This window comes from Euprymna scolopes, chromosome 8, assembly GCF_053919585.1.
Source record: "Euprymna scolopes isolate OS-2025 chromosome 8, ASM5391958v1, whole genome shotgun sequence".
Lineage (NCBI taxonomy): Eukaryota > Metazoa > Mollusca > Cephalopoda > Sepiida > Sepiolidae > Euprymna > Euprymna scolopes.
Genome location: NC_136489.1, coordinates 55,197,930 through 55,270,018, shown reverse-complemented (window position 1 = coordinate 55,270,018; position 72,089 = coordinate 55,197,930).

Below are 72,089 nucleotides of genomic sequence, written 5' to 3'. Positions count from 1 at the left end.
ATGGAGATTCGGTAAATTTGTTAATTTATATGGAATGGCTCATCAAAAACTAGTTTACGTTAGACTTGAAGACAACCATATTGTAGTAAGCGGGAAAGCAGGAAAATGGAAGACAATTCCATAGGTGTGCAGTTCTAAGAAAGAAGCGTTGCTCATGGAATCTACGTTTAGGTTTAGGCACAGATAAAGAGTAGGGGAAACTAGTGATAGTGTTTTCTGCTAAACGAGTGTTTCTTGTGAAAGTTTGGCGAAGGGGGCCCATAGAATGGAACTCAGCCGAGCACCTGCCATGAAAATAACGATAAAGCAGAGACAAACTCGCAACATCTCTTCTGTGAGAAACAGGTTGCAGGGAAGGGAAAAGGACATCCCCCACAAGGCTACGAAGTCTATTTTGAACTCTATCAAGGCAGGATGAGTCCTTTCTAGCAGCTTCTGCCCAGATGTTGCAACAGTACTCCATCCTTGGACGTACCTGGCTCATATAGATAGAGAATTGCATCAGCAGTGAGATATCTACTGGATCGATAGAAGAATCCCACCATTTTCCAACGGCCTTGGCAACGGATTTAATGTATGTGTTCCATTTATGATCAGGAGTAAAGGACAAGCCCAAAAGCTTGCCAAAACATGAGGCCTCCCCAAGACGAGAGCCATTCATTTCAATTGATGCCTGATGGGGATCATAGCGTTGATGATGTAAAGATAAAAGCTTGGTTTTAGATGCATTAAAAGTAACAAGCCACCTCTTTTCCCATTGTACCACTTGCTAAAGATCAGAGGAGAGAGAATCAGAGAGAACTTGGTCGTTTACGGTCTTAGATGTGCTACCATAAATAGGTGTGTAATCAGCATAGATGTCTACAAATTATGTAAGAATGTGATTTAGAAGATCATTAATATAAACCAGGAAGAAAGTTGGGCCCAAGATGGACCACTGAGGGACACCAGCATTAATACTAAAAGCTTCTGATTTCTGCCCATCAACCACTACTCTTATGAGCCTATCAGAGAGAAATGATTTAATATTTGAGAAGACATTTCCAGCTATACCGTAGCTGGAGATCTTGTGAAGTAAACCTTTATGCCATACTCTATCAAAAGCCTTTGATATGTCCTAGAAAGGTAGTCTCCGCCGAGAGATTCTCTAATCTTCTGAGATATAACTGTAAGCACATCTGCTGTAGATTTAGCAGAACGGAAACCATATTGCGTGTCACTAAGAAATTTATTTTGGCTAAGATGGTTGATTACTTCTCTATTCAACACAGATTCCAGCAACTTACTCATGACGCACAGAAGACTTATTGGCCTGTACTGTGAGGGAGAAGAGCGATCACCTGAATTCTTAAATACGGGGCATACTGATGAGATTTTCCAAGGTGACGGGAAGCAATTCTCCTTAAGACAATGTTTAAACAGTTTTGTAAGGATGGGCGCAAGTTCTGGTTGAAGTCTTTTGGGTACTATAATTGGAATACTGTCAGGGCCGGTTGCTTTACTGGAAACAAGGTTTTTGATTAACTTGGCAATATCACGTACATATATTTGTATATCACATAGCATGTTTTCTGATACAGGAGGAAATATTGGAGGTTGGCAGCCTTGATCGCAAAGGTTAGAATTAGCTGCAAAGTTCTAGCAAAGAATTTGCCTCTGTCTGATGCTGACGAGATTACCTCAGTACTATTTATGAGAGCTGGGATAGAGCACACGCTGTTTAAGAATCTGTTTGCTATTTGCCAAAACTGGTGGGAACCAAGCCGCTGCTCAGCTACTTTGAACTTGACGGACTGAGCATACAACTCTCTTGCTTTCTTTATTACTTTTTTTACAGTGGTTGCTGGTGGTTCTAAAAGCGGTTTTAGTCTAAGTACATCTATTACGTTGGAAGCAATGGAAAAAGTGATTTCTATGCGCAATAGTAAACAGTATATTCCGGAGAGAACTACGGGTTACTGTTAGGTTTTTGCTGGAATTTTTTCGAGGGTATGAAACGGTTTTTACCTACAATTAACCATTCTCTATGGTCTGATACTATAGAGGACACATCCTTTTTTAAACATGAAACGCAGAGGTAGATCTGATATAAATGTGCGGAAGCTATCCCAGTCAGCCATAGAGTATCGATATACTGTACGCTGGAGAGGTACGTCTGGGGAATTATTACATTTCATTTTTATCTTAACTGATACAACTGAGTAGTCGGAAGATCCAATTGGAGACAGAACAGAAGCTGAACACAGTTCAGGGCAAGTTGTGAGAAAGAGGTCTAGGAGACTTGCATACTTGCCGTCAGTATCGGGGACACGGGTGGGTTCGTAAACAATCTGAGTGCGGTCATAGGATATGGAGAAATCATGACAGAATCTCCTCTCATCATCGGTCTTGTTTGAGTGAGTTAACCATTCCACATTGTGAACATTGGAGTCTCAACAAACATGAATATTAGCTGAAGGATAAGGAGATAGGGCGTGGTCAATTTTCTCAGATATGCTTTTAAAGATAGTAACTCCGTAGTTTGAGCTAGTGCAACCCGGAAGCACATATAGGGTAAGTTAGGATCTTCTCTGGAGATGTTCCTACCACATGGAAAGCCTTTTATATAGGCACATATTCCATGCCCATGGCAATCTTGGGGGTCAGATTCGGAAGTTAAATCAGAGTATCCTTTAATTACGAGCTCATCTAGGGAAATGGTCTGTCCAATGCCAGTTTCACTTAGAGATAATCTGTCTGGTTTAGTCTCCTGTAATTGGGCTTCACCATCTGGATGTTAGAGAAGGAGACCTGGTAGGAGGGCTATGTTAGAAGTTGGAGATCCGGGTTTAATCGTGTGTTTTTTATTGAGACTTTTCATGATGGTGTTTTGTTATGCTATCAACTAGGAAAGTATACGCATTTTTAGACAATAAAAATCTATGATAAAAAAAATAAAATAAAATATATATTCCAAAGGAATAAATTCGGTACATCTTTCAACGAGAAAACCATTTACACAATTAATAAAACAATGAAGTAAAAATATTATTCATTTTTATAAATGAATAAACTAAATATATACAGAAACAGTTCATGAAAGTAATTTTATTATTAAAACTACTTAATTAACCATTAATAATTAAGTAAATAAATTAATACAACTAATTAATTAACCACTAATAATTAAGTAATTAAATTAATAAAACTTAAGCAAAATAGACAAAGCAGGAAAATAATCGTTTTATTACTTACTACCAGGCCCATCGGCCTTGCATGGTCGTAAAATACTCATGAATATCATATTTTAATAAATGCAGATTTCTTATTTATTATAAACAGAAATACCGTATGTGATGAACGTAACATGAAAAATAAAGAAAAATACAGAAAAAAGCTGGGACATGTGTATTAGGGGAAGTTGATATTTCCTTGTTTTTTTTAATCAACTTGGCTAGATCCAGTAAAGTTATGTATTAGTATAATACATACTTATACAAAAAATTAGATCTCTTACTTACACCGTTATTTGAGGGAATGACATTAAATACCATCTATATAAATGAATTGAAAAATAATGATCAGATTCTTAAATTTGTATTTCAAAAAAATATTTTATAGTATATTATTTGTTGTTAACTCAGTTTATTTTTATATATTTACTGAATTTATTGTCTAAATTTTAACGACTGATATCATTCGATAACCCCATTATCTTAGCAGATATCTCAATTAATCAACACTTTAAAATCATTTCCGCAAGCATCGACTAAATTTAATGAAAAGCTATGTTTGTGGTCGTTTTAATCTACTGATTTGCTACTTTCCGCAGGTCTGAAGACCTTATGTATGTTGATTAAACATACGTCGAGAAGTGTATTTACTCACACAAAATTTCTCACTTTTATATATATATAGATATATTTAACAATATGTAGATGAAACTGAAATGACGGAAAAATATCAACTTTCTTTATAGTCTCAAATCCGACAACTAATTTTTATTTATGAAGGAATATTGTGTCTAAAAGAAAATTATAAAGGTTGATGTGAATAGCCTCGAAGAACGTCGCCAGGATGCCCCTGCAATAATAATAATAATAATTATTATTATTATTATTATTATTATTATTATTATTGTTGTTGTTGTTGTTGTTGTTGTTGTTGTCGTCGTCGTCGTCGTCGTCGTCGTCGTTGTTGTTGTTGTTGTTGTTATTGTTGTTGTTGTTATGATGATGATGATGATGATGTACTTGGATGATCTGAAACTTTTTGCAAAGACCGAAAAGGAGCTATAGACACTAATTAACATTACCAGGATCTTCAGCCAAGATATCCAAATGGAATTTGGAATGGAAAAGTGCGCAAGGGAAAACTTGAAACGACAGAAGGCATGGAACTACCCAACCAAACAGAAACCAGGGCACTAGGGAAACAAAACGACTATAAAAATTGCGAATTCTGGAAGCGGGCACCATCAAAGCAACAGAGATGAGAGAGAAAATTGGAGAACAAGGAAACTCCTGGAAATGAAATTATATAGCAGAAACCTAATAAAAGGTATAAATACATGGGCAGTATCACTAGTAAGATACTCTGGACCGTTTATATGGTGGACAAAAGAAGAACTGAGACAACTCGATCAGAAAACAGGAAACTCATGACTATGCATAATGCACTATACCCAAAGGACGATATTGAAAGACCCTACGTGAAAAGGAAAGACGGCGGGTGAGGACTGATTTGTATAGAAGACTGTGTGAAGGACACAAAAAAGAACTAGAAAAATACATAATGCAAAACACTGAAAGGATAATTACACTGAAAAAAAAACAAAAAAAAAACAGAAAACAGAGAGACAAATGACAAAACGAGAAAAGAGAAATGGGAAGAGAAACAACTCCACGGAAGATTCATAAGAATAAAAAAGATGAGAATAACGAAAAAACCTGGACATGGATGCGAAAAGGACATATAAACCGAGAAACTGAATCTCTAATAACTGCAGCACAAAATAACTAGACCATATCAAAGCAAGGATCGATAAAACACAAGAAAACAGCAAATACAGACAGTGTGGACAAAGAGACGAAACGATAAACCATATAGTAAGTGAATGCAGCAAACTGGCCCAAATGGAATACAAAAACAGGCATGACCAAGTGGGAAGGGCGGTGTACTGGGAATTGTACAAACGACTTCATTTTTAGCGTATTAACAAATGGTACAAGCATGAACCCGCAACAGCAATCGAAAACGAGAACCACAAAATCCTATGGGACATGGACATACAGACGGACAAACCAATCCAAGCAAGAAGACCAGATGTCATTCTAATTAACAAGAAAGAAAAGCCTGTCAAATCGTAGACTGTGCTGCCTCAGCTGACCACAGGGTGAGTATGAAAGAAAAGGAGAAACGAAGCAAATACATAAGGCTAGCCAGAGAGTTAAAAGGGATTTGGATGATAATAAAAATCAAAATAGTACCGATAATAGTGGGATCACTAGGAACAATTCCGAAAAACTTCGAAAAAAGAATGTCAGAAATTGGAATCAGAGAATTAACTGCAAAAATACAACGACTAACGATAAGGAAAACGGCTGAAATATTAAGGAAAACCCTTGAATGCGGAGAATAATACAAGAAGACAATATAACGAATAAGCGTTACAGGGAATGAAGAACACCGAAGCTGCATATCTACAAGTGCTACACTCCCACCATGCACCACCCATTGTGTCATCACCGTTTCTCCCAATAGAAAATTGTTACCAAAGAGCCGATAAGGGTCAAGAAGGATTGAAAGACCGGAGAGAGCGCTGGCCAGACCCCGGCTGGACAAGCGCAAAGAGATCTGAGACCTTGGGGAGGCTTAGTGCCACTCAAATTCCAGTATAAATCAATGACACCTGTCAGCGAGAAATCAATGTTAAGCGGCTGTTGTGATGATGCAAATTACTTTGCAAATGCTATCGAATGAGGTGGAGAGAGCTGGACGTCTGGAAAGACTTGTTGTCACTCAGCTTCCAGAGAACACCACAGGTTTCCAATCATATCGTTCGTTGACTTGTGTGAAAGCTCCATGTGAGCCAATAATAATAATAATAATAATAATAATAATAATAATAATAATAATAATAATAAATATTTATTTACATATATATATTTATTTACATATATTATTTATTTACATATATATATATATACATATATATATATACATATATATATATATATATATATATATATATATATATATATATGATACAACATACATAATGTAAGGTAAAGGTAAAATAATTAATAACTAATCAAAAAATCATTTTTATTTTACGCATAAAATTATTTTGGCCTGCCAGCGATATAAATTTTTAACATATATTATAACTTGCTGGTAAGCAGAAACAACTATATGTTGCAAAATGTCTATGTATTTTTTGTAAAAGACTGTGATTTTTTAAAATTTTGATAATATTCCGTGGGATAGTGAATGCAGCCAACCTCCGAATTTGCTGATGTGGACAATTTTGGGTGCCACGCATCTGTGATTTCTTGCTTGGACTTTTATTCTGGGTGAGATGAGACTTTGTGGATGCTTATAAGGACTTCTTAATTTTTATTTGTATGTAATTGTTGTCTTCTCGAATCATTCTTGTGCAGTTTTTTTGTTTGAAGAATGGAAAGTTGAGTGATCTTTGCCTTGTGTGGTTTATTTAAATAATGAATAATTTAAAAGTATAAGCATGTTGTTAATTAAAAAAAGAAAAACACATGCAGACACAATTAAATGTCTTAAAAAAGAAGAAAAATAACTAAATACACACGTATACACGCACAATCATTTATGAAGAAAGAAAATACATACGCATACACACACATGCGTAAAACTTTATCTGTTGAAAATAGTTTAGAACATAGAACTTTTAAAAATATAAGAGAAAATCTCATATGAACAGAAGAAAAAATATGGGCGTAAGAATAGTATTAAAAATGAGATATGCCATGAGATCAGGGGAGATTGATGCTTGAATAAAATTAGGACAGTCAGTTAGTAAATGGCTGAAAAAAGGGGGAAATTTTATTTTTTCATGGATAGAGCTTGACTTTTTCATTAGAAATCTAGAGATTGCACCAATGGCAAAAAACAGAATAGGGCGTAAAAGAAAAATGTATGGCGCACATCTTTGAAAATAGAGTGAAAGGAGTGTAATGTTATGCCCCTTTCGGCTGAGTAGTATATGCGTTAACTGTGGCAAGCAGGGCCAAGGCTCAACACATTATTATTATTATTATTATTATTATTATTATTATTATTATTATTAATTGATTTGAGCGATGGCTGGTCGCTAGATCAATTATTATGATTACAAGAATAAACAATTAAATTGGGAAAAACATTATTGACATATAATATCGTAAAAGGAATGTGAAAATAGAAAATAGATGTAAACATTATTTTTGGGTTTGCAGAAACAAATAACTAGATTGGGGACATTAGGTTGGTCTGAGACACGTAATGTTGTGACGTAAAGAAATACGTGATGTATGTAGATTCGGAGAGATTCTAAGCAGATGTTAGCTGGACATCAGGAGGAACGAACGACTCAAGAGTTGGTCAAAATGACACGGGAATGCCTTCATTTCAGACAGCCAAGATGTAAAGAATGTGTAATCTCTGGAAATGCCGTCCATACTATGAGAATAAATGTTCATAAATAATTCAGGTATGTATTGTGTTATTTACATCTATTAAAAAAAGAACTGTCGTCTACAACTGTTTCTATACGTGTATGTCAATCGTTTCCTGTTAGAACTGTTGCATAAATATTAAAATATACACATTAGACGGATCAAATCTGGAATATATTCACACACAACATATGACACGTTTTATAATATATCTCTCTCACATCGTTCCTGTTACAGATTCTTTTGTTAAGGATGAGGAGGTTTTAAAAACATGTTAAACAACGTATCAAGCTAGGTAATGGTTACTGAATTTAACTCATTGTCGTCACGTTTTGGTTTCGATCTCAGCTCAAGTAATTAGTTTTTACTTACAAGAAATGAACCGTTAAAAAAACACAACGCTATCATGCACACCAAATGTCTAAAAAAAGAGACGGTATCTGTGTGAGGGCACTTCTAACCTTATATCCTCAATTAAATTTTTATCTATAAACTTAAAATTTTGTTGAAAACTTTTTATCTGTTTTCATCTAAGTGTTTGAAAACTGCGCCTGCGTGAACTTTTTTCATGACGGATTACTTATGTTCAGAATATGCACATTTTTAAAACCCTTTTAAAGATCGCCCCTAGCTTGACTAATGGTTATCGTACTTTATCACCGTCTTCAGATTTTGGTATCGATCTACATTCGAGTATTTTTAAAATTTTAAACGGTAACTGTTTCGAAAATCATAATACACGCATGCGCATGCCCACGTTACATTTTTTTTGCAAGGAAATTTTGATTTGAGTTTTGTGTGTGTTCTATTCCACTGACGAATGTTTCAGTAAAAGAAATGACAAAAGTTGTTAATTTTGGAATTAGATATACTTAAAAGAAATTGACGACTCGGCCGTCATCATCATCATCATCATCATCATCATCATCATCATCATCATCATCGTGAACTGTAAGAATTGCAGTGATCTTGTTTTCTCTCTCTTTCACTCTCTCTCTCTCTCTCTCTCTATATATATATATATATATATATATATATATATATATATAAATATATATATATATAGATGCTTTTAGTCTCTATTTGCTAGGAAGGTTTATAAATCCTGAAACATTTATTATTAGGAAATGTGTTAAAATTATTTTAATATAGTATAAATCGATGTTTAAATCACATACAATACTATATGCCTGTGTTACAAAGTTATGTAAGCAAAATAAAATACGACGCATACGTCCAAATAATAGTCTGGCTCAATCGTTCTGCTGTTTCACACAAAATATTTAAACCAACCTTAAACCTGAATAAAGCACATTTCACACAAATCTAATCATAACTCATTCTGAAAACGACATGATTCAAAGAAGGGAGGGGAAACTATCTTCAAGTGCTATCCTAAACTGGGAATGGAGCAAATGACTTTTACTAAGCAGATATTAATAAGTCCGTCTTACCCTTTTTTAACGGAGAGTGGATAATGCAGTGGACGTGTTATGCGCAGCTCCTGTAACTCTCGCTTCTTCTATTCTCTCCCTCAGTCCTCATTTCCAATGAGTGATGTTTCTGACAACAGGTGAAGATAAAGCTGCTTCCCAGGTCGGTAGTATCGTGAACAGTAGTCTGAGATGCCGGAAATTTTCTGTCTCTTTGTCTATCCTTGCGGCCATGTCACTAGGAAGGGTGCTGGAGGTAGACGTTTTCATCTGGGCTGACGTTGACCGCCTGATAGTCAGGGGCCCGAACCTTGGATTAGCCACTAAGGAGGCTGTCCTATCAGCAGGTGCAAAGTACTGGGGCTGCTGTATTGCCATTTGGTGAATGGATTCTGGACCATGCAGTAGCCTCTGGTGAGGCCTCTCGATGCCATACTAGTGAGTAATTGTTACGGCTTTACCTTATCATGTGCTACGAAAAAACCCCCAAAAAGAAAATTCCCGTCTTTTCTCTTTTACTTTCCCTCTCTGTAATGCTGTAACCAAGTATGCTGACCTATTCCAAAAAATCCCCAAATCCTCAACATGAAATATCTCCAAAAAAAAAGAAATACGAACAAACCTAGAACCCCATCCTCCAACGTAGACCCCTACTACAATGCCTCCTCCAACGTCAGGGATCTCTGTTCCAACCTTCCAGAGGTTGAAACGCAATTACAGGAGACGAAATCGGACATATTCTTTCTAAGCGAAACTGGAATAGGGCCGACCATCTCCCTAGATGAGTTCATAATTAAAGGATACGCTAACGTAACATCTCAATCTGACCCCCAAGATCGCCATAGGCATGGAATATGTGCCTATATTAAAGATGGCTTCCCGTGTGGCAGAAATATCTTCAGAGAAGACCCTAATTTACCTTATATGTGCTTTCGGGTTGCACTTGCTGACACCACTGCATTTATATTTGCCCTTTATCGCCCCAACAACAGTGGAGTTACTATCTTTAAGAATATATCTGAGGAAATAGACCACATTCTGTCTGCTTATCCCGCAGCTAACATTCACATTTGCGGTGACTTCAATGTCCATAATGTGAAATGGCGGACTCACTCAAATAAACAGTCGTGATTTTGCCCTTGCCTATGACCTCGCTCAGATTGTTCGCGAGCCCACCCGTGTGTCCGATACTACCGGTCAGTATACAAGCCTTCTAGACCTCTTTCCCTCAATTTTCCCTGAGCTATGCTCATGTGCCGCTCTATCTCCTCTGGGATCCTCCGACCACTCCGTTGTATCAGTTAAGATAAAAATAAAATATAATAAGTCTAAAGATATACCTCCCCACCGTACTGTATATCGATACTCTCTGGCTGACTGGGATAGCTTCTGTACATTCATATCTGATCTACCTCTGCATTCCATGTTTAAAAAGGAAGTGTCCTCTATATTACCAGACCTGACCGAATGGCTAATTGTAGGCATAGACCGATTCATACCATCAAAAAATTCCAACAAAAACTTAACAGACATCCATGGTTCTCCCCTGAATGTGCTGCTGCCATCGCGCACATAAATCACTTTTTCCATAACTACCAACGTAATAGATGTACTGAGACTAAAGTTGCTTTAAGGTCTGCCAGCAACCACTGTAAAAGAGTAATAAAAATGCAAGAGAGCTATATGCTCAATCCGTTAAATACAAAGTAGCTGAGCAACGGCTTGGTTCCCACTAGTTCTGGCAAATAACAAATAGGATCCTGAACAGAAGCATGCGTTCTATCCCAACCATTATCAATGGACCAGAGGTCATCTCGTCAGCATACGACAAGGCCAAACTATGTGCAGCAAATTCTACCCTATGCAAGAAAGGCCATCAACTCCCCGTATTTCCTTCTATAACACACAACACGCTAGGTAACATACAAATATCTGTGCATGAGGTTGCCAAGCTTATGAAGAACCTTGATTCCAGTAAAGCAACTGGCCCAATCATAGTGTTGAAAAAGCTTCGACCATAACTTGCCCCCATACTTACCAAACTGTTTAAGCGTTGCCTTAAGGAGAGGTGCTTTCCAACACCCTGGAAAACCTAATCAGTCTGCCCTGTGTTTAAGAATTCAGGTGAAAAGTCATTTCCCTCTCAATACAGACCAATAAGTTGCTTGTGTGTCATGAGTAAGTTGCTGGAATCCATATTAAATAGAGAAGTAGTCAACCACATCAGCAGAAACAACCTTTTTAGTGACACGCAATATGGTTTCCGTTCTGCTAGATTTACAACAGATGTGCTAATGGCTATATCTCATAGGATTAGTGAATCTCTTGACAAAGGCTTCCTTTCTAGGGCAATTGCTCTTGGCATATAAAAGGCCTTCGATAAGGTATGGCATAAAGGCCTACTTCACAAGATTTCAAGCTACGGTATCACTGAAAATATTTTCTCAATCATTAAATCATTTCTCTCTGATAGGCTCATAAAAGTAGTGGTTGATGGGCAGAAATCAGAGGCCCATTGTATTAATGCTGCAGTCCCTCAGGGGTCCATGCCGGGCTCAACTCTCTTCTTGATCTACATCAATGATCTCCCAAAACACATACTTAAATCATTCGTTGACATCTATGCTGATGACACGACTATCTATGGCAACACATCAAAGGCCGTAAATGACAATGTTCTCTCCGATTCTCTCTCCTCTTATCTTGAGCGCGTGGTCCAGTGGGGGAGAAGTGGCTGGTTACATTTAACGCATCTAAGACCAAGCGTCTATCATTATATCATAAACGCTCTGACATCTGGCATCGATTTAAATGAATGGTTCTCGTCTAGGGGAAGCCCCATGTTTTGATAAGCTTCCGGGTTTGACCTTTACTCCTAATCTGAAATGGAACACGTACATCAAGTCTGTGGCCAAGGTCGCTGAGAAAGTGGTGAGATCCTTCTACTGCTCACTACTGATGCAATTCTCTATTTATATGAAAGCCAAGTGCGTCCAAGGATGGAGTACTGCTGCCACATCTGGGCAGGAGTTGCTAAAAACAGCATATCCTGCCTTGACAGAGTTCAATATAGACTTCGTGGCTTGGTCGGGGCTGCCCTTTTCTCTTCCCTGTAACCTCTCTCCCACAGAAGAGACGTTGCGAGCTTGTCTCTGTTTTATCGTTATTTCCATGGCAAGTGCTCATCTGAGCTCCATTCCCTGCCCCCTCTCGCCAATCTTTCACGAAAAACACCTGACTAGCTGAAACCACTGTCAATAATTTCCCCAATTGTTTATCCGTGTCTAAATCAAAACGTAGATTCCATGAACAAAGCTTCTTTCTTTGAACTGCACGCCTGTGGAACACTCTGCGGCTTGCCTGTTTCCCTCTCGACTTCTACTTGGATGTGTTCAAGTCCAACACAAACAAATTCCTGATGAACCGCCCCCTTAAGTAATGATAGTTTATGAAATCTCCAATACTAACTATTACTACGATAATATCCAATTGATTATTGTACACACAATAACCCTTATCCCTGAGTGGCTTCTGGGCCTTGATAAGTGGTGACAATCCTGTAAAAAAAAACAGTAAAATTTTTAAAAGCAATTATAAGAAAATTGGTTAAGTTTGTTCAGAGAACACATCGGAGAAAAATATTTTACTGAAAGCCACCAATGGCGCAACTGGTGTTATTTACGCGGCTGGTGTTTATTTTATAGAAGTGGAATGTAATTACTGTAAATTGAGTTGTGAGGGAGAATGTCAATAAAATAAGCAGGCCATCAAGTAATGCTTTTAGCAATTTGGAAACAAATATTTTGAAATAAACTCCTGGGATATACCATACTTTGGGGGTAATTGCGTCAAATCCGGGGATAATTGCGCCTACTATAAAAGTGCTCTTTATATGCGTGGTTGCCAAAAGATCACTTTTATGGAGTTTGCACCATTACATCGGACTTGGCGCAATTACCCCAACGTACGGTATATATATATATATATATATATATATAGGGCTCCTTATAGTCTGTAATAGTGTGCCTTCGCGTGAAATTATTGTGGCAGGATGCGTGCAATCTCCAACAACATATCTCCTGAGTCGACATTGTTATATAACAGTGGCAAGTGAAGTGTATGTACAAGACGACTAGAAACAAATGCCGAACTAAGCGGAGAGCACATACAGTGCCTAGAATTCCCAAATAGTCACCATAGTATTAACCAGACTTAACGTTTCTTAACTTCGGTGATGTGATGAGAACCGGTGTGTCAATGCGATTATGCCGTATATATATATATATATATATATATATATATATATATATATATATATATATATATATATATATATATATATATATATTACCAATATATATATATATATATTACCAATATATATATATATATATTACCAATATATATATATATATATTACCAATATATATATATATATATTACCAATATATATATATATATATTACCAATATATATTACCAATATATATATATATATATATATATATATTACCAATATATATATATATATATATATATATATTACCAATATATATATATATATATATATTACCAATATATATATATATATTACCAATATATATTACCAATATATATATATATATATATATATATATATTACCAATATATATATATATATTACCAATATATATATATATATATATATATATTACCAATATATATATATATATATATATATATTACCAATATATATATATATATATATATATATATATATTACCAATATATATATATATATATATATATATATATTACCAATATATATATATATATATATATATATATTACCAATATATATATATATATATATATAACCAATATATATATATATATATATATATTACCAATATATATATATATATATATATATATTACCAATATATATATATATATATATATATATTACCAATATATATATATATATATATATATATATATTACCAATATATATATATATATATATATATATATTACCAATATATATATATATATATATATATATTACCAATATATATATATATATATATATATATATATTACCAATATATATATATATATATTACCAATATATATATATATATATTACCAATATATATATATATATATATATATTACCAATATATATATATATATATATATATTACCAATATATATATATATATATATATATATATATATATATATGTACAATACTGGTACATTACTCGTTCAAGCAGCCGCCAATAGCGTAATGGTTAGGAGCCTTGACTGCCGTACAAACGGTCGGGTTTCAATCCTGGCTTGAGGTAGTTGCCTGTCTAACCGCACTGATGAGTTGTGAAACAGCGAAACAGTGATGTATGTGGATGACTATAATTCTCCTCACCTTGAGTTGAGCATATTGAGAAGTGAAACACGAATTACCAATGACATTACAGTGAGGGGCATTATAAATATATATATATATATATATATATATATACACACACACACACACACATATATATATATATAATATTTTTTACACAGTGATCACCACTTATCAAGGCCCGGAAGCCACTTAGGGATAAGGGTTATTGCAAGTACATTACGTTAGTGAGGAGATTTGCTGATATGTTTACTTAAGGGGGCGGTTCATTAGGAATTTGTTTACATTGGACTTGAACACAACCAAGTTGTAGTCCGGAGGGAAGCAGGCAGACGGAACAGAGTTCCACAGGCGTGCAATTCTAAGAAAGAAGCTTTGTTCATGGAATCTGCGTTTTGATTTAGGCACAGATATAGAGTGGGGAAATTTTTCACAGTGGATTCAGCTAGACGGGTGTTTTTCGTGAAAGATTGGCGAGGGGGGACAAGAGATTGAAGTTCAGACGAGCATCTGCCATGGAAATAACGATAAAACAAGGACAGGCTCGCAACGTCTCTTCTGTGGGAGAGAGGTTGCAGGGTAGAGAAAAGGGCACCCCGACTAAGCCACGAAGTCTATTTTGTACTCTGTCAAGGCAGGATAAGCTGTTTTTAGCAGCTCCTGCCCAGATATGGCAACAGTATTCCATCCTTGGACGTACTTGGCTTTTATATAGATAGAGAATTGCATCCGTAGTGAGATATCTTCTGGAGCGGTAGAAGGATTCCACCATCTTTCCAGCGACCTTGGCAACAGACTTGATGTACGTGTTCCATTTCAGATCAGGAGTAAAGGTCAAACCCAGAAGCTTGTCAAAACACGGAGCCTCACTCAGACGAGAGCTATCCATCACAATTGATGCCAGATGGGGATCAGAGCGTTGATGATGTAAGGATAGGAGTTTGGTTTTGGATGCATTAAAGGTAACCAGCCACATCTTCCCCCACTGACCCACGCGCCCGAGATCAGAGGAGAGAGAATCAGAGAGAACTTTGTCATATACAGCCTTTGATGTGTTGCCGTAGATGGTCGTGTCATCAGCATAGATGTCAACGAATGATTTAAGTATGTGTTTAGGGAGGTCATTGATGTAGATCAGGAAGAGAGTTGGGCCCAGGATTGACCCCTTAGGGACTCCAGCATTTATATTGCAGGCCTCCGATTTTTGTCCATCTACCACTACTCTTATGAGCCTATCGGAGAGAAATGATTTAATGATTGAGAAAACATTTCCAGTTATACCGTTGCCTGAAATCTTGTGAAGTAGACCCTTATGCCATACCTTGTCAAAGGCCTTTGATATGTCGAGAGCAATTGCCCTAGAAAGGAAGCCTTTGTCAAGAGATTCACTAATCTTGCGGGATATAACCGTCAGCACATCTGCGGTAGATCTTGCAGAGCGGAAACCATATTGTGTGTCACGTAGAAGGTTATTCCTGCTGAGGTGGTTGATATATATATATATATATGTGTGTGTGTGTGTATATATATATATATATTTACACACACACATATATATATACATATATATATATGTATATATAATTATTTCCACAGACAAATAACGTCACAGATATTGTTTAGCTACGGACAGAATTATATAATCTCTCACATTCTGATTATATATATATATATATATATATATATATATATATATATATATATACAATGTTCTTGAGAGTTACCGTTGATCATGGCCCGTAGGCCAACCGAGGATAAAGGTTAATGGATATAAATTAGTAGTGTAGTAATCGTCACTAGTGTAAATTGGGTAAAGTTTGATTATTTATAAACACGACCAAACAAGAATTTCTTTACATTGGATTCGGAGGCTACCATGCTGTATTCAACCGGAAAGCAGGCCTCCGGAACAGGCGGGCAGTTCTAGGAAAGTAGATTTGTTCATATAATTGTCGTTTAGATTTAGGCACAGTAAATGAGTATGGGAAATTGTATATTGTTGTTATAGCTAATCGAGTGTTATTTGTGAAAGTTTCGCAAGGAGAAACGATATATTGGAGACACTTAATGAAAGCAGCAAATAACGATAGAGCAGAGACATACTCTCAATGTCTCCTCTGTGGGAAATAGGTTGCAAGGATGAGAAAAAGGCATCACATAGTAGGTTTCGAAGCTTGTTTTGAACTCTATCGATGCTGGATAGTGCGCGCCGCGCAGCCTCTGCCCAGATGTGACAACACTACAATATTTTAGGGCGTACCTGGCTTTTATATTCAATAGAAGAAAACAGATTGACATTTAAAAAAAACTCTTCTGGGAATGCACATTGTTAACTGAACTCTATTTCTAACAACGAATCTTCACAACTTATTTTTGATAAGCATACAAGGAAACATCAAGTAGAGACAGAATCGCGTTATGCATAAGACATTTAATCATAAAATGAGCTTTTCATTCGCTTTAAAAATATTTTATATCAGAAAGTAAAGTGCGATTTCTAATGAACAATTAAAATTGAAGACGTTTCGTTCTATATGTGTCGAGCAGTATACGAATCATATACATTTTCATGTATAAAGTCGGAGATTTATAAAATTGTGCAATTATAGATGAAACTGCATTTTTTAAAATTGACATTCATTTATTTTTTTTCACAATCTGATTACGTGTATGAAACAACTACAAACGTGAACAAACGTGAATCGTGCCAGATTGCTGCAACCTTTTTGTAGTTATCTTAATTGAAGACATTAAATGTTAACATCGATTATAACAATAACGGACCACCACTAAAGAAATGGTTCAAAATCGTAAATTGGTTTCTCATACGTCGAGCAGCTGGAACATATCAATCACTATTTTTTCTTGTCAGTTGGATAAAATTATTCACAAAAATATAAAATAAAAAGTTAAAATGATATCTCATGAAAGAGAAGATTTTATCAAAGATAAATAACCAAAAACGCAATATTTATAAACCTTATTGATATTTCTATTTAATTAAGTTATAAAAGGCATGTATTTATATGTTAGAGAGAGAGAGAGAGAGAGAGAGAGAGAGAGAAAGAGAAAGTTCCTTATGGGCTCTGTAACAGATTGAGCAATTAAAAAAAAATAACACAAATATGCTTGATGTTTCTGGAGGTGTCCTTAAATAGTTTTTTTGTATCGCAAAGTCTCAGATAACTATCGATAATCAATAATTGAAAAAATCGATAATTGAAAAAAAGGATTAAAGAAAGAACAGTCTTATTTTGATCAAAGTTAACATCCCAAGTGCATTTGAAAGGTTTTATCACCGCAGAAGTAGTTTATAAAATCAGCAGTAAGTTTTTAGACAAGACAGAGGTTCATTTGGAATGAATGTTTTTGCTTAGAGCACAATTGAACTATGATACTTGACTTTAAAATTTAAAAAATTAATTCAGGTCATTCTATGAAAATACCTTTAGAAAATCGGCAGTAGGTTCTGTACAGTTCAATGTAGACTATAAAGTATTGTGGAGCAAGTATTGTGGGAGGCATGCGAAGCCCCTCACTGTGCACCGCGCCGGGTTTTCATGTAGAATAGGCAATCAATCAATCTGATTTTAAAAAATTTCAGGTAGAATAGGCAATCAATCGATCTGATTTAAAAACTTTTCAGGTAGAATAGGCAATCAATCGATCTGATTAAAAAATTTTTCAGGTAGAATAGGCAATCAATCGATCTGATTTAAAAATTATCGATTACACTCATTTCGATGGCTATAAAGTATTAGAAATGTTGAACATTCGTTAATTCTAATTCAATCCCTAGCAACGTAAGGTGATTCTGCTCGTTAAAACTAAGGCACAAAGATTTGTCCATGAACCCATAAATGTTGCACGGTCAGAAGATTTGTTTTCTCATAAAATGTCTTAATATGAATAATATCACATATTTTCTGAGTCATCCTTATTTCTTGGAATTTTTTTCTTGTTTTGTGCGAATTTATTTTCTCATACAATATGTTGATAAAATTCAGAATATAATAATACTTAGATTATATTAGAAATCAAGTACTGTTTTACTTATTGTAGAAGTGTGTATAGTGTAACTACAAATTTCAGATGGCGATCAAGTAGCTCTATCTCTCTTTTGAAAACAATTAAAAAATATGTGAAAATAACAAATTGGTTGCTGTATATTCAACCGAGAAAACTTTCTTCTTTGACAAATGGCATCAAAATTATTTCTCAATAAGTCCGTCTCACTTCTCTACAAACGCATTGAGTAGAGTCAGAAACATGGAAGGTTATGTGTGCGAGTTTAACGGTGCAAATTTCTAACATTTTTGCTGATAAAATCTGATTCGTCTTATTTTGATACGTGCAAAAAATAATCCTTTTTGTTTAAAATTTGATTTGTGATTTAAATTTTAACCGTGAACGATTTACATTTATCTCTAGTTCGTTTAATACTTCAGTTTTTAATAATCCATTTTTGCGAGATAACGAATCAGTTGAGAAATTATTTTCTTAAATACGCGATAGCTATTCAAATGGACTTTCGGCATTCTTATTTTTAGCATTTTTTATTTCGTTCGAAATATTTTTAGAGATAAAATCATTTAGTTGTCATTATCATAGCATTTTTAAAAAAAAAAGACATTTTTAAATTTACGAGCAAGTCAGAAAGTTTTCAATAGGGGTTATACAAAATAATGAAAAAAAAACGTATATTTTTTGCACCACATAACCGATTGAATGTGAAGTTGAATAAATTCGTGCACCGTAGGAATGTTTTTTACAGGGATTTAGAACCATTCCCAAACAAAATGCATTTCTTTTTTATATAAATAGCAAGGCCTGAATCAATGATGGTAACTAAGAAGTATCACTCGCCAACTATTGCTACTAACACTAGTATTATTATAAAACATGCGTAAAACATTAGGTAGATGTTGGACCACAGTATTTCCAAGTTCGTTACTTTGTGTTACTTATTCAATCTGCCCCTTCAATTTCTATTTCTCATTCTCTCAAACTGGACTTATTCGAAAGTCGATTTTTGATATAAAATGTATTTTTATGCCCTTTAGTTTTATAGATGTATGATTGTCTTCTGCACTATAACTGATTAAATGTTTGGTCAAATAATCTTGGCTATTAAATATTTTATCCAGGGAAACTATAGAACTAGATGACTTATAAGATATAGCTGACAAATCATTACAGATCGACTTCTATATTTAAAAGTGGCCACATGCATTGAATGCTTCTTTCGGCTGTCTCTCAACATACACGTAATCAGAACTTAGAAATAGTGTAAAGGATAATTCATCAGGAAAATTACATTCTTCTACAGCTACAAGGACACATTTGTGCAGTTTCTACATCATCTAAACGTTTCTCAACATCTGTTCGAAAACTGTAGTTTTCTGTGGCAGCCCCCCTCCCTATGAAATCCAGTTTTGATAAGCTCGTAAAGTATAAGAGATATTATCCAGGAGCATAATCAGATCTATTACTTCGGCTTTTTTCCAGAATTTTGTTTAAAAGAGGATGTCGCTCTCGATTTCATGTGCCATTATTATCTTTAGGATGGTTACTGCACTGTCTCAGCCACTTTCGTAATCGTACCAACACCAAGAATTCCTTAGAATTTTGATAGATCTATTATTAAAATTTTACTTATAAACATGCACTACCTTAAAAAAATGTAACCAATTAATCAAAAACAACAATAACCGTGGATGAAATAAATGACGAAATTTAACAGGAACTGTAAAACATGAGAAGCAGGTAATCAGCGATTCCCAGCCGTAAAATACGCGTAAATATATGTTAATTTACGTTTTGTATTATTATTATTATTATTATTATTATTATTATTATTATCTATTAAAATTTTTCCTACAATATGCAGTTGTGATTGCCAAAGTAAATTAGAAATATAACTAAAATGCAATCGACTAAAATCGAAACCGAAACACTTAATGCCACAACCTTAGTCGTTATCGTCTGACCACAACTAATACGTACATAAAATATTTTACGCACACACACAGACACACAGACACACATATATATATATATATATATATATATATGTGTCTGTGTGTGTACATTTCCCTACCAAACTACTCTGTCAATTTTCCATCTACCAACTAAAGCTTTGGCATAAGGGGTGTTGAAATTTGGGAAAATGTTTTTAATCGGTTTGCGGCCAGAACTGTGCCTGTCAAATGGTCAAAGTTCAACGATTTTACCTTTGAAAACTCTACCAAACCCCTCCGCCAAGTTTTTGTCTAAACACTTGGAATTTTAGATGTAGGGACATGGATCAAACATTTTAATCTGATTTGCGCCCAAAACAATAAATGAATCAGTCAAAATTGTGGTCAAATTTAAAAAAAAAAATTCATCCCTGCGATCAATACCAAATTACTTAGCCAATTGTTTGTCTAAACATTTTATATTTACATAACATGTATTTAGACATAAGACAATCCTTTTAACCTGTGTTTGGCCTAAAATTTGGCTACCAAGCGGTCAAAGTTCAAAAGATTTGACCGTTGCGGTCTCTAGCAAACTGTTTAGCAAATTTTGGGTAAAACATTTGAAGTTTTAAATAAGGATATGCTGCAAGCCTTTTAATTAGTTTTTGGGCGAAAACCTTACGGCCAAATGACTTTTGCAGACTCTATCACCCCCCTAATACTGGATATATACATTTGAAATTTTATATGAAGGTTACCTGGACATAAGTAAAACTATATATATATATATATATATATATATATATATATATATATATATATATATGTGTGTGTGTGTGTGTGTGTGTGTGTGTGTGTGTGTGTGTGTGTGTACAAACAGTGCATAGGGCCGTGAAAAGACGGGCTGAACTTAAATGTATATTTGTGAATGCGTACATAATTAATTTTAACCAACTTACGCATATTAAGTTCCACGTTGCTTTTGATGTTACTAGTAATTTTTACGGGTTTAAGACAAGAACGAATTTGTTCCTCGGGTTCAAATTCCTTATATATCTAGTTTCAAGTCCGTAGACCGAAACTGGACCGAAATTGTACTTAGCCTTACACACGTTAAGACTTAATTTATCTCAACAAAACGAAAGTTCAATTTAATTAAGGTCATTACTTTAGAAACTTAAAGATTTGTTCAAAGATCCGTAACGACCATAAAAAAATACAATTACTAAGACCATTGTCAAATCTATAATTAAAAATAATAATTCATATTAAAAGAAAATAAAAAAACGTATAGATTGTCAGATGTCATATTTACCTTCGCTTAATATGGTAACATATTTTATACATAGGCTAAATAGTCTCTTTGACTGTACAATAGTAAATTTGCATTAAACACGAGTTTTCTTCGACGTGACTTTCTTGGACGTAAATTCGAAATGAAAGTTCTCACTCTCCCACCATAATGTTTTTGTTATTTATTTATTAAAATGCAGTTGCAGTTTTTGCAACGTTGGTCGTATGTCCCAAAGATTAGACATCCGAATAAAACAACACGTTCTAATAAAAAATCGCTATTAAAATTAGTTGCATTCGATGCAATAATAAAAGTTCACCAATTAATGGTCATTTTATAAATTACTGTTCTCGTGCATCTGATTTAATTTTCGACTTTTTTTTAATTCCAGTCAGGCACACAAGAAAGCAGGAGAGAATTTCAAAGTCTGATTAAAGAAACTATTAGGTTAAAATATTTTCGGCGTCAAGTGATATCTGAAGTGAGGATTTTTAATTTGCTGCTTGTATGGATATTTACGTCGAGAGTCACAAGTGCTACCGGTCCTTCAGATGAAATTCTGTTCACGTATTCATAAAAAAGGTACACGAATGCAATATTTTAGGACTGAGGCAGGCATTGATGGACGTCTGATAGTGCAGGATACACTACTGATCAAAAATGTAAGACCACTTAAAAATCTTTAAAAAGAAACCTTTTCTAAGGATAGTTTTTAACTTGTTTCGATTTAAGATTACATATATTACGATCTAAAAGGTTATGGAAACAAAAAAGTACATTCCGAAAATTTTATTTGAAAATTTGCATTTTTATTAAATTAAGCTTTTTACACATGATCAAAATTATAAGAACAATGGTTTAAATTGACAGATTTATGGTAATTTTCATGTTTTCACTTCAGTAAGAGTTTAGCAATCACTGTGTAAAGGTGTTGATTGTTGAATGTTTTCACACACTTTTCATACAGTTTTTGTACAATTTAATAGAAATTTTGTTTCTGGTTTATAATTTTGATCATGTGTAAAAAGCCTGATTAAATAAAAATGTGAGTTTTAAAAATAAATCTTTGGAATGTAACTTTTTGTTTCCATAACCTTTTAGATTGTAATATTGGTAACCTTAAGTCGGAAGAGTTTAAAATCTATCCTTAAATAAGTTTTTTTTAAAAAAATATTTTTACGTGGTCTTAATTTTTGGACCAGCAGTGCATATTATCTCGAAGAGTCTTTCTCCCATGTTTTTATGGGAAGAAACTAGCGCCAGATAGACCAGCTTACATGGTGGCTTCGTTGAGATACGCGATACTTCTAGCCTGCTAGAAAACTACTCTCAGGCGTGAGAACTTTTCTAGCAAGGTAGAAACAGCCCATCTTCTTTGGAACAGGCTTGAAAATATCTCTAATATATTTGTTCCAATTCATGTTTCCTGTGACCTGAAATTTCAGATGCTCCTCCTACTCATACTCTGAGATATGCAACGCTTAATTAAGTTATTAACTTAACGATTTGCACCAATCAATTTTTTGCCAGGTGTTATTAGCGTCAACCTTTCTTCTGTTGCCCTACTTAATAGCCAAAGGTCGGAAGTCGAAGGTTAATTTGGACGCTTTCCAAATATTCAATGTCATGAGTGATCATCCATTCAGATAATTTTCAAAATGTCAATGTTTGTAAGTCAACAAGGAACACATATTCTTAAGGCGAATCTTTATCGTAAATTCAATAATATCAAATAAATATCTTTTCCCTGAATTCTATAATGACATAGTATTTAAACAATTGCTGGGGCTAACCATTGCTTGCTTTTTCCAGCTTGTTTGACCCATTGAAAAAGTGATACCTATCAATTCGATGTTTTTATATTGAATTGTAATACGACTTCATATTCCAATAGCTTTTTCCAAGAACTGCATGCGTATACCAATTTCTTTCTGATGCTTGTTTTTATCATTATTATAACTTTGATATTCAAAGGACTAAGACAAATAAGTGTCTTTTGTCTTTGCAATAATCATCTTTCATTATTTTTATGTTTTTATATCAAGCAGCTTCTTTTTCTAAAGCAATTTCCAAGAAATAAGAGACTATGGTTTTTGTCTCTGTTTTCGAAAACTTATTCTATGGGTTGTTAGGTTACTCGACATTACAGATAACGAACCATTGTTATCACTAAACACACTAGGAAAATATGCCTCTTAAAGTATATTCACGAGTCTTGCATTCGTGGCAGTTGGACTGATACTTACACATACTCTTCATTTGTTATGTTTGCTTTGCTTTTCAATGCATTTTGTTTCCAATAATCACTGAGTTTTTTTTTCTACTGGACCATTACCGGACCACAAAACTGGCGACGAGGGATCATAAAAAGACCTCAGAACTTGTCATTCACAACACTGGCGACGAAGAATTCTTATAGATCTTTTACTAAAGAACCTTTTAAAAAAAATTACAACAAGAATGTATAGCCAATTATTCGAAACATTTAAATAGAATAGACTCGGTGAAACAATTGTGTAATTTCCGAAAGCAAAGGGCTTAAAACATCCTTTATTGAAGCACCTGAAAATCACTAAATTATATCATTTTAACTAGACGATTTTCTCTGTTTTTTTGCCTTGGTTTGAAGTAGGCAACCTTTTAGTTAAAATGAAACCAATATCTCCCCTGTTGTGTTAGCCCGACCATGTCGAATTGTTCTTCCCTCCCTATTCCTGTGACTACTTCCTTTATTTATCATACCTCCCTCCAAAAATTCTAGTACACATTCATAAACTATACCCACCTTTTCTTTCAAAGTATAATCCACACCTGGATATTTCTTTACATACAAAACAAATTGAACTTTACTTTTCGTTTTATTAAGTTTACTTCCTTGGTCTATCGAGGTGGGTCTCTTTATATAGGGACTCAACGGAAAGATGTATGCACATTTATAAGCAATAATGTTTGTATAATAAACAAACTATATACCTGCTCTGTCCTTCATTTAGTACTCTTTAATAATCACGCGGGTTTCATTGGATTTACACATAAGAATCTAATCTATACAACAATTATGTACTCACACACACACACACACATATATATATTATACGTATATGTGTGTATAAAATCGAGTGAAGATAATCACACATTTATACTAGGAGTATAATTAGGTTTACTTTTAAAATTACTCACATAAATATATCTTGATTTCCTTTTCATTTTAATATACTTTCATATGCATTTTTCTGTTCTGAAATAAATTATATATATACTTGTTCCATTTAGGGAATTTGTAAAACATAATATCTTTCCGGCATGAGGATTACGTTTATACATCAGTTCTGTGCATTAAATATTCCATAGCTACCTATGCCATATACTGACCCAACGGGTCATGGATAGTCTCGTATATAATACAATTTCATTAACACACACACATATATATATAAACATATACAGGGTGCCCCCCCAAAAGCTAAATGGAGGCCATCTAGAACATATGCAGTAGAACGGAGAAAAAAGGCCAAAGACCCTAGTGTTTTGATGTGACGTTTTAAATATAATAAACTAGTTATGACCAAAGTTTCATCTCATTGGGACAAAACACTAAGAAACAAGGCATAATTAGAGTTGGAGCCTCTTTCTTTGGGTCACCCTGTATATATTAAATATATATCGATTTTAAAGTATTTCTTAATGAAACCAAAATAAATATAAAAAATACATAGTAAAATAAACGCATAAAACTAAAGATACCCCAAAAGAGGTCGATGGAAAGTATAATACTTTCGTCAGAAATCTATAAAATACGATAGATTTGCCAATATCAAACCCATTTTCCAGAGCAAATAAATGCGCACAAATCGGGTAAAACAAATATGTTTGATAGTGTAATTGTATATTTAACTACATACGCATGCACATTTTTTCTACATTGGTTAGCTATTGTAATCAATACAAATCAGTTAACAGAGAATGCATTTGTTCGGTTATCGAGAAAAATATTTTAACCGTAGATATCTTCATTGCTTTCTCTATCACAGACGTGGTGTTGCTAGTCCCATATTTTATCAATTCTATTATGGAATGCGTTTTTCGCAAATGTCTCATGTTTTTCATGTTCTTCGTTCATGTTTGTTTAACTAGTTGAGCTGTTTGTCGCTAGAAATTTTCTGTTTTATAATGCAAGATCTTCCATAGCTTCATTTTAAGAACTGAATGCTTATGAAACTCATTTCCTATTGATTTTTTCTCCTAATCACAGGTGTTGTCTTTTCTAAAATTAGGTCAATAGGTATCTCCTGTTTCTGCAATAACTATCTCCAAATTTTTTCAGCTCCTGAAATCATGTGGCTTCACAATTTCTCTCAGTCGATATTTATACAAAAATATACCGCGCCGTGTAGCGAACAGACCCTTTTTATGGATGAACGAACCTTTAAAAATATAATCTGGAAAATGCAAGTTCTTTGTTCGTATTTATCAACATGCTGACCAATATAATGATATTGTATTTACATACCTTTACTAAATTGGAGCGAATATTATAAAATATAACACTTTTATTAGTAAAAAATATACTTGATTTTAAATGTAAAACTTTTATTTTTAAATTAGAGGAAGCACCAATGAAGATGAGGGATTTTAAAAGTGCCTTTATTCCATTGCTCACGTGGGGCTTTCTATTATAGTTAGTGACGGGGTAAAAAATAAGTTAGAGTGATTATGAGTAGTACTGGTTGGTGTAGTAGTTACTTATATATTCAGTAATAGCTGGATTACCGAGATTGCTATGGAGGAGATTATTAGGTGAATTGTAATTATTATTACCATTGTGAGTATTAATGGGTGAAAAATCAGGTTCATTTACTAAGAACTAATTGGTGAATGAGTAGTTCCGTCAAGTAGAGAAGCTCTTTGAGATAGTTCAGCTACGGCACATAGACATATATCATCTATGTGGATTTAGTGATTTTGAACTTGGCAATGCTGCTTATTTTGGCAGTTGCAATTAGTTCTAGAAATTATGCGGAATATGAATGTTTGATCTTATATTTTCTTATTATTTGATGCAATGATTGTCTGTGTTAGGTTGGGCAGGATAGTTATAAAGTAGTAATTTTTTCACTTAGAACCTTACCATGGAAAGACATCTTCGTATTAAAATTTATCTCATGCTTACCGATAAACCAGTTGTATTTTTAAAATTAGTATCATACTATTTCACTTGCATTTCTACATCAAACCAATCCAAATTTCTATTTGGCTTGTACCAAATTTTCAGCTATTTCTTCATGGTGGGTGTACTTTATTTAAATATTTTGTTTAACTTATGTATTTCTGCTTTATAATAATCTATTATACCTATTTGACTTCTCTTATTATTTGTAGTTTTCAATTTATGTGCTAACTAGCAAAAGCATAGATTGTATAGTAATATTATTTTGCAACCAACTTTCTTATGAATATAAACGCCATTCTTTGAAACTATTTGGAATAAGGAATATTTCAAGTTTACAACTTGTATTTCGTGTCGAAATGGTAAATAGTAATTCTCAACGTTTTAATTGAATTCCTTGTATATTTATGCATATATATATATATGTATATATATATATATATATATATATATATATCTGCATATATATATATATATATATATATATATATATATACATTTGTCCCAAACATTAGCATGCCCAGTATCGCGACCATGTAAATTTGTTTATATTAAATAAATAAATAAATAAATAAAATGCATGCATGTAGTAATGTATGTAAATATATCTATTGCAATTAAGTTACACAACAACATTTGCCTTTCCACATAGTATTATCGGACAGATGTTCAGTTGATGTTTTTGAATTGTTGAGATGAGGAATGGTTATTCGTATTATTATAATTCATCGGAGTTCTGTTTTCATCTTCTCAAGATGAGAACAGTATGAATCCAAATAATACGACATGTTCAAATGACTTATAATGCATCTTTCTCTTAACAACATACGCATCTACAATGCCTATACATTAAGTAGCCATCTTAAGGAAAACAACAACAATAAAAACAAAAAATCATGATCCTCGTCCAAAAGTAAATATGCCAGACCGCATGCTTGACAGAGTATCTTGCAATTATTCGAAACCATTTTTAAAAATAGAAAACATTTCCACAATGAAAATGAGAGTTCGAACGGATACGTGGTTGATTGGTTGTGTTTCACATGGACGCGTACAGTTGGATCTAAAAATGAATCTCTTTCTCAAAAAAACTTAGATCTCATTTCTCATTGCCTGCTCAGCAATTTTTGTCGTTTTCGACATTGCGATTATCACGCGTTCTTGCACATTTCAATATTTCGCTCTGTTTTTACATCATCTGAATCGTCGCAAGGAATTCTTTGGATAGAAATATCGCAGCCGCGGGCAAAATGTTGATCGCATATTCCAGACATTCCAAAAAGCACTTGCCTAAAGAACTATCTATTTGGAATTGTCGCAATCGTTCTAAATCTCCTAATTCAAATCTATCGATCAGTTATAATCAGTGAAATACAATCCCCTAGTTGTTCAATGATAATTTATACGGCACATGCTAGAAAACTGGAATATCGAAAGGATTACATATACAAATATAAGAAAACATATAAGTATATCTACAAATCGATATTTATATTAAGTTATACAGATGGTCTTCGAAGGGAATCATTAGGTTTAATTTAAAAGATCTTCAGGTAAGAATATAGAAACCCTCTGTGTAGCTTAATAGATATAAATATTATTTTACAAATTATTTCCTACACACATTAAGCTATCTTAAAGAAACTATTTAGCCGCGATACATACATAAATATATATATATATGTTTTTTTTAAATTTTTTTATTACCGTTTTATCTGTTTGGCTACGTATGTTTCCGATGTTGGACTATGTTTACGATCCGACAGCTTCATCAGGCCTCGCAGAAGTGGTTGTTAGTCATTGGAAAAAAGGATAAAACAGTAATAAAAAATAAAACATATTTGCTCTGCAATAGTATGAACACTCCCTTCAAATTGTTACTAATTACCAGTTTTACCATATATATATATATATATATATATATATATATATATATATATATATATATATATATTCTAGCATAGTATATATGGAAGAAGCGTTACAAGTTTCCGTGTAGTGATTAAACTTACAATGCTGTCACTTATTATGTCGCCTTTGTTATGCGTTCGTGAAATGTGTTGTTAACACTACAGACGTTCCATTTTATTGCGGCGTACAAATTATTGAATTCATGTGTAATAATAAATAATTTGAAATGTTCATGACTGTGATTCATACAAAATGAAAAAAAATTAGACTTTCATTTTTATTATTTTCTATTTTTAATTGCTTTGGAATATTTCCATTGATTTTTATGCTCTTCTGTTATCATTCAATTCTTTTTCTTGTTTTTTACAAATACGAGAACCAATGTTTTTTATACATATGAGTTCAATGATGCTGCATCTATTTCCTTTATTGTTTTTATAGTCTATAGGTTTGCCCCTTCTCTTTTGTCGTATTTTGCTATTGTTACTTCTACTAAGTTTTTAAGCAAAATTTGCTTTCATATTAGCTGTATCGCCTAAAAAGTTTTCTAGGCACAAGTAGCTAGCTGGCCGAAACATGCTCATGACAGTGTAGCAACATATCTGAGGGGCGTGAAATAAGTAATACCCCTGACCCACTTCCCACAGCAGTAGAGCAACGAAACTTGGTACAGTTATTAGTCGTTCTCTACATAGGAATCAGCCAGAGTTATGCATTTCTCCCATCGTTTGATGCAGCTCTGGAGACTGTTTTTGTAGAACACCCCAGGTTGGTCCTCCAATCAAGACGTGACTCCAGAAATCAAGGTTGCATCATCTGAGAAACGCTTTCCTGTCAAAAACAACTTCATGGCTGGGAAGAGATCAATGTCAGAGGGTGCAAGGTCAGGAGAGCAGGGAAGATGGGGAAGGATTTCATAACCACACGCCCGTGCTTCTGATCTGGTGACATGCGAGTTGTGGACGTTGTCATTGTCCTGTAGGAGGAGGGTACGTTTGCTGATTTTGCCCCGCCTCTTGATTTTGATAGCTTCCCTTAATTTCCTAAAAAGTGAAGCATAATATGCTCCTGTAATTGTGGTACCCTTTGCCAGGAAATCTGTCATCACTACTCCGTCCTGGCCCCAGAAGACTGAGCTTGACCTTGCCAGCGGAGGGTTGCACCCTTGCCTTCTTTGGAGGTGGTGAGTCCAAGTGCTTCCACTGCATTGAATGGGCTTTTGTCTCTGGATCATAATGATGGACCCAGGTTTCATCCTGTGCAATCAGTCTTTTGAAAAACTTTGACTAATCCTCTTGGCACATCTCCAAATTCATCCTCGAGCACTCGACGCATTCGGCTTCTGGAATGGTGTGAGCAACCTGGGAATCCATTTGGCAGACACCTTATGCATATGCAAATGGTCATGAATGATAGTTTCCACAGACCCTGTACGAATCTTAACATCTTGGGCTATTTGGCGAATAGTAATGCGTCGATCTTCCAAAATGGCAGTCTCAACTTGACGGACAGATGCCTCATCAATGGTAGAAGAGGGGCGACCAGGTCTGGGAACTGTTTCCAAAGACTTCCGGCCATGTTTGAATACACAATGCCAGCGTTTCACAAGGTCATATGATGGGGCATTATCACCATAAATTTCTTTCATTTCATCAAAAGTCTCCTGTGGTGTGTGTCCTTTCAAATACAAAAACCGGATCACTGCTCCACATTCACACCCCACTCAGTTCAAACACCTGTAAAAGAGAAACCAAAATTAGTTCAGAGCTGTAATTTGCCACATATCCCGTAGAGAGATAAATCATTACACATGCAAACTTTTAGCTAGATCAAACAACTGGAAGTGAGTCAGGAGTATTACTTATTGCATGCCCTTCGTAAATGCCAAGGTAAAAACAAAAAAAGAATATGCCTTGCTCTACCTTGGTATTGAGCATTCTTGCATTAATCTCGTTACACTTCACTGAATATGTAGCGCAATGGCTAGCCCCTTTTTAAGGGAGAGGTTTCTATATTAATGAACGTTGTGCCTGACTTTGTAATGAAGTTAAAAACGTTTGAAACAGGTGTTTGCGATTTTGAAAATGTTCTGCTACGATTGAAGCCAAGAATGACAGGTAGTTTATAATATTGAATCAACGCAACACGATATAAAACTTTAGAGATTTAAAGGTCAAACTAGGGGAACTCATCAAGAGGCATTCGAAAACAAAACAATGTTTAACCTGTATGAATATACCTTCTCTCTTTTTTATGTCTTTCTCTCTCCCTCTCTCTTTCCTTCTCTATTTCCCTCTTTCACTCTCTTTCCTTCTCTTTCTTCATTGAAAGAGAGAAATGAAATATAGTCTCATTGTTTTAAAACAGTTGAGACTTGCATCTTATGCGCGACGGACACACATAGCAGTTCAGCGGCACGCGTCGGCTCTCAATGTGTTTTAACTAAAAATTTGCTTCTCATTGTTAAATCTTAAATAAATTAGATTTTTTTTTTTAAATTGCATTTTTTCACTATTTTGCATACAAGTATTCGATTTCAGAATACCATTAATGCCGACGATGGGAAGATGCCTGCAATGACCACACAAGATGCGACCCATGCCAGACAGTTATAGCCGATGACATATCGACCCGTTTTCGTTGATGTTTCCAGCCTGTGTCTATCGTTTAGATATCGTTGGATATCGTTTATTCCTCGGGGAGCTGGTTGCGTTTCCAAGACGTTCCTCAACTAAGTAACTCTCCCGGGGAGGCGATAGTGCAACACACACACACACACACACACACACACACACACACACACACACACACACACACACACACACACACACACACACACACACACAAACACACACACAAACACAAACACACACATACATCTATATATATATATATATAACTACTTCATTTACTCACATAAATATACGAAGGTATACATTTATGCGTAAACTTTAAGTATTTACTTCAACAGTGCTCAATACGTACGTAGAGCTAGTTTGTAAGTTATAAAATATATATGGCGATTAAGCTACATTGAATAGTCCGCGTTTCATCCACTCTAGGATTCCTCAGGATAATTATATATATATATATATATATATATATATATATATATATATATTAAGTAATGTGATTTATAATTTAAAATTTGAACAATTAAATTTCAACTAAATTAAAAATCCGTTTCATAAGAAGGAACAACAACAAAATCAATTATTTGTACGATCGTTTCGGAAAACGGAAAACAATGATTTTTATTGTGGTAAACATCCAGTTACGAACAATAATTACATATAGTTTTTTAATAAGCAAGGTCTCCTCGTCATATATATATATATATATATATATATATATATATATATATATATATATATATATATATATATAATTATCCTGTTTAAATTTATCGCAATATTTCTTGTATTTCTTATATCCCCTTTACCATTTTTAATTTTTTTCCTGTCCTTCCCTTTTTCTATTTTTTCCTTTTCATTTTAATGATCGCCAGTGTATTTTACGATTGGTTATCTTAGGGCGCCACCGTTAGTATATATAAACTTCTAAAAAATATATGTGTATTCTATTTCATAATCCTTAACGGATTATGTTCAGTTTATGCATAAAATAATTTGATTAAGCAAAGTGAGCATCTTTTACATAACCTGCTTTCAGGTATAAATCGATAGTTGCTCACAGGACTTCGACCTAATGCGGAAACAAAGAAAGCAACATGTGTTGAAGCTCTTCATCTAAAAACTTGATTTTCATGCAACAAACATTAAACAGTTTATTTCAACACCGCTTTTGGACTGTGACGACGCATACATTTTAAACAAGTTAATAGTAAAACGACTACAAATTTAGTTTTTATTTTATGTCAAGATTATTTGTTGCCGGTCCGTATAAAAAAATTAATATAATATTTGCATAAAAAGTAACAAACAATTGTGTTGTATTTTATATTTGCGATATATATTATCTTTCAGGGAAACTTTTGATGATGTCGATTATTTGAATAACTCTACATAAAATAACTTTAATTTTGGTGCAATTTGTGTTTAAACGAGCTTTTATCTTTTTGTCTGATTATGTGTTCCGTTCGTTTATGCTTGCTTTATAATTATCATTTTCTTTTTGAGTTATCACACCATATTAGTTTTTTAGATTTTGTTGTTTTTTTTAGTAATTTAACTAGTCATGTTGGAGGGTGGCTGTCTCCAAGTCGATGACGTCACAGATAAATAACCGGGCATACGTTGTTCTGCAGAGCAACTTTTACCTCAGATATTCACAACTTTTTCTTCTGTATTAATTGTCTTTCTAGAATGAATTAATTCTGTATCAATTGTTTTTCTAGAATGAATTCCATCAAGAAAGATAGAGAACAGACCATAACCAACATCAGAATCTTATTCTGATTTTGAACTCTGTCAATGCGTATTGGCGATTCTGTCGATCGATCACGGTTTCATGATTTATGAAGTGTCTTAAAATAGTTTTCAGACTTTTTAGAATTTAGGCATTAAAATTGTCATTCAGTGTGTTATTCTTATACAGCTTTTGAGGTCATTGGCCACTCTTTATGATTTCAGATTCAAATAATCAGCTACAAAAGGAATTGGAATATACCGTTTTAAAGCCTGATTATTTTTACAGCTGGTGAATTGAAAAATGCAATTTGGACGTGAGGACACGTAAAAAAACGATTTGTCATAAAATTCTGTGTGAAACTTGAAGACAATGCCAGAGAAACATATTGAATTATTAAGACTGCTTTTAGACTATTGAGTAGGATGAGAGATTCAAAGAATTTGTGAGGGAGGAGGAGTAAGGAATCAGAATACCAGAGTTTATTTGCCAAGTAAATATTTTATGGATAAGGACCGTCGTGCTTATGTAGACACAGTAGGTGCAAATTTTCATGTCGGTAGGGGAACTGTACACATATTTTTTTGTGATGAACTGAGGATACGGAAGATTTGCGCGAATACACCACTTCACAACTCCATCCCAGTCACAGACTAGTTGAGGAAGACGGGCAGCATGACAGTTCCTCATTCTCTCTATAGTCAAGACGTTGTATCCTGTTGTTGGTTATTCCTTAAGCCCAAAGGAGACAGTCGTTATGAGAAAACAGAGATGAAAAATTTGTGATGAGAATCATCGACACACTCACACAAAAGTTCATCCATGGGGATTTCCAGAAGTTGTTAAAACGGCACAACTAGAGTATTACAGCCGGTAGAGATTACTTCGAAGTTTCATGGATGTACAATCAATACAAGTGCTCGTACGAAATAAGTCTGGAAACTTATTGAAGGCACCTCGTTTCATTAATAGCAAGAAATAATATCCTGTCAGGAAAATAGAATAAAGCTTATGATCGTTAATAATGTTTGTAAACATACAACAGGAAATCAAAGCGATTCGTCGTTTTTTAGCATCTCGTTCTTCTCTTGAAAATAACACTAAGAATCGTATGTGCATTTTCTTTCCTCTGTATTATATAGCTGTCTTCAATTATTTTAATTTTATATTAAACATAGTAAGCATGGCCGATCAGAAGACACTATATGTCGCTCTAAATATCTATTAATTGTTTATTCACTCATATATATATATATATATATATATATATATATATATATATATATATAATATATATATATACATATGCATGTATATGGAAGTAACAATTAAGACTTAATGTTTAGTAGTAATAGCCAGTAAACTGTTGTCTGTAGAGCAACAACCTTATATAACAAAGTATTAGAAATTTACACGCATGGAGCAATGGATATTATTCATGCTTTAGATGTCAAATTTTCATGCAATTTCTCGGATGATTAATCATTTATATATTATTAGATGGATATTGTGACGGAGCACGTATCAAACAATTGTTTTGTATTTGGTGTAAGAGTAAGTGCACTTTAAATGATAATGTTGATAGCTCACAGAGAAAGTCAACTCCTATGTGAGGTTGTAGAAAATTTGTGTGTTTGAAGATATTATGATGGAATTATTGAATCAAAATTGATTTTACGTGCGTGTTTCTATCGATTTAAAAAGATTTGCATGTTGATGTGTCGATCTTTGGTTCTTCCGTTTTGATGCCGACATTTTCCTCGCAAAATCTGAAAATTGCAATGGATTTTTAATTTAGATGCGTTTCATGTCATTTGCAAAAACCTCTTCCGTTGTATGTTTAACGGTGTTATGACATGTTAACACGAATTCACGCGTACATACAAAGACGAAATAAAAAAACAAAAAACAGAAAAGAAATTCGACTCTTTTTTTTCTAGTTGAAATAAAATGCATTTATTAACGGTACTGTCCAAACAACGCATTACATCTTGATTCAAAGGCTTTTAGTCTGATATGATTTTGCCAAAACTCTGCTGTACTGAATACGTGCTTTCAAAGCCTCTCACCCTAACACGTATCCACATATCCATCTCACACAGGCATGCATGGTCCATACTCTATCCACTTGGTTTCTTTTTTGTCTGCGTTTTATTTCCTTTCTTTTCATTTGCTCTGACGTCAGTTAATGGACTAACCAGGTATTTGCATATGTGTAAACGGCTGCTGCTGCTAAATACGCGTCATAAACTGTATTACATATGCAACGCAAGAAATCTCCGACGATCTTAAGTTTGAAAATTACATTATCGTTTATCAATTCGCACAATAAAAAGTAAAATATAAAAATTAGTATTATATTACAGAATGTCTGGGATGGAGATAACTTGTGTCACTGGATTCTTAAAATGACAATTTTTAAATATTGTTCTAAGGTACATGTATTCCTTTGAATTTAGTATTTAACTCTACTTTAAATGTGGATTTGTAATTATCTACATATCTCTTACTATGTTTTCCCTACCCCCTCTCTCTACCTATCTCTCTCTCTCTCAATATATATATATATATATATATCCTCATATATTCTATTTTTCTACTTATATTTTTAACAATCTTTCTATTTAAATACATATAGTTTATCCTTATTTTTTCTAAACTTATGTTCTCATGCTAGATTTCATGGATGTATAAAGCTGTTATCCCTCTCTTCTGGTCAGACGCATATAGGCTTGAATTGCTCACGCCAAAAGGGTTCTTTTTCTTTTTCCTTATTCATCTAATGATGTAATAACATCATATTTCATGTTGAATTCTCATCTTTTACATCATATATATATACATACACACACACACACACACATATATATATATATAAACATCTTTTTCATCATATATATATGCATATACACGCACATATATATATATATATATATATATATATATATATATATATAAACGTTGTTAATAATCTACGTTAATCGATCAGCATTCAATATTTTCATGTCTCCTCAGTTCTTATATATATATATATATATATATATATATATATATATATATATATATATATATATATATAGTAATTTATAAAATATATATGGCGATTAAGCTACACTGAATATTCTGCGTTTCATCCACTATAGGATTCGTCAGGCTTATGCGCGAATTCTGTGGTTGTTTCTCGTTTTTATATTTTATAAATTACTAACTAGCTCTACCTACGTATTGAGCACTTTTGAAGTAAATACTTTAAGTTTACACATAAATCTATACTTTCGTATATTAATTTTATGTGAGTAAATGAAGTAGTTATATATATATATATATATATATATATATATATATATATATATATATATATATATATATACTAGCAGAATACTATTATCCACCTATTTAAGCATAAAGGGAATAAGTGTGAGTGTTAAAACCATAGAGAGATTTCTGTTTTATCTGTTGCTGGTAAGATTCTTGCTCATGTACTATAAAACAGACTCAATCATCAATTTGTAAAACTTTGCTCCGAGAAACCCAGTGTAGTTTTAGGGTAGAGAGAGGCACTGTGGTTATGATCTTAAGCGTACGACAACTACAGGAAAAAAGCGAGGGAACATAATAGGGACTTGTTTGCTACATTCGTTTATGTACCAGAGGCGTTTTATACCGTCTCCTGGGAGGCCCTGTCTACTGTTTTGAGAAGGCGCGGTATTCCAGACAAGATGTTGAATGTGATTGTCTCTTCTGACTCAGGAATGGTTGCTACTGTACACTCTGGATGCGAAAAAAGTGAACTATTTGGAGTGTCAAATGATATTAAGAAAGAATGTGTCCTTACACCGATCCTATTTGCTCTTTTCTTTTCAGTGATGCTTGAGACAGCTTGCAAAAATACACAGACAGGTGTAGGTATTGAATATCGATCAAGGGAAAGATTATTAAACCAGCAACAGTTCAAAGCCAAAACCAGGACTTCTGTGCAGCCTGTTTCTGTCCTTTTTTATGTCGATGACTGTAATCTTGTCACTCATAGCCTTGAGGACATGCAGAACATCTTCAATAGCTTCTGTGATGCATGTAAAGCCTTCGGCTTTACATTTAGCATCACAAAGACTGAATTTATTCACCAGCCGAAACCAAATGCTATGCCGTTCTCACAACTAGTGGAATATGTTGATGGTAACGCTATGAATACAGTATCTTTTTCGACATACCTCGGATCTGTTGTGTTTCATGATGCTGAATTTGAAAAAGAAAACCAAAGCAGAATTAGTAAAGCTACTGGCGGATTTGATAGGTTGCGACACAGTCTCTGGAACAGCCACAAAAGTGAAGTTGGCAGTCTACATGTCCGTTGTTCAGTCTCCTATTCTGTATGTTGCCGAAACATAAACCTTATAACTTCTATATGAAATGTTTGCGTTCTATTTGCAGTGTTGAATGGCAGGATCGTGTTCCAAATACTCAATTACTGGGGAGATGTGGAATCACTGGTATTGAATCATTTTTCACCTGGATACAAATGCGATAGTCGGCTCATCTTGTGAGAAGTGATGACTCAAGCATTTCTAAGAAATTTTATGGGTAACTGATAAATCCTTCCCGCCCAATAGGGCGTCCGCTGCATCGTTACAAGGATAAACTAAAAGACAACGCGGAGCGTTATGAACTTTCTCTGAGCTTCTGGGAGAGTATAGCAGAGGATCGCAGCGAATGGAGGAGGTCATGTCTCCTAGAGACCAGAGAATTTGAGCATAACAGTCTTTCCTAGAGACCAGAGAATTTGAGCATAACCGTCTTTGTCATAGCGACGATCTTCTTTGAAAATATAACTTCAAAGCACGAGAAAAAACACAAAAAATGAATATGCATTCCACTCTGGTTTCAAAGCACGATGGAAAACAGGGTTATTTGTTCACTCAATAAGACACCTTTGACTAACCAGCATATGCAGAGTACCCATCGGCGGATGAGTGTGCCTGACGGCTACAGGATTATAATTATACATGCGGTGTCACAAAGCTTAGGGCCTGATGAAGATTGCATATTGAACATTCATTCATCGTGTCTGATGTGAGAATACGTCAGATACAAACAGTTTTGTCTGAGATTGAATGAAGATCAACGAATGTGCACGCTCTCCTATTTTTATTGTCATAGAAATTTATGAAATAACCTATTTTCAACCAAATCTATTGACTGACTGCTCTAATGTGGAACCCATTGTTATGCACCTGAAGAAAGATTTACATTACTCGCGCAAAGACATGGTTCACAATATATTCTACTCTACATTGCATTGTAAAGAACCTACTGTTGATTTTATAAAATTATTTCTATATATAATAGCTTGCATTAACGTTTAAAATGCAAAAGTCAAGTATCATACTTCAATTATGCTCTAAACAGACATTCTATCTAAACGAGCCCTTGTCATATCAAATAATCTGCAGGTTATATTATGCGCCTAGGATTAATGGTTGTGCGGTGATATTAGCGTTAAGTTAAATTTAAAATTTAAAAGTCAGCTATTATTGATAAATTTTGCTTTAAACAGAAACATTCAACGCGCCCAATCATATCAAAGGACATACTGTTGATTTTATATCGTTCAGGTTACGTGGTTATACAACTTCTACAAATGCACTTGGTACATTAGGAGGTGTACGATGTTATAGGTTTCAATCGCCTGTTCCTTTTTCATCGGATTAATTAGGTTATCTATTATCGATACTTATCGATGAAATTTCGACAGATAAATTTCTAAGAACACTGCTAAGCAATTAAAGTAGTTCTGTATGAAATTTCATAAAAATCGACTCAGCCGTTTTCGAGTCCATAGGAAAGGAACTGACAGACACAAAGGCACAGATATATACAGAAATAGTTCCTTATATATATATATATATATATATATATATATATATATATATATATATATATATATATATTGTTACATTATTGCAGATTTGGATTATGTATTTTAAGAACAAAAACATACAATTGCTGATGTGTATTGCTTCCATGATTTTATTTTGTCTGACGAGTTCGCTGCCTCCCACGATCTATGAGTGCAAGCACACTTGACTAGCCCGTTCCAATGAGGAAAGAGAAGAGAGATGAAACATGCGAAAGGGGAGGGAGAATATGAAAAAAGCAAAGGACAACGCACATTAAGACAGGTTTCGGCCCCCAGCAAAGGCGAAGAGAAACATATGGTCACTAGTCCAAATAGCAACAACAACAAATGCCACAACTTGTTGTCACGAGTCATCATCATCATCGGCGGTCACTCGTGTCCGAGTAAGACTGTCCTCCGTTGTGGCTTCTGTGGGTCCTCAGGTGAGCATAGAGCCCAATCCTAGACCCAATTTGTCTTGTGCAATTTGGGCAGATAAAGGTAGTGGTGGTGGGGTGGGGTTGGGTGTGTCTGGTTAATAATCTGTCCTTTCTGTGCTTGCGTTTATCCTCAGCAGCTTGATTTAGGTCACTACTATAAAGCGCAGCACCTTTGTGGACAGCGCTCCTCCATGCCAACCTGCTCCCAGCCACGTCCTCCCATGTCTCAAGGTCCATGTGAAACCGCTTTAGATTTGCTTTGATGTTGTCCTTATACCTCATCTTTTGGCCACCCTGGGCACGCTTTCCCTCAACAAGCTGAGAGTAGAAAATCAGTTTTGGGAGGCGGAGATCCGGCATTCGGACAACATGACCAGTCCATCTGAGCTGGCGTTGAGCAACAGTAGCGGTGATAGTGGGAATGTCAGCCTCACTCAGGACGCTGGTGTTGGTGCGTCGGTCCTTCCAACTAACTGTCACGAGTACTGTATAAACAAAAGCGAATGCTGATGAAAGAAAATCAAATACGGATTTGTTGATGTATACTTGAGCCAAAGAAAATTACATATACGAAGAGAGTAAGAGACTGCGAATGAAGCACGCTATACGACCGGAATAAAAAGAATTATGAAAAGACACGAACTTACGAGCGGAAAGAGAGATAATACCGAGACAAAAATCACTGAATGACTGGATGTCTATGAAGAAAACATTACGACGAATAAATAAACAATATATATATATATATATATATATATATATATATATATATATATATATATATATATATATTTAAATAAGGGAGTAGTCACCAACAATGTGTATTTTTTAACATTATTTTATTATTCCGTGTCTTGGTTTTCCATTGAGAATTATGTTTAGATCATTGTAATAATGTTTTTAAGTCATTGAAATCGTTTTACACAGTCATGAACATGTTTCGGTCTTCTAGTGTTTGGTAACTAGAGACCTCTTCAGGTAACAAACGCTTATTTACGAAAGCGGAATTCAAAAGGTTGAAAATATAACTAGCTCTACTTCCGTATTGAGCAATGTTGTATTAACCTCGTTATATTTCATTGATTACCCTACTTTTGAAAAATAGCAACCTCAAATTATATATATATATATATATATATATATATATATAGACTAGCTGTACCCTGCCACGCGTTGCTGTGGCTCAAATTGGCGCAATGGAAAATGTTCCAAAATGAGAAAAAGCATGTTTCTTATAGGTTTAAATTTCCATTTTGCATGGGTACACAGTTTTTGTTGTTCCATTTTCTTAGCTGATATAGAGATTTTCCGGTTTGGTGACTCTTGAATATGTAACATAAATTGTCCATGTGAAAAAACAGTCAGTGTGTAACTGTAAGGCCCACAATTTTAAAGATTGTCCCCTGTGCTTTGTTGATGGTTATTGCAAATGACAATAAAATTGGAAAGTGCAATTTGCTAAAGTGTAATGATGTATCCGGTGGAATCATAGGAATGCATGGAATGAAGATATATTCATCTGTGAAAGGTCCTGTTAAGATTGTTGTTTCTATGATATTGTTTGTTAATTTTTTTTTTACTGCAAGCTATGTGCCATTGCGAAGCTTGGATTGGTTTATATTTCCCAACATGATAATTAGTACACCAAATTTCAGTTGGAATACATGCGGTTGCATCCCTGGCAAATATAATTGTTGGATAATTAACCACTTTATCTGCTTTCACAACAATGTCGATGGATTTGTATTTGACTACCTCACTTGGAATTTTACATTTAATTATAGCGTTAAGTTCATGGGCATCTTTGTATTGACCTGCAAGAATAGCTCATTCACTCAGTCAAATGGAATTCTTATAATTTGAATATCTGCAAAAACCTTTTAAACTAACTATTCTTTTGATAAAATAAAATTACAGAAATTACAGAAGTTAAAAGTCAAATAATTTTGCCCTTAAATCTGATCATCTGGCACTTTTTCGTACTCAATTTCCCACAAGTGATGCAAAAGTTTTTGTGCGGATCGAACAGTCTGCAACTGTACATGCATATTTTGAGTTAAGTTTAATGTCTTCACAGGGAACAAAAAAAGTAGAGTATTTGAGGCAAGCATTTATTTCATCTGCTGGTGTTGATTGAAGAATAACAGGTAACATTTGTCTGAAATCTCCTGCAAGCAATATTACTGCATTCCCAAATGGTCTGACATTGCCACGCAAATCTTGCAAGGATCGACCAAGAGCCTCAAGTGATTTGTTGCGTACCATTGTGCATTCATCCTAAACAATAAGTTTGCATTTTTGTAATATTTTTCCCCATATTGGATGTTTTGGAGATGTCGAACATGGGATTTTTGAAAAATTGAATGTTTTAAAGTAGAATAAATAATTCTTCTACTTGGCAGCAAGGTCGCAGGTATTCCTCATGCAGCAAGGGCTAAGGCTATGTCATTTTGTTACCATATGGCTGCCAAAATCAATTTAATTAGAAAGGTTTTACCAGTTACTTCTGGTGCTGTTCAAGGTAGCAGTAATTTCCAAATAACTTCTATTCTCACAGTCAGTAAATTAGGTGACTAAAATAGGATTTATCCATGTTTTGACAATGCCTTATTACCTGTAATTAATTTAGGAGACTAAAATAGGATGAGGGATTAGAGATTGACAGATAGAGAGGAAGATATATAGATAGAAAAGAGACAGTGAGAGGAAAATAGAGAAAGAGAAGGAGCTAGAGAGATAAAGGGATTGATAGATAAACAGAGAGAGGGGAGAGTTAGAAACAGAGAGGGATGAAACAGAGGAAAGGAGAGAGATAGAGGGAGTTAGAGAGAAAAAGGGGCTCAAAGAGAGATGGAGAGGGTGATATAGAGAGAAAGATAGATTGAGAGAGTGAAAGGGAAAGATGGATAGAGAGAGGTATTGAGAGAGGGGGAGAGAAACAGAAGGTGAACTACACTTCACCGTTTTTTTCCTCGTTCAGGAGAGAAGAAATCTTTCGAGACTGAGGCAATTTTAATGTTTTGTTATTATCCAGAGTACCCCTTTTTTTTGGGGGGGGGGCTAGATTTTCCTCGCATTAGAAACCGACCAGGTTATCTGTACTTTCACTTAACAAATTAATAAAAGAAAAACAAAAAATTTGAATTTAACAGGAAAATACTATTTTAAAAAATAGCACGGTAACATAAGTATATAAGTGCCACTTTAGGTACTCCTTGGGCGTTGAGTTCCATGGCGACCAGCATAATTATTTAATGGTCGCTCCCTTAGCCCCCCCCTAATCAAGGCTAATGCATGAGCACGTAACATTTTTTTTATTTACTGACGTTGGCTTAGTAACTAAACGATGTATTGATAATTTCGTAACCCTTAAACGCATGCCGGAAGATTTAATTTGGTTCATTATTGTTGTAATGAAAAAAAAGTTTCATTCAACACAAAACCAAAAACACATATTAATGATAAATGATTTATTTTCTATTCATTGAAATTTACTAATTTTTAAATAAAAAAGTAAAAAAAAAAGTTAATAAAGAATAGTTGCTTATGTGCGCATAAAAAACTTGTTTTTTTTTTAGATTAGGTCCACCTTATAATCACCCCCTAACCTCCTCATCTTAAGAACAGCTTCCGGAATAAACACCACTTTTGGAGCGGGGGGCTATTTGCAAAATTTAACTGATATTTGTTGTCAGCATACCCACCCGAAAATACTATTAAAAAAAGGAGGGGTTCAGAGAAGTAGATTTATTTATCAATAAAAGTTGCGGAGAAGTAAATTTATTTATCAATAAAAGTCGTCATTTAAAAAAGAAAATTGTGGAGGTGGACCTAAATGTTTTGTTTTCGCACTATTAAACAATTTATTCATCCGCGCATGTAAATTAAAAAATATTTGTAAAAGTGAGAAGTTATCAGTAAATGATTTTTTTTTTAAATTTATTTATTTATTTTTTTTTTACATTAGGTCCACCTCCACAAATGTTAAGAACGGCTTTCAGAATAAACACCCTCAACCTCTCCATGTTAACAACGGATTTCGGAATAAACACCATTGGGGGGGTATTTAAAAAAAAGTCGATAAAAGTCGTCATTTAAAAAGAAATTTAAAATCAAATGTTTGTAAAAGTGAGAAATTATTAATAAATGTTTAGTAACATTTTTCGGTGCTAATGCAGAGAGTGATCCGCGCTATTTTTTAAATCGTGTTTTTTTTTTTAATTATTCAATTGCAAGGTTAAAGTACAGAATAGGTACAAAACACCCTCCCCTCCCCATGTTAAGAATGGCTTTTTAAATAATTACGTTATTATTTCAGCATGGATCACTCTCTGCATAAGTACCCATTTTTCTTTTTAATATTAATAAAAAGTAAAACTTTTTTCAAAATAAATAAATGTTTGTAAATGTGACAAATAATCGTTTAGTTACAGTAACGTCAGTAAATAAAATATGTTACGTGCGGGGTGAGGCGGGAGACTAAGGGAGCGACTATTATTTTTTTCTACTGGTCGCCATGGAACTCAACGCCCAAGGAGTACCAAAATGTAATTTTTTTTTGTCAAATAAATAAATTTCAAGCAATTTTTGCAATAAATAATAGATAGCAACTTCGTTAATTTTACGACTCGCCCCAGCATATTATAAACACCCTAACTTCCCCATGTTAAGAACGGCTTTCGAGGTTTATGGAAGGGCGTTTTTTTAACATGGGGGGTAGGGTGTTTATAATACGTTGAGGCATGTCGTAAAAATGAAACAGTTTAGAAAAAGTTAAGACAAACTTTTTTATGTAAACAATGCCGTGAAAATAAACTAAACAATTAAAACGTAATGTTTCATGAGTGAAAAGCCTTAACATAAATAAAATTTAAAAAATTGGTAAGTACATAAATGAATTTAAATTTTTAAAATATGTGATTATTATTATTATTTTTGTGTGTGTGTGCTAATGCAGAGAGTGATCCGCGCTATTTTTTAAAAATCGTTTTCCACGTTTAATTAAAGTTTTGACATTTTTTATTCAATTGTAAGTTTAAAGTACAGAATATGTACAAAACACCCTCCCTTCCCCATGTTAAGAATGGCTTTTTAAATAATAACATTATTATTTCAGCACGGATCACTCTCTGCATGAGTAAGTTTTTTTGCTTTTTTTTTACTTATCGAGTTAACAGTAAATGAAATCTTTCGTCAATTCGTGGCTGTGAAATGAATCGAACCGGAAGTTCAGTTTTATCAACAGTACAGATTCGCAGTAACGGTTAAAAAATATATTTATTTTATTTAATATTTTTATAATTCGCGAGGTAAATTTATGTCAATAACATAAAAACATACCTCGACTCTAAAGATGGGTTGTCTGAAAATTTAAAATAAATTGGTAACGTAGAAATATGGTTTTATTCGTTTAGAACGAACCAACTTTACATTTATATATATATATATATATATATATATATATATATATATATATATATATATATATATATAACATGACATAAGCCATGACTTGCACAATGAATAAATATGCATTTCTCTATAAATAACTTTTCATCAAATTCATACAACAGATGCGATAATAGCGTTAACATATTTCTAGTGTGTCTGTTTGGATGTTAAAGCAGAAAAAAGGGAGTTAAGCAAGCCAGAAAATAAGGAATATTAAATATAACTGATTGATTTCTACAAAATAAAATATGTTCAGTACTACTTCGGTGTGAAAATGTAAAATAACAAAAATTACGAATAAAGAATATGATTAAAACCGATATAACTATCACAGACAAAGAAACATGTTAGATGATATGTCATGACAGACATGGAATTCGTAAATCGAGATTCTTTCCATATTCTTATGTCTAATGTGAGAAAACGTGAATGATACAAATGTAGGTCGCTGTTCAGATATGACCAGATCACGTTATGATAGACGCATCTAATTCAGACGATCAATGCATTGATATTTGTTGAGTTATTCGGTTTGAATGTTCCCTTTTATGTACGTAAATCAAACTCCTCAGAGTTTTATGTGCTAAAATGGAAACAAAGACTAGAAATAGAATCTACAAATCGATCCAAAAATAAAGCCTTGTATTTTGGAACTAAAAAAGTTGAAGACCAACGAGTCGGTGAGTGGTACTATTAAGATGAGCGATCTTTCGTGGTTGCGAATTTATTTTTCTACATAGTCACCACCATCGTCAGTCCATTTTTCCAGGAATCTAATGGAGCATTTCTGCTTATGATGCACATCAAGGACATACGATGCTTTCTTTTAACTTCCACACTGTAAATATATGCATCAGAGAGATAATTCTTTCAAGTTATCAATGCATTTGTTCAATCATCACTAAATGCAATTAGAATTAACTCTGATTCAGTCAGGTGTAATAAAAATAAAAGGTTTTACTTTCGGAACGCTTCTCGTATATATATATATATATATATATATATATATATATATATATATATATATATATATAAGTCGCAAAAAAAACTATTACGATAGTCTTAAATAATACCGTATTATTCCATGACATTTAAATGACACTATTCATGTCTAAAACATTCTCAAGCCTAATTACTTACTTTTACTTTTACCGATTATAATCGGGTAGAGATGGGTTTTTTCCTGAGAACGTTGAACAATCGAAGTTCAGGTTCGTAGATTTTCGGCTACGTGGCAGGATATGTCAAACCATTCCAAATTTCAACGGCGGCGACCAACTACTTTTGGGCCCGATAGTACTGTCGGTTCGACTTTAATTGTTGTTTCCCAGACCTTTAACAGAACAACGGCTAATTTGGGTCAGCCAAGCATAGCAAGGGAAACATAAATCATATTTATAAAGTAAAAAGTTTGTTATTATTTTTTTAGTTATGGGCAATATATCATATTATAATAATGCCACGTAAATAAATATAAAAAAGTATTAGAGAAAAAAGTTTACTATGAAAATGTATATACAGTGATGATCATATTTATTGGCACGGTAAAATAAAATTTAAATTTTGTCTAATAAATTCTAAAAAAGGGATTAAATTAAAGAAAATAACAAAGTATATTATGTATTTTTAACTGGCCTTTCCGATGCAGCAATCGGATTTTAGAAAAAATAAATAACAAAGGAACAACAAACATAATTGCAAAAAACCCTTGTTCAAAATTATTGGCACGATTTATTTAATAATCAATTGTATAGCCTTTGGCCTTGATTACCTTCCTCAGTCGCTTTTCATAGTTTACAACCAAGTTGTTGCACTCTTCAGTAGTAATTTAACCCACTCTTCCTGACAATAATCCTCCAATTGAATAAGATTCTTAGGCTTCCTTTGCATTACCCTCAATTTTAATGTTCTCCATAAATTTTCAAATGGATTAAGGTCTGGGCTTTGTGATGGCCACTCCAAAACATTAATATGATTGTCCTCAAGCCATTTCTTAGTCAGTTTAGCTGAATGCTTTGGGTCATTATCTTGCATGAACCACCAACGACGACAAAGTGAGAGCTCTTTAGCAGAGTCTTTCAGGTTTTCATCCAATATTTTAACATAATCTTCCTTTTTATGCTACCTGTGACCTTAACAAGTCGCCCTGGTCCAGAGGCAGGAAAGGATCCCCAAAACATCAAACTGCCTCCACCGTGCTTCACTGTGGGTATGGTGTTCTTAGGCAGGAAAGCTTCGTCAGATTTTCTGTAAATATAAGACACTTTATTATGGCCAAATAACTCTATTTTCGTTTCGTCAGTCCATAGAACACGTTTCCAGAATGCAACATCTTTATCAATATGACGTTTTGCAAAGGCTAGCCTTGCTTTCAGGTGCATAGGCTTCAATAAGGGAGTCTTTCTCGGACGACATGCTTTTAAACCAGCTCTCTTCAAAACTCTACCAACTGTATGTCGAGATACATTCACTCCAGAGGTGCTCTGTTCATCAACAATCTCCCCAACATAGATCCTTGGGGTTTGTTTTATTTGTCGACAATTTTCCGTTCATCTCTTTGGGAAAGAATCCTTTTTCTCCCTCTACCCTCTAAACTCATAACGTGGCCTTGCGATTTGAACTTGTTTATTATGGCTCTAACAGTGGATTTGGGAAGGTTTAGCTTCTTTGAAATCTTATCATAGCCCTCCCCATTGGTATGGCATGCTACAACAAGCTTCCTGACGTCTTCGCTGTGTTCCTTAGTTTTAACCATGGCGATTGAAAATTATAATTTAGTCACTTATAATAGTTTAAATAAATCGCTATCTAAAAATTATCTGAAAAAAATTATTCACTGAATTAGCGTTAAACAAGCATAATATGGCTATAAAAAAGTTCAGAAAGCACGTAAACCGGAAATTGATTGATATTATACTGATACTAAAAAAAAAACAAAGCCGTGCCAATAATTTTGAACAAGGGTTTTTGCAATTATGTTTGTTGTTCCTTTGTTATTTATTTTTTCTAAAATCCGATTGCTGCATCGGAAAGGCCAGTTAAAAATACATAATATACTTTGTTATTTTCTTTAATTTAATCCCTTTTTTTACCATTTATTAGACAAAATTTAACTTTTATTTTACCGTGCCAATAAATATGATCATCACTGTATATATATATATATATATATATATATATATATATATATATATATATATATATATTTATAAATCATAATTTAGTAATTTAAATTTTATGATGTGAAATGGCTAAATTTGAAATGTAGAATTATTATTACATTAAGACAAAGAATACATTTCAATAAGTATATATCCTTAACCTATCAGTTTTTGATTTCTAATCATCCCCTCAGAGATGAAAATATCAGCAAATATAATAATTTATACCTAATTTGCTAAATACAATAAACATAAAAAAATCATAATTAAAAGTTTTTAAAGTTTTTAAATCATAGATTAAGGGAAATTATATATTGGTTCAAAATGAAAAAGATATTGAATTTCATATCCGAATTATATGGTGAATCTCGAAGTGAAAACCTTTGGTAACAGTGAGTTATGATCAATTACGACTATTCACTAATATTTTATCCTCTAAGGGGATGAGTAGACATGGAAAAGTATAGGTTAAGAATATATACTTATTGAAATATATTCTTTGTCTTGCATATAATAAAAATTCTAGATTTGAACTTTCTCCATTTAATACCATGAAATTTAAATTACTAAATTATGACTTGTTTGCTCTATCTGGTATATTGAACATTTTTTATTTAGCTGGGATTGCCTTTATAAAATATTATAGCCAATAATATTTTATAATACACATAATCACTGGATTTCCATACCAGTGGATCTACTGCATTACATTATTCAGAAGTATGTATGTATGTATATATATATATATATATATATATATATATATATATATATATATATATATGTGTGTGTGTGTGTGTGTGTGTGTGTGTGTGTGTGTGTGTGGATAAAGATTCGGGCGATAGTTTTCTTGGATGTGCACGTTTGATGTCATACACATCCACTATGTGCAACATCTCTCACATTAAAACTGACGCTATTAAATAAAATGACACCAACACAAAATACGATCAACCCAGCTCGCTTTCGCCATTTTAGACTCGGATTCAGAAATATCTGTGGAATAAAAAACCTTAAAAGCTGTAGAATTATTTCACATAGCAAACTCTCCAGATATTTTATTGTGAAGTAAAACAAACCTACACTCCTTCACCACCATAAATCCCTTTAACATTTTTGGTTATCTCTTACTTTGCCGTAAGGACTCAGACACACACATGCACGAACTTAAATCTATTTTCATAAGACCCTCTCTTTCTCTTTTACAATAGAATATAAAGTAGAACGAAACAAAACTGTTTTCACGTACTAAAGATTAAATCTGCAATATATCGTTAGTTACTCATATTTTTCTCCCATATTCCCAATACCTAATACTGTATCCTAATCAACTATATCTCCGACAGTATAGATTCACCACCTTTCCTAGATATTAGCAGTCAAAGGTAAGTGACTTTATACCTCCATATAATCGGCTTTGTTCCCCAATTACACAGTGTCAGCTGACAGCAATACGCATAACTTTTTTATAACACCCTCGCTTACTGAAACTGTCGTGTTCCCGAATTTTTTTCCACATCCCCAAGATCAGCAAGTTTCAATTCTGGACTGATTTCTTACCATAATTTTCCAGGATTGTGTAAAAAATTGCCATAACCCGCTCGGCAATGGCTATCGCGCTGTGATATTAGACATCACCCTAAACTCTTGACACACAATTGAAAATACATATCTCTGAAGCTAGGTACTTCAAGAAGGCTAAAACTTTGGACCCAGCAAAACCCTTTCTTTAAAATTTCTCAATGATATAAAACTCACCAGTTTTCATTTTTTCTTTCTTTTTTTTTTACACAGTGATCACCACTTATCAAGGCCCGGAAGCCACTCAGGGATAAGGGTTATTGCAAGTAAATTACATTAATGTGGAGATTTGATGAAGTGTTAACTTAAGGGGGCGGTTCATTAGGAATTTGTTAACGTTGGACTTGAAGACATCCAAGTTGTAGTCCGGTGGGAAGCAGGCAGACGGAATAGAGTTCCACAGGCGTGCACTTATAAGAAGAAGCTTTGTTCATGGAATCCACGTTTTGATTTTTGTCCATCTACCACTACTCTTATAAGCATATCGGAGAGAAATGATTTAATGATTGAGAAAACATTTCCAGTAATACCGTAGCTGGAAATCTTGTGAAGTAGACTCTTATGCCATACCTTGTCGAAAGGCTTTGATATTTCAAGAGCAATTGCCCTAGAAAGGAAGCCTTTGTCACGAGATTCACTAATCCTGTGGGATATAACCGTCAGCACATCTACGGTAGATCTTGCAGAGCGGAAACCATATTGTGTGTCACTAAGAAGGTTGTTCCTGCTGAGGTGTTTGACTATTTCTCTATTTAATATGGATTCCAGCAACTTACTCATAACACACAGGAGACTTATAGGTCTGTACTGAGAGTGAGGTGATTTATCACCTGAATTCTTAAATACAGGGCAAACTGATGAGGTCTTCCAGGGAGTCGGAAAACACTTCTCCTTAAGGCAGCGCTTAAATAGTTTCGTAAGTATGGGAGCGAGTTCTGGTTGAAGCTTTTTAACACTATAATTGGGATGCCATTAGGGCCAGTTGCTTTACTGGAATCAAGGTTCTTGATTAGCTTGGCGACCTCATGCACGGATATTTGTATGTTACCTACCTTGTTCTGTGTTATAGGAGGAAATATGGGGAGTTGATGGCCTCCCTTGCATAGGGTAGAATTAGCTGCAAAGTTCTTTGCAAATAGTTTGGCCTTGTCTGACGCTGAGGAGATGACCTCTGGTCCATTGATAATGGTTGGGATAGAACGCACACTTCTGTTCAGGATACTATTTGTTATTTGCCAAAACTGGTGGGAACCAAGCCGCTGATCAGCTACCTTGGATTTAACAGACTGGGCATATAGCTCTCTTGCATTTTTTATTACTCTTTTACAGTGGTTGCTGGCAGTCCTGAAAGCAGCTTTAGTCTCAGTGTATCTATTACGTTGGTAGCTATTGAAAAAGTGATTTCTGGGCGCGATAGCAGCAGCACATTCTGGGGAGAACCATGGCTGGCTGTTAGGTTTTTGTTGGAATTTTTAGATGGTATGAATTGGTCTATGTCTACAATTAACCATTCGGTCAGATCTGATACTATAGAGGACACTTCGTTTTGAAACATGGAGTGCAGAGGTAAATCAGATATGAATGTAAGGAAGCTATCCCAGTCAGCCATAGAGTATCGGTATACAGTACGGTTGAGGGGTACGTCTGGGGACTTATTACATTTCATTTTTACCTTAACTGATACGACGGAGTGGTCGGACGATCCTAGAGAAGAATGAACGGAACATGAGCATAGCTCAGGGGAAGTTGAGAGAAAAAGGTCTAAGAGGCTTGCATATTGATCGGGTGTATCTGGCAGATGGGTGGGTTCGCGAACAATCTGAGTGAGGTCATAAGCAATGGCAAAATCATGACAAAACCTCCCCTCATCATCTGTCTTATTTGAATGGGTCAGCCATTCCACGTTATGGACGTTGAAGTCACCACAGATGTGGATGTTAGCTGAGGGATGTGAAGACAGTATGTGGTCTATTTTCTCAGATATGCTCTTATAGATAGTAACCCCGCTGTTATGGGGCCTATAGAGGGCAAATATAAATGCAGTGGTGTTAGCAAGTGCAACCCTGAAGCACATATAGGGTAAATTAGGACCTTCTCTAGAGATATCCCTGCCACACGCGAAGCCATCCTTAATGTAGGCACATATTCCATGCCCATGGCGATCTTGGGTGTCATATTTAGCTGTTAAATTAGAGTATCCGTTAATTATGAACTCATCTAGGGAAGTAGTCGACCCTATTCCACTTTCACTTAGAAATAATGTTCGGTTTCGTCTCCTGTAATTGGGTTTCAACCTCTGGAAGGTTTGAACGTAGACCCCTGATGTTGGAGAAGGAGACCTGGTAGTAGGGGTCTACGTTGGAAGATGGGGTTCTAGGTTTAATCAAGTTTTTTTCTGGCGATATTTACTGTTGAGGTTTTGAGATTTGTGGAATAGGTCGGCATACTTGGTTAGAGCAGTACATAGAGGGAAAGTAAGAGAGAAAAAGAAGGATTTTTTTTGTAGCAAACGAAAAGGTAAAGCCGTTACAATTACCCACTAGTATAGCATCGAGAGGCCCCACCAGAGACCACTGCATGGTCCAGACCCACTCACAAAATGGCAATACAGCAGTCCCAGTACTATGCGCCTTCTGATAGGACAGACTCCTTAGTGGTTAATCCAAGGTTCGGGTCCCTGACTATCAGGCGGATAACTTTAGCCTAGACAAAATGTTTACCTCCAGCAACCTTACTAGTGACATGGCCACAAGGACAGACAGAGACAGACAAATTTCCGACATCTCAGACTACTGTTCACCAAATACTACCGACCTTTAAGCAGCTTTTTCTTCACCCTTTGTCAGAAAAATCACTCGTTGAATGAGGACTGAGGGACAAAAAAAGGGAGAAGGAGAATCGAGAGTTACTGGAGCTGCCGATAACACATCCACTGTATTATCTACTCTACATTAAAAAAGGGGGAGGAGGGGAATTGGTACAAGTGACTTATTTATATCTAAGTAGTAAGTCCGGTGGTAAGTTAAAAATTCAGGACACTTTTGATGATAATATCCCCTCCCATATTAATGGGTGGAAGTGTGTCGTTTTCTATCGAGTTTGAATCATTGGAGTTTCACCTTATAATTAATTAAAATCCAATAATTAATTTTAATCAATTTGTAGAGTCGGCATAATATTAATTTACATTCGATTTTAGATAATTATTCAAGATTTTACTTTAGGAGTAACTTTTTCTTTGCTAATGGCACTGTATTATATTTCGAATGTAATTAAAAAAAGGCTAACTATATTAGATGGTTTGATTGGCTAGCCAGGAAGCAAGCATTTTCAATTTAGGCAAGCTTGCAGTAATAGTATATATTAAGTTTATTACTTTAATAAAGTCCTTACTTTATCTACTCTAATAAAGAATAATTTCCGGCATTTTTTTTATCGTTAGTTTCCGGCATTTTTTTATCGTTAGTTTCCGGCATTTTTTTATCGTTAATTTCCGATATTTTGTTTGTTTTCATCGTTAGTTTACTTTGTAGCATGGAGGGTGCGAAAAAGATAGGAAAATAGAAACAAATACATAAATAAAACAAGAAAAACAAGTTTAAACATAGTAAGATAAAAAACATTTAGGATGAGTTTTAAAAAATACTGCACGTGTTTGCCATAATGTTCCGTGCGCCGTCTTTTTTCCAACTGGTAGCTGGCATGTCGTCGTGTCTTTCTAGAGCGTAAGAAGATTTCTATTTCCGGATAACTTGGACGAGTGCCTATGTATTTATAGAATAAAAGTCGTTACGTTCAGATGTGTAAAATATTTAATTTACATTTTTAAGATTATGGAAAGCGATAAAATTTGTACGGAGTTTGATTTTTACACTTCTATCATTTCTGTACATACTTTTAGAATTTTTGTAGTATTTTGAATAATGTTAGGTTTTCTTATTTTATTCGTTTAAATACGTCTGAATGCTGGGCACTTTTCTTATTTTTATTTTCAATATTTGACGCTTGTTTTGATTCGTTGTGTATAGACACATATTTAATCAATCAAATGCAAAAATAAGCATGATTCACAATTATGTAATGTACACGTAATTTTGTGCTCATACATATTGCGAAATAAAGATTGTAAGAATATTCGCATTGAAACTGTCGCTTATTATCTTCTAACTTACAAAAATATTTATTGATGTAATTCTACAAGATAATTTAAAATATAAATTATTTTACTTTTTTTCTGTATGATTTTTATAGAAAATAAAACTGCAATATATACTTTTTATAATTCCTTTTAACATACAATACTTCCATTGCGCCAGTCATTTCTGCGAATAGACTGCATATTAAAGGATAACTAGTTTATTTTACTAATCAGTTTTTTTTTATAAAATATTAATAAAATAATGCAAGTAGATATGTGTTTATCGTTATTAATTGATTTCATATTTATTATATCGTTTAGGTCAATGCTCCCATCATTTAACTCTTGCATTTCGAACGTGGTAATGATTATATCTAACCTTGCCAATAATGCAAATTTTCGAACTAAACCTTTTATTTATTGAACGGGGTATACCAACCGTAAATAAAGTTTATTAGTTGCTGCCACACTTAACATCCTTCTGAAATAATAGAAAAATACAGGTTGCCAAAACAACATAGCGTGAGGATTACGATTTAACAATTACAAGAAACTTTTTAAATCACTAATTGCCATGACAAATAATATGCTTGCTGAACTCCCTTTGTTCAAACTCATTGACTCAATAACCACAGGCAACATAAATTGTAACAACTACATTGACGACATTGTCAAGGACGCTGCGAAGAAAGTAGGGTCTCGCGCTGCTACAAATTAATCACACTTTAGAGACTCCTATATCTCCGGAATGCCACCGTTCGCCGATTTATTGAGTATGTTTTCTAAACCGGTGCTAGTACATCTATCACCTGACTCTGGTACAGCGTTTAAAAATGAGTCTCCTCTTTAATAAGTGCCGCATTATGAACAAAACTTCAACCCTTGTCCTCTCGCCAAAATATTGCATCTCTCTGCCTGTTTTACTCTATCTTAGTTTTTGATCGCATGGTAAAGTTGCTACTTGGTCTACGAAATTGCAAGTGCAGCTATGTTGATGTTTTACTCATTCATGTTTACACATTTAAATCGTGCATTTTTCGAGTTTTGATGTGTAAAATAAATTAACTTTTTACACGAAATTACTCTTCATATAATAACGTTCAAGATAAGAAACATTTCTAATGCACTAACATTTGGAAATGGCCAAATGTAATTTTTAAACGCCAAACCGCTTAGAAAAAGGAACATTTCCTGAAATTGGGATTAAGAAAGTAAAGCTGACAACTCTGGACATGTATAAGAGAGTTTCGTCCGTTTGTGTTTTTTTCCAATATCATCATATTAATAATAATATATTATCATTGTTGTAGTGGTGAAGCGTGTAGCGGTACTTCTCCGAAGAAAACGTCAGTGAAACGTTACGTAAAAAAGGCGTATCCAAAAGAAATGGGACAAAACACATTGTCTACACTGAATAAGTAAATTATAGATTCTTTCTTATAATGTTCTTTTCTTATTAGTATTGGACTATGTAGCACAATATTCCTTTCTGTGTATTTCTATATTTATTTGGATTTTTTAATCTATCTTATTTCGGTCAGTTCTATTTTTAAAATACAGTGTACACTACTTTTATAACTATGTTAATAAACTTATATTTGCTTCGTGTTACTGATTTTTCTTTAAAAAATCTAACTTTTTCGATTTTCAGAAACACTCAAATATATTTACTAAAATACATTTGTTTATTAAATATATTCCTCATTCCTTTAAATTTTTACATATTCTGCTTGTAAACCAATAATGTAATAACAATCAAATAACAAGTTCCAACATTTCTATAATATTAAAATTTTAAATGATAGATTTAAGAGAGATTATCACGTATAATTTACATTTTTCAAATTCTCAAGTATTTTCATTTGATCTATCAGGATTGGATGTTTTAGTTAAAAAGACTAACGCGAAGACTGGAAGTTCGATGTACAAGAAGTAATCGATAGTTAGTTACTAAATTACCACATTTATTCTAGAGGGTTTCTCGGAAATTATTGAGCCGATGAGGCTGAAATTATGTATAGTAGTTTGTCATGGTAGAGTGCAGCGAACAAAGTATTATGGTATGCCTTCGATTCAGAGCTAGCGATTAATAGTAATTAACAAAAAACCATATTTATCGAGAAGTTTTTGGGAAATACTGATGAGATCTGCCTGAAAGTTTTCATGGAGTTTTACAATGATAATACGCCGCAACGAACTAAGTATTATGGCTTGCCTTCGATGCAATTAGCTATTAATAAGAATTAATAATTATGTAACGGCATGGCACGCGCCGGGCAGCACCAAATGTTCTTCCTTCCGAGCTAAGAGCAAAGTAGGGTGTTTAGCAGAAAGTTTAAGAAAACTGAGATTTCCGCAAAAATTGTTTTTATTTCAATATTGTAGAAAAGAATTCTGAACGAAGAAAAGTGTACATGTAGCACCATGTGGTCTGACTTTACAGTATGCCACGTCTAAAGCTCTCTAAACGAATATAAGTCGAAAAAATTCTGCATCTTGAAATTGTTAAAAACTAGAAGTATAGTTTAACTAGTTTTCACGAAGTGTTCCTGAAATATCTTAAAAATAATTATTCTCGTTTATAACAAACTGATCCCTGAGTTATCATTGATTATTGAATTGCTTCGATTGAAAACACAGTTATTTACAATTCCGACAGCACAACCATCTCAGATTCATGGAGAAAAGCGACCTATCAGTCATTCATCACTCGACCATCGCGTCTGACGACGAACATCTAGCAAACCAGTAAAACAGAGACTTGGGGTCGTGAGCATTAGCGCGCTAGTTCCGGTGACACGTAAGGTTCCGATTGTATTTTGAAGAATCTATCAATAGACAAAAATATAAGTGTAGTCACAGGGGTTTAGAGTTAGCCTCTGCAATTAAGGGACTGTAGATGATCTAGTTATATTAATTGGTCCCGAGAAGCAGGGTTGAGACAACAACCTAACCCTGGTTATAGTGATTAGCCATTACAATATTACATTAACTCTAAAATTTTTCTTCAAAACTACTGCAAAAACCTGTAGGACTTTTCTATTATATAGTGAAGCAAATTATATATTATAGTATTTGTTCGATGCGTTTATTGGGATTAAGCGTGATCGATATTTAATGCAAAAATGTGCACAAATAAAACTATATTTAACCATCAATTTAAAATATGCATCTAACTAAACAAGCTATAACTTTTGATCATTTCTTTACGTGAAAAAGTCTGGTAATTATGTCCATCTACTTATCTGTCATTAGTATTAAGCGATTATAACGGAAATCCATTTCTGGACACATCTAAAATACGCAACGCATATTTAATCGAACGATAACGATTAAAGTGTATTTGCAAACTGATAAAATTACTATCAATCAATCTAATTTAATATGCCTACCCAAATATATACGTTCAGATTCGTGTCACTATAAAAAGATATATATAAAAATTATTGGCAAGTAATTTGAAAGGAGCTCACAAAACACTTGTCTGCAATAATATTCGGATTTCATTCAGTTCACTTGATAGACATTAAGTGCTTTCAAGGGTCAGTAATTTAAGAACAAAAATATAGCAAGATCAAGTAAGTAAGTTTGTTAAAAACAAAAGAATATTGTAGTCGGGCAACTGAAATGAACCTGCGCGTTTATCAAAAGCTTTATTATCAAATGGAAAAATACCTTTGTTGCATTATTCACTGTTCGTGTATTGTTTGGAACCCGTACAATTAGGCGTTCCTCCACAATCAGATTTAAACACAAAACAAAGTCTTTTGTACTTTAAAATAATACGTAACAGGAATCAATTTAAAAAGATAATGTATATTTTCCAGTGATAACATTGACAGCATGGAGGTGTCGCGCGGTGGCTAAGATCAAAGTGTAAAATCTGTACTTCATTTTGTATTAGTTATATTTTTTCAAACGGATGTCCTTTACATGATGGTTATTTTCACAAAGTTTTCATAGATGATATTTTTGTCATTCTTTAGATATACCGTACTGAAATCGGGGTTATTGGCGAAATTCTGGAGTTAATCCATTATTTAATTTTCGGTTGTATGCTCTCGTTCTGTCAGCCATAATCGGATAGAATGTTCGAGTACCTCACAATTATATTTGGAGTATCGTCAGAACTAAGTATTAAACCGTCAACCTCCAGAAGTGTGTAACCTACAACTGGATTTTGCTGTGTAGTTGTGTATTTTGTATATTACTCCAAGAGACAATTGCAATTGCGCTTTACTTAAGATTTCTTTTCGGTCATGGCTGATGAAACGAGCACATACTTGCTCCATGGATCAAATAAAGCGTTTTGTTCGAAATTCCGTACCAGATGCATATAAAGAAGCTCGATGGTTACATCGGCTGAAACATTGTGTAAATAAAACTAAAACATGATGACAGTCAACCAAATAATCCTAATAATACGAAATATCAAACTTCATCTCAAAAATTCAGAAAAGTAAAACACTTAATCCGTTGTGTCCTTGATCAATCAAAAGACAGAACTAATTTATTTTATTCCAGTCAATACTTTTTCAGATAGCCAAATGAAACAGTCATCTACATCCCTTAATCCTAATGATGTAATTTCCTTATTGACACTGGAGCGCCGACGATTATATGGTCTCCTGGTTTTTGCACTAAAATAAGCATTATGATATTTTCCAGGGTATATTATTAATTCATCCACCAGAAAAAAGATTACGCAGACACTACATGAAAGTTATTTACTGCCGATTTCGACAGAACCCGAATAAAGCTGTGTTCTTTATCAGAATCCCTGGACAGTGGAATAGTCTTCCAAGTAAACTAATAAATACACCAGCAATACAACGATTAAAGGTAAATTTCAACAAGTGCTAGAATAATGTGTACTTTTCTCTGTAAATTTTGTTCACTTTTTTGCTTACATGGTATTGAAACACTCTTTTTTAAAATTATCAAATAAATGAAAGTGAATTGAATTGAATACTGGGGGAGCTGGGATTTGATCACTTTAAATAGCAAACGCGTGTCTTATTCTCTTCTTTTGGAGAGGCAAATAAATAGAAGATACTTATAGTTACGCCTAGACGTGTCTAAAATATATTTTATTTAAAAAAATTAAGCTTAGCAAACCTAGGAAACAGCTACATAAAACGTAAGCATTGTTATTAATAAAGCATTTTCAAAAGGATTATAGAACTTATCCCTTACTACAAACATATTAGCTGAAGAAAATGTTGAAGCTGACAAATTTTGGCATCTTTTGATATGACGCTGGTAGATTGCTAATTTTCTCATGCCCAATCCATATTCATTTAGTCCTGGTTCATATTCTCATGACATGTGAACATAGAGGAATTAGAATTTTCTAGGTAAAATTTAGCAAATGTGCACAAGCTAATGGTATTATATATTATTCGTTTTTTATGCGAAGCAATTCCTGCAGTTTAGTTAAAATTTCGATACATTTTATTATATTCATTTATATATATAAACTCAGACCAACATTTTTATTACTAATTATTACAGTACTAATAGTTGATCGTGCAGTTATAGCCATACTTAAAGCCTACGTTTGTATTTTTATTTTGAATTAGTGAGTTTCGTAAATATTCTAATGTTCTATGACCTGCATGTAGTGATTTAATGTATTCAGAGCATAGTATATCGCACATGTCTCTTTCTCGCTGTAAATGTCTCCTAGTTTTCAAAATACATACTTAACAATGTTTAGGATTAGAAATGTATTTCTCTCTATTGGGAAGGATGGTATCTCTACCACTCCATACAATATGGCGGTTTATCGTTCTAACAACCAGTGCGATGCTGACTACATGGGACATACATCTTAGCGCTTTGAGGTTAAAATAATGAATATTTATTACAGTTCCATATCTGCAGCGAAGAGCACGGTCGAAAGTCCACTTTAAAATTCGCTAAGCAATGTCCATTAATTTGGGCTAACTGTCTCTGTGTAAGCAGAAAAACATAGCTATAATTTGAAATTTATAAGTGTTTGATGAGATGGTTTCTTTCTCTCCTTCCCCATACACTTCTTCTGTCTTTGTATTCTCTTACTAGTAATTAATAATCTTTTGACCAAGTTTTAAACGATGTAGCGACCCCGTTGACAATATTTATTTTGAAAAATGCCAACCGAAAGACAATAGAGTTTTTTCTACCCCATCCCTTACTTACTTCCTCTTTTGTCTAATTTCATGTTGTTTCTCAACATTGAATTAAAGTAAGGGAAAATATTTGAGAAGTGAACTTAAGTATCTGTTCGTTAATCACACTTTTTCTTCTTTAATGATATACGTTGAAACTATACAAATATTTATACCTCAATAATAAATAATAATCGCACTGCGCCCAGTTCTATTTAAATGTTTAATATTTAATAATGTAATTGTCCATCAGACTGTTATATAAATGATGTCTATAGTGAATATAGTAACATTCTGATTAACAGTTGACACAGTTTTATATGCGTTGGGAATTTTGTATACAATATTATTTGACAAAATTTTAAAGATATAAACAAAGCAGCGATTAAATATCTTAAATATAAATGGATAAAAAATAAATAAGTATAATAGTACTTCAGCTTCCCAAACATTGTCAATAAAATAAATACTTTTTGTAAAGAACGTTTTAGACAATCCTCATCACCAGTTAATGATATATAGTCGTTGATCAAAAAGCGATAACAGAGTGATCTGTGTTGCCGACTCCAAAAATAGCAAATCTGTCAACCGATTTCCACACAAAGCCATGATATATAGTGATGAAATCTTTGCTATAAACCTGAACTTTGATAAAACTATAATAAATAAACCTAATAAATATATCATTTTGATACGCAATATCAGGATTGTGATTTCTCAAAAAGAAAAATATAAAATACATTTTTAACTGCCACAGAACGATATTGACTACAACGCGGAATGGTGTCAGAGAAAAACAGTTTCTGCTGAATTGCAAATCATATTGGCAGCGATAGCAATAACGAGAATGATGAAGCTGCATATAAATCTTCCGAACCTCAAATTACAAATACTAAAATATCTTATCTGAGAAAAGTTTTAGCATAACTAAAAAGAAACATCATAAAGAAGTTAGCAAGACTTCTGTTCTCATATTAGTGTTTTTTCGTACAAGGTTTCGCTCGATATAAGGTTGTATACTTATATATATATTATATATATGTGTGTCTTGTGTGTGTATATATATATATATATATATATATATATATATACGTATGTCTAAACTCATGCACCGTTTAGTATAAAATGTTCTAACAAATGCATATGCGTTTGTATATACGTGTCACAGTCATCTATATGGCGTGTGTATATACATGTGTTTGTCTAATCTAGTTTTTCTATGGTTCGTTAAATTGATGATTACGAAAGTATTGCTATATAACTGAAACAGTTTAACAACAGACATGTAAGATTTACAATAGAATACGGAAAATTACAGTTATTTGGCGTTGTAACATATGGCCAATCGAAGGAACATACCTGGCTAATCTTTGATTTTGTTTGACGGATCTTCGGAAAAGTTGTCAAGAAGATTAGTCTCAATAAATAAACAAATCTAAATAAATAAGCAAATTTATTACCGATGTTCCCCCTTGGATATCTGCAAAAAAGAAGTGTCATTAAATACTCAATTGAAAAAAACAACTATGCTTTGCAAAGTGTATTTCAAGCAAAAAACTCACTTATTTGCTGTCACGAAGGATGTATTTAGCAGATAAGTTGTGCATTTGTGATTTCTGTTTTCTTTTCTAGATGCAAGTGCTAATATATTTATTTCAGTTTTTTTAATCTTTATTTCATTGTTTTATTACTTGTGTAAATAGGTTTTCTCGTGAAAAAAATGTGCCGATTCTATCTGGGAAGTTCATTTCAAACAGAGCATAGATTCCGAAAATGCTGTTCTCGTACCTCCTTTCCACACCTTACTACTTATAAAAGAACATGCTTGCACAAGTAGCGAGGTATATCACGTGATGACCGTTTTCTTTTTAAAAAGTAAACATTAAAATTTATGTCAAGCAAAATTAATTCTTAGTTACAGTCACGAAGGACGTATTTTAGCAGATAAGTTGTGAATTTGTAATTTCTTTTTCTTTTCTAGATGCAAGTGCTAATATTATATTTATTTCAGTTTTTAATCTTTCTCTTTATTTCATTGTTTTATTAATTTTACACAATTAATGTGCCGATTCTATCTGGACAGTTCATTTGGAATATATATTTTTGTTTTTTTATAATAGATTTTTCTTGTCTATAAATGTTGTTTATTATATTTTCCAAGTTGATAGCATAAATAGATTAGGCAATTGTATTCATTTTCAGTTAATGAGAGGGGACTATTTCACAATACCTTCCCTTTAACACGCCAAATAGACTTTTATTAAGTACAATACTTAATATTTAATATTTTTATTTCTTTAACTTTTTTTATGAAACGTAGACATAACATTAGGTTTGTGCTACTGGAATCTCCCGTTATTTCGCTTCTCTTTATTTGACACTTATTCCTAATTTTTAATGAGTGATTTTATTGACAAAGGGGGTAGAAAAGGCTGTATTCTAGGTTGGCAGTATTTTGCGTGAACAGCCGTCATAGATGCGGGAATTTTCTGTTTCTATGTCTATCCTTATGGCCATGTAACTAGTAAGGGTGCTAGAGGTAAACGCTTTATCTGAGCTGACGTTATCTGCCTGATAGTTAGGGATCCGAACCTTGGATTAACACGGAGGCTGTCCTATCAGCAGGTACAAAGTACTGGGGCTGCTATATTGCCATTTGGTGAATGGATTCTGAACCATGCAGTAGCTTCTGGTGGGCCTCTCGATGCCATATTAGTGGGTAATTGTTACGGCTTTACCTTTTCATTTGCTACAAAAATATATATTTCTTCAGTTCTATTTCTCTCTTACTTTCCCTCTCTGCCCTGCTCCAAGCAAATCTCTCGACCTAGTCCACGAACTACAAAACTCCATCATGAAAAGTTTCAAGAAAAAATGCACGATAAAACCCAGATCTCCAACTTCTAACGTGGACCCCTTTCGAACATCAGGGGTCTACGTTCTAACCTTCCAGAGGTTGACAGCCAATTACATGAGACTAAACACATATTATTTCTAAGCAAAACTGGCATTGGACAAACTAGTTCCCTAGATGAGTTCGTAATCAAAGGATACTCTAATTTAACTTCCGAATCCGACCCCAAGGTCCCATGGGCATGGAATATATGCCTATATAAAAGATGGGTTTCCATGTGGTAGGAACATCTCCAGAGAAGATTCTTACTTTACCCTATACGTGCTTCCGGGTTACACTTGCTCAATCTACTCCGTTTATATTTGCTCTCTATCGTCCCCAAATAGCGGAGCTACTATCTTTAAAAGCATATCTGAGAAAATTGATCACGTCCTATCTGCTAATCCTTCAGCTAATATTCATGTCTGTGGAGACTTCAATGTTCACAATGTAGAATGGTTAACTCACTTAAACAAGACAGATGATAAGCGGAGGTTCTGTCATGATTTCTCCATTGCTTATGACTTCACCCAGATTGTTCATGAACCGACCCGTGTGCCCGATAATGCTGGCCAGTATGCAAGTCTCCTAGACCCTTTTCTGACAACTTGCCTCCAACTATGTTCAGCCTCGGTTCTGTCTCCACTTAGATCTTCCAACCACTTTGTTTTATCAGTTGAGAAAAAATGAAATGTAATAAGTCCTCAGATGTACCTCTCCATCGTACAATATATCGATACTCTATGGCTAATTGGGATAGCTCTACCTCGGCGTTCCATATTTAAAAAGGATGTGTCTTCTATATTATCAGACCTGATGGAATGATTAATCGTAGGTATAGACTGTTACATACACTCGAAAAAGTCTCGGCAAAAACTTAATAGGTAGCCGTGGTTCTCCTCAGAATGTGCTGCTGTAAAAAAGTAATAAAGAACGCAAAAGAGCTGTATGATCAGTCCATCAAGTCCAAAGTAACTGAGTAGAGGCTTGGTCCCCACAGGTTTTGGCAAACAGCAAACAGAATCCTGAACAAAACATATGCTCTATCCAACCATCATCAATGGACCTGAGGTAATCTCGTCAGCATCAGACAAAGCCAAACTCTTTGCCAAGAACTTTGCAGCTAATTCTGCCCTTTGCGGCCAAGGCCGTCAACCCCAAATATTTCCCTCTGTATCAGAAAACACGCTATGTGATATACAAATACCTGTGCGTGATGTTGCCAAGCTAATCCATAACCTTGATTCCAGTAAAGCAACCGGCCTTGACCGTATTCCAATTATAGTACTCCAAAAACTTCAACCAGAGCCAGCGCCCATACTTAAAAAAACTGATTAAACGTTGTCTTAAGCAGAATTGCTTCCCATCACCCTGGAAAATCTCATCAGTATGTCCTGTATTTAAGAATTCAAATGATCGCTCATCTCCCTCTCAGTACAGGCCAATAAGTCTTCTGTGCATCATAAGTAAAATGGAATATGTGTTTAATACGGAAGTAATCAACCATCTCAGCAAAAATTACATTCTTAGTGACATGCAATATGGTTTCCGTTCTGCTAGATCTACAGCAGATGTGCTTACAGTTATATCTCATAGGATTAGCGAATCTCTCGACGGGGACTACCTTTCTAGGGCAATTGATCTTGACATATCAAAGGCCTTTGATAGAGTATGGCATAAAAAATTTACTTAAAAAATCTCTAGCTACGGTTTAGCTGGAAATGCCTCCTCAATTAAATCATTTCTCTCTGATAGATTCATAAGAGTAGTAATTGATGGGCAGAAATCAGAAGCTCACAGTATTAATGCTGGAGTCCCTCAGGAGTCCATCCTGGGCGAAACTCTCTTCGGATCTACATTAATGGTCTTCCAAATCACATCCTTACATCATTCGTAGACATTTATACTGATGACACTACTATCTTTGGTAGCGCATCTAAGACTGTAAACGACAACATTCTCTCCAATTCCCTCTCCTCTGATCTTGAGCAAGTGGTACAATGGGGAAAGAGGTGGCTTGTTACTTTTAATGCATCTAAAACCAAGCTTTTATCTTTACATCATAAACGCACTGATCCCGATCTGGTATCAATCGAAATGAATGGCTCTCGTCTTGGGAAGGCCTCATGTTTTGACAAGCTTCTGGGCTTGACTTTTATCCTGATCTAAAATGGAACACATACATTAAATTCGCTGCCAAGGCCGCTGGATATATGATGGTATCCTTCTATCGATCCAGTAGATATCTCACTGCTGATGCAATTCTCTATCTATATAAGAGCCAGGTACGTCCAATGATGGAGTACTGTTGCCACATCTGGGCAGGAGCTGCTAGAAAAGACTTATCTTGCCTTGATAGAGTTCAAAATAGATTTCGTAGCCTCGTAGGGGATGCCCTTTTCTCTTCCCTACAACCCCTTTCTCAAGAGATGATGCGAGTTTTTATCTGCTTTATCGTTATTTTTATGGCAAGTGCTCGACTGAGCTTCAATCTACGGTCTCTTCTCGCCAAACTTTCACAAGAAACAACCGTCTAGCAGAAAACACTACCAATAATTCCCCCCATTCTTTATATGTGCTTAAACCTAAACGTAAATTCCATGAGCAAAGCTTCTTTCTTAGAACTGAACGCCTATGGAATTGTCTTCCGTTTTCCTGCCTTCCAACTGACTACAATATGGTTGTCTTCAAGTCTAACGTAAGCAAGTTTTTGATGAGCCGTTCCATATACGTTAACAAATTTACCGAATGTCCATTACTAACAGATATTTTATTGTCCAATTGTTTACTGTACATTCTTTAACCCTTATCCTCCAGTGGCCTCTGGGCCTTGATAAGTGGTGATGCATTTGTAAAAAAAACTAGATGATTAATATTGATATAGAAAAATTAAACGGAATAAAATACCTACGTTACGTTTTATGATTCTTGAAATGAAGATTGGGTATTCGTAATATTTGGAAGCTTCAGACTACTATTCTGGAACGGTATTTTCACAACGTTTCGGTCGATGTAATCTTCGATCTTTATTGAATGTATCTTGTCGAACATCGATTCTTCTTTATTGCACTCCGGACTCTACTCGGACATTCGAATGAAATCCTAGCGGGGGTAGAATGATTCCGTTCTGTCCGTCATAATTGGGTATAATGGTCTTCAAGGACCCCTGTTACAGTGAATGAAGTATCTAATATATTCAATTTTAAAGTTACAATGTTACAATGAGTTGGCGTTTCAATCATCCGTGCGAGCGACACTCAAATTGCAATTACGAATTATTAAGAATTCATCAAATCATAACTTACTGGACGAGCAGATGCTGTCATCGTAGATTAAATAAAAGTTTCCGTTCGAAATTCTGTGCAGACACGAAAGGTCGACTGAAAGTTTCCCGCGTTTAACAAGATACACGGAAAGAAGGTCGAAGTTTCCATCGACCGAGACGATGTGAAAATTAAACTCAAGACGAGAATGTTTCATCTACTACTTTTGCATGTATTGTATTTCGTATTGTAATTCATATGGTCAAATTAATTGATTGTAAGAATAGCTATTATATAAGATGAACTTTATCATGAATGAATCTAACTCGCCGAAAGTTCATTTTAATATTGTATTGTAATATTTTTCTAAGCAAAATGAAATTCTCTACGAAATTATAAGGAGTAAGCATTATATATAGCATGCACATGCTTTCAAATTTAAAATCGGATGTTTATAGACGGGTTCGTGTATAGGTTACATTCTTGAAATAGAGTTGTTATATGTGAGAATTCCTTAAATTACTAAATAAATAGCTGCTGTTAGATTTTTTTTATATTTCTTTAATTGTTTTTTTTTTTCATTAGCGTAAAAACTATTGCATAGAAATATTATTTTTTAAAAACATCGCTTTTAGTTTTAAAAAAGTTCGAATAATCTATCAAATTTCAAAAGATATCTAAAAAGACCCGTTTTTATATAAACCATGTAACGTAATTGGCACAAGGACAGGCAGTCAGGTCATTAGACTCTACACGATCAAAACTATGTCGCACATCCAGAAAAAAATTGACGAACATATTTTTGAGAAGAACCTTGCTTTTAAGAAAATAATAAATTTCGTAAATATATAATAAACGAATTCCAACCAATTTCTAAAAATGCCAATGTTATTTAAGAAAAATTATGCCTCATTAAAAACCGATCACAAAAAAACTTTATCTTTCATTAAACACCCACAAGGTGACAGATTTACGCATTTTTACAAATGAGAGACCCAACTTATCAAAGTCAAAGGCCACATGTAGAAATGGGTTTAATGAATGGAAAGTGGTAGTAAATTGTTAATGATGTATATTGGATAAAATTTGGATTATTTAAAGAAACAGCTCAACAAGAACTCGTTTACAGTGGACTTGAAATCTACCGCATTCGATTGAGAAGTAGACCAGTGGAACTGTGTTTCACAAGCCGAGTTTTCACAAAAATTGTGTTCATGTAAACTCTGGTTAGATTTAGGCACAAATAAAATGTGGAGGAAATTGTTGATAGTGACTTTAGCTAGTCGAGTGTGTTTGTGAAAATTTTGATAAGGAGCACCCATAGATTGGAGCTGAGATAGGCACTTGCAATGAAAATGGTAGAGCAGAGATGGCATTTTTTACATTATCCTATCGACAATTGCAGCAATTAAAAGAAAAAATAGTTTCAGATCTACTACAAATTATTTCTAACACTTCCATTGGAATCATTATCTTTCTTATCGTCAATTTTATACTTTCAATTTAATTTGGTAATAATTATATTTATTAAATCCCTTAACTTCACTAGACAGATAATTTGTCCTGTGGCTTGCTGATAAGAAATAATATTCGTCGCACAATTAGATATTCCTAAAGAGACCATGTTCTTGATTCCAAAGGAACCAAGGTCGTGATAGGTTCAATTACAATTCTGAAAGCAATTAGTTTTAATATTGAGATAGGATTCCGTTTAGACGTGAAAAGGGACGGTACACTTCATCTTTAAATAATATGCACATTATCTAATTGGCAAAACCAGAAACAGTTTGTATCAAAATAATATCAAGGTTTATAAAACAAATGAATCACATCAATTGATAATAATAACATTAAAGACATATCACGTTAAATCGTAAAGACGAACAATATCGTTTGTTTTGTTTTCTGTGTCCTGTAGTAATATTCATGGTCACCCCTGCGATAATTTGCATCTTTATTTATCTTAGTATAGTTTTGCATTCGTATTATATTAATCCTAGTCTATCCGTTCGTTTGTCTCTCTTACGGAATATAGTGGGCCTATCTGAGTGAAAATGTGCATGCTATTTAGTTATGACAAGGTGAAATAAATTAAGTATTATTGTAAACGTCTGGGGAAGTTAGAATGATTAGTACTAAAAGCACACATGAGCACAAATTTTCAATATTCACCTATCAATTGACATTAATCACTCATTCAATGCCCACCGGCTATAATATTCTAAAAAGCTTAATTATTATATAATTATGAGAAGAAATTATTTTTAGTCACTCTAGATTTTTACAAACATTTTTCTACGACCCACAGCAAGAACTACAGTTTACGCCCTATTCACAAGATTCATTTATTCAGCATCGACAATTTATATCGGCATATTTTTATGATCTGTACGCTGCTTTATTTATTCGTACGTATAAAATATTAATACTTAAAAACAAAAACATGAGGGAAATTTCAACACTAAGGTAAATCTCATAATACAAAAGAAAATAATTAGATCGATGTGTTAATTTATTCATAAGCAGCTATTTCACATTGGGAACACAAGAAGACGATGCTACACGCATATCAGGTGCAGAGATAGGTCTGTTTATGTCCTTTGTCTTTAATTGAGTTAATGTGGAAAATTAAAGTTTACACAAGGAGGTAGTTAAAAGGAAGGACTAGTTTACTTAGTAGCGAGAAATTCCTCTTTGTTCTTAACCCAAAATGAACACAGATTTTATTTCTCAAAATCGTTTTAAAGTGTAAAGGAAAAGCAAAAATACAACAGATCTGCTTCATCTTCAGCTAACAGTTTGACTCAATTATTGATTCAGGATTTCTTTGGAAATTAAATGGATTTCTTTTCCGAAGACTTTTCTTAAATGGTTCAAATTTCACTTCAGAAGAATAATGGTTATCTAAGTCTTCATTGCCATACCTTCAATATTTTATAGGGAACCTTCAATTTGTTCAATATGATGAAATATGGTGCCGCAGTTTCCTTAATGTGTCATGTTTAAATTATTAATAATGCTGGAAGTGTTAGTGTTGTCAGCTTGTAAGGTAATCGCCGAATAAGAATTATTTATTTTTCTGTTATCTATCTATCTATTTATCTATCGGAATAAACACCAACTTGAATCGCAGAGAACGATAAGTTGAGCGAGCATTGCAGGTGGAGAAAGGGCCAAAGGGCAATGATGTGACAAGTATTAAACTTAATTGCACCGGGAAGTATGCTAATGACGACCGGAAGGACTTCTCATGTATTCCAGTTTGAAAAGCTGAGTTAAACTTATGGAGTTGGTTTGCAGAAGCCTAAGAAACAACATGTGTAAAACAGATCTCCCTATTAGGCGGCGACGGTTTCTAAATACATGCAGAGAAACTACAAGCCAAGTTTTACTCCAGTTCTGCTGTGACGAAATGCCTGGGAGTGAATAAAGAATATATATATATATTTAAACAGAACCCAGATCCCTAAAACGTTGGCGAATTCCCTAGAAGTGAGCAGCAAAAACAGATATTTCGCCATGTTACGTGAATTATATGTAATACACACACGCACCTACGAATACTAGATGCCACAGGACGTAAATAAACATTACAGAACGAGGACAATAGTCCGTTAAATAGACACTTAGAAACGCCCCTTTAAATGCACAGTTAGAACTCACGTACATTTTATAACATCCTAACAACCGTGGAACTTCTGTGTGAGGCAGTAAGTGAGTGTATTCGACTTCAATCTCCGTACAGAACATTTCAAATATTCTATTATTAAGTGAGCTTCTATTTATATAATTTATAATTTAAACTGCACGTTTTATCAATTGTATTTATATTCTCGGAAAACCCCCTTGGTACTAAATCTTTTCGGCGTATAAAACAGTGATTGCAAACTGCATAGCGTCTGGCTACATTAAAAAACATTTAAATAATATTCGCTGCTCCATCAGTTGTATCCCTCTCCTGTTCTCGAAGTTTGATCTTTACTTCCGTACAAGACATCCTTCTAATGCAGGAAATACATTTGAAACAGTTATATACGACGTCAGATTTAACAGCGTAACAAGTATTCTTACGTAATTTTGCCACACGTACCCGACATAAATTAAAAGTGCAGCGAAATATGCAGTATCAGTGCTTTCGTTTAGCTGTATTGCGTAGTTTATACCAAATTGCAATCTTTCAATAAGCATTTATTCACAATGCTCTGAAATTGAACATATTCTGCGTGATATTATTGCGACAGCCAGAAATTGCTGTTAATTTTTAGCAAATTTTTCATCAAACATAGTACGCACAATATCGAAATATTACGTTGCGGCAGTGTTAACGATATGTTAGAAAGTGGGGCCTATATATATATATATATATATATGTATATATATGTATATATATATATATATATATATATATATATATATATATTACCGTCACTGGATTATTTATCTTCCACCAGACTACCCATTCACGTGTAATCACCCTTTTCTTCACCATATTGCCTCTGCTTCACTTTTTTGTTATCAAGTAAGATCTTTGACTTACTTGTTGTTTCATCTACTACTTTTGCATGCAAAATCCGATCCAGCATTTTGCTAATTCCTACCCTCTGATGGGAAGGAAAGTATTTCTTCGAAACTCTGCGGATTAAGGACTATCCACTTATTAAGTGTTTCCATTTCAGATTAAATATTTTTTTAAACTCTTTTTCAAAGTGGTTTTTAACATGTTCTATTAACTGTTTGCTCGTATATATATATATATATATATATGTGTGTGTGTGTGTGTGTGTCTATGTGTGTGTGAGTGTATATAATGTACATGGATATATAATTAGTTTGTTTGTGTCACCTAGTGTGTGTGCACATATATATATTTATAAGTGAGTGTATTGTATAGATACGGTGTGAACAGGTAATGACATTTTATAAACAAACAGTTCTTTACAACAAAGGGAGGAAACATCTTGCTTGGGGCTTTACATCTTGCAGAACAGGGTAACATTACTTTCATTTATCTGGGTCTTGATTCACGAATCAGCAAAAACCGCAAGAAGATTCCTTCCAAAGAAACAACCAGGAGTCTCCGGTTATATTTTCAGACACATTTTATTCGAAATGATTTTCCATTCAAAGATTGCACGCGTCCTAGATTAACCGACCTTGTCTCACACGCTCCAGTTACACTTCTGTCATTCTGCCTGTCTAACTAATTCACCATTGACAAACTCTCTCTATATATCTACTATTAATTTTCTATTACATTCTTCAACTCCGATCTTTAAAAATGAGATCTTTAATCACGTTTTCACTCTGTTATTTTGAAACCTATTTCTTTGAGTGTTTTAACATTCAATTCGTCAAGATCACCTTCCCTGTTCCTCGTGTATTGTTCTACTAACCCGTTTCAACTTCCCAAACCTATAAACATATTTCTTTGTACACAACCTATTCTGCATACAGACAAAAACTAATGTTTTTTATCTATCATTTTAACTTCTAATAATAATAGTTGGTTTCCCTAAATCTTCTATCAGCACATGTCGTCCCGGCATAATCTAACACAAATATGAAAAAAAGAATAAACTCTTCATCTTATGTGTTACAATGTTTCTCTTTAGCTACACGATATGCAAATAGATATGATGACAATAAGGCCTTCGCATTAACAGTTATAAATTGTCAAAGTACTTTTGCTGATTACTGTAAATGTTTAGTTTTATTTAAAAATATTTCACAGATTTATTTGAAAGTCTGCTCTGTTGTTTTTCTAAGCGTCTAAAAGACACTTAGAAAACCAATGTTTCAAACTCATTAACAAGAATATCATCACGGATTAAGCACTGAGCCCTGTTGTTTCCATTAAAATCTTCCCATTTCGTAAAACCATATTGTAAATACTCCTCATTGTAACGTCTTTTTAGTTTCA